The sequence below is a fragment of the Ambystoma mexicanum genome, chromosome 2q (genome assembly GCF_040938575.1).
Source record: "Ambystoma mexicanum isolate Mex_15411 chromosome 2q, UKY_AmexF1_1, whole genome shotgun sequence".
Taxonomy (NCBI): domain Eukaryota; kingdom Metazoa; phylum Chordata; class Amphibia; order Caudata; family Ambystomatidae; genus Ambystoma; species Ambystoma mexicanum.
Window position 1 is genome coordinate 34,359,422 of NC_090924.1, and position 72,089 is coordinate 34,431,510.

Genomic DNA, 72,089 nt, shown 5'->3' on the forward strand with positions numbered 1-72,089 from the left:
GAAAACGTACTATGGCATGTCTATATAAGACAGAAGGGGATTTCAAAAGATATTTTTCCATAATACTCATTGATTTAGGACAGAATATCTAGGAGACACCAGTATATATTGTAAACATGACTAGAGATTGTCAATCCAGTCCATGTTGTATATCTTACTTTTAGCCTTATCCGGATTGCAAATTAACATGACAATTGTGACGTCAGCATGAGCAAGTACTCGATACGGGCATAACAACCATTGCTGAACAAACACATATTTACTTGTGAACAGATATTGATATAGAGTCTTTAGCATCACAGGCATTACGGTGGATATTAAACATTTGCGAAGTAACATGCACAGTTTCCAATGGTAAATTGCATGGAGCGATACTATGCCCAACTCATATAGAATCCATGATATAGGGATGCATTGGAGAAGTTGTAATATTTGTTGCCAGTATTTTTTCCCATCTATCAAATGTGTGAGAGGCAATCAGCGTGTCTGTTTCTAAGCCATATTAAATGGTAGGAATTACTTTGGCTTTCCAGTACATCAAACTCGGGATAAGAGTAAATTTGTCATATCCATGTAGTATGATTTTAGTTTGGGATATGGCTGCAGACAGTTTTCGTCCAAATGCATGTCGCCTGTTCCATGTCTTTAGTCAAACCTTCAAAGGACATGACCAAATAGGTGTAGTTTGGAACAATCTCTAGTCTAGTTTTATAGATGATCCAAGGTCTCAACTTATGTCCAGATTTTGATGGACTGTATACGACTATCTGCATTTTGGATGTGTTCATTTTCAATTAATTAAGATTGATATACTGTTCAAATGCAGTTAGGAGGTTTTGAAGACCAATTGGGGTTTTGCTATTAGTACCAAATCATCGGCGTACATTAGGGCCTTGATAGCTATACCCTGGATTTTTGGTGAGTCTGAGCATACTGTGTCCAATGTGTATTTCACATCATTAATTAATTAATTGAACACAGCTAGCTAACAGACATCATTGCTTTAGACCATGCAATATAGGTATGGAAGTAGAGAGTAATCTATCCAGGTTAAGACGAATACGAATAGACGTATTAGAATGGAAGCTGTATATGATGTTGCACAGAGTTGTCGGGCATTGATCTTGCATAAGTTTAGATATCAATAAGGCTCTAGACACAGAGTCAAACGCAGTGTGTACATCAACAAACACAAAGAATAGCTGTTGTTTGACCTGGTGACATTGAGCCTTTATTGCGTTTAGGCACAATAGGTTTATACTGGTGCCCATCCCAGCAACAAAACCCGACAGTTGTGTGTCACAAAGATTATGCGAGAGTGTCCATGCATTGAAATCTCTTAACACACATTTTGCAAAGATCTTCCCAGGGATATCAAGAAGGGCTATGTGTCTATAATTCATTGGTAAGGAATAATCACCCTTCATGAATATCGGTATTATTAGGGCGGTTTACCACGACCCAGGTAGGGATTTATTTTTTAGAATTTGCTGCCCAAGGCTTTGGATTGGCCTTTAGCATGATGTTATGTAGACCATCCGGACCAGCTGCCCTAGAGTTGCTTGTCTTTTTGATGAAGTCCATGATGGTGTAAATTGAGCACTCCAATAGCCAATCAGATTTAGTCAGAATAGAATATTTGAAGTTCTCAAAAGCAGTGCATATATAGAGGTCTTTAAAATGTTGGTTCCACTGATGTTCTTGTACATCATTAGCTTGAGCGTCAATTTGACAGTATTGGCTACGATTATTAAGTAGCCAGGTCGTTGCCGAATTGTTAGAGGCTATGGACTTAAGAAATATTTCACTGTCATGTTAAAATAGCCAACAGGCCTTTTTATGTTGCCAAGGTGATGGTGATTAGCCCACTTGTAAGCATGACTAAAACATCCAACTGCAGGCATTCAGATTTTTTCACGATGCTGATGATAATGTTGTATGACCAAATATTATTGCATAAATTACTTAAGGTATTGGGATTGCTTGTTGTCAGACTGATAGTAATTTGAATATCTCGGAAGGGCTTACTAGGTTTACCTCAGTCAACTCCTTTATAGGGCATATTTGCTGAATTAGGTATTACATCTTTATACTGTTGGGTATTTTGTGGATATTTGGGGCTTTGCGGTATTTTCTTACCGCCAAAATACCTTTAGCAATAATCACTCTCTATATTCATATTGGGTCACACAAGACAATAATACATTGCATTATTTCAGAATTCAGACCTATTTAGATGGTATGCGCGGTAGTTTGCGTGGTTGGTTGGTATAGTGGTTGGTTTATTTGTGGCCCCACTATCCAACATCCCTTGTTTTTTGTCTAGATTGTTCTTGATCACTAGAGAGACCTCAGGCCTACATTTTAGGGATACCACATTTTCAGTGTTGGTGTTGTGTGCCACCATGGGCTATTGTGGTATTTTTGTGGTAATTTCCACTACCTTATATATGGTAGGGAACTATGTCCAGAGAGTCTCTCTTCCCGTTGACTCATGTACCTCCAACAGGCTATGCTACAAACAGTCACTCACAACTGTCCATAATGAATAGAATCGTGCACACATCTGCTTTAAACTGACAATTGCACTGTTTAAAAATCTACCCACGTTTAAACCTTTCCCCATGCAAAATGAAAGAGAGAAATAATACACACTAGCTATCTGTTTTCAAATATTTTTGTATTATAGAAATTTCTTTTAAACACAGTTTAACTTTTTTACAGAAATAAATGAAATGGTACACCATTATTTGTGATAAAATGAACAGAGAGCTGCGAGAATATATTCAATTGGTAACATTAAATATGCTGATAAGAGACTGAGACTCCCTCGAATACACTGACTGAACAGTTTCACACACTTTCGCACAGCTCCCACTCACTTCTATAATTACCTTATCTGTTCAGCATGAGTTTTTTCCGGCTATTCTCTTTCTGAATTTAGCTCCCTTGAAAATCAACCCCAGTGAGGACAAGCGTCTGCCGTTCTCAAACCAGGGTTATTGCCTGGAACTCTCAGCTTTTGCAGCAGGAATCCCCAGCCAGGAAACAGATCCTTCTCCCAGCTCTGCAAGATCTCGATTGTTCTCTCCCTCCCCTCAAGCTTCTCCAGCAAAGTTCTAATCACAGCCTCTAGCATGATACTTGCTATGACGCTGCTCCAATCAGAATCAATCATGTCATCTCCTCCCTCACTACACAATGGCTCACTTCTACAGTGGCAATTGTAACAAACTGATAACTTGTTCCGTCAAGCTCTTTGCTTCCTGTAGTTATGTGGACAGAGCAGCAGAGAAAAAAAAATGAATGTGCGTTTAAAAGTTCACTTTCAGAGTAGGCCTAATTCTGCAGTGGAGACACATTTTTATTAGTGGGTTATGTAAAATGAAGTTTTATTAGTCAGGTTAGCTATTAATAAGGTTAGTTATTAATTTTCAAATGTGTCTCTTGCAACATAGGCATTTCAGGTGAAAAATGATGTGCATTTTGAATGTGCACATGTGTGTTTTTAACTGTAAAAATAGATTTGCACCTTATATGTAAACATCGTTTTTGACTGAATAGCCTGTCTTTACTTATATGTCCATGTTACTCTGGCAACACATATAGCAATGCACCACACCCATGTGGTGGTGCTGCATCAAAAAAAAAAAATGCTACCTGTGCAGTAGTGCTGTACTCTGTGCTGTAACATGCCAAATATCCTTACAATACACGAGAGCTAAGCGGAGAAGCTTGAATCTATATATAAGGATTCAGACAGCTATGCATAGAAAAGCATTCCACCAGGTAAAAAATGTTTGTAGACAGGACAAAGTATTTTTTAGTAGAATATGTAAAAGTATTTCATTACTTCCTAACACAAATTGGGATCTCTTCAATAGGTTCTACTGATTGAAATCATAAAGTGCTTATTTATGGGACTGGTACAGGTATTAAAATCTTCTAGCGTGCCTAGAAACACTTGTGTACAGGCGCGTTATAAATGCCACATCATATCACATCATATCATATCTGTGTGAGAATCATCTTTCAACTTCCTATCTTGATTTCTACCCTAGTCCATTTTATGAGCAACCTTATGTTAAGAAATGTCCAGCTTTCTATTAGATAGAACTTTTTATGTACTTTAGATTCACTCCTTTGCCTACTACTGCAATTGTGGGGGCTCAAAGCTGTGGCAGGACAATGTATGTTATTTTTATAATGGGAAATCAGTTATAAAAACCACATAACATCTTGTCATCAAGTACCCGCAGATAAGAAATCTCAGGTAATGGCATTTTAAATAATTTATAGTTTATTTAGATCAGCTCGGGAACCAATCAATTATGAGTTTGCTTGATACTGTGAAATCAACTTTCATTACCTTAAACCACATTGCGTTTTTGCACAAGATTGTTTAAATATGAATGTTGGAAACTTGTATATTTAGTTTTATGTATGCTATAATAATGCGGTATAGTGTAACACACAAAATGAGTATTTGACATTTAAATGAAAAACGGGGGGGTCTGGGAAACTTTCTACAAGCACAAACACAGCCCAATGACTTGTTCTTGGGTGGATGGCCCCTGGGTGAGTCTCAACCAAGTCTTTATCTTACTGTTCTTTTCACAGAGAAGAAATTTCCCCACATATCAGTCTTTGACCTGCCCAGCGGCATTCCAGCACCGAAATGCTAGGCAATTCTCCTCTGAACAAGAGTACCACAGCAACCCCATACACGTGTTTCAACCTTGTTAGGGATCATCAGTGAGGTGAAGCAGTGTCTCTCTAAGAGCAGTGAGCAAGGGGTCCACGTCTGGAGTCTCCTGGTAACTTTGACATGTAAATGAGTTTATATGATTAAGAATTTAGATGTGTATTTTATCATTTCAAATTGAAACCTGTCCAGCAATGTTTGAAGCAAATCGTGTGCATTTGAGAAATAAAATTGAAATATGATTGGATGTCGAGACTAAGGCCCCAATTCAGAGAAAAGTCTGCATTGATCTCACAAAGTCCTCATGCTGAAAATGACTCATGGAATCCAAATCGCAAAGCAACCCGACCTGCAAAGAAAACCGAGCTGCGTGAGGAACGGCCACAACACGCCCCCATGCAAACCAAAATCATAGCCATAGACCAACCTTTCTGCAAACCTCTGCGTCCACCTCTGACCCATCATCCCGTACCCCGGTGACTTAGTGCGAGGTCCCGGTAAACTATCCCCTACTGCACAGCAGCCCCCTCATGCCCAGACCCCGCCAACCAGCCCACTTCACCTCCAACACCAACCACAAGCAGCCCCTCAGGACATGACACCACCCACCAGCACCCCTCACCTCCAACACTACCCCCAGACTGCCCCTCATGTCCTCACACCACCCACCTCACCTCCAGTGCTACCCCCAGGCAGCCCTGACACCACCCACCGGCCCACCAAAAACCTCTGACACAAGCCCCAGGCAGAACCTCAGGTCCTGACACCACCCACCATCCCCCCTCACCTCTGACACTCCCCCCAGGCAGCCCTGCCACCACCCACCAGCCCCCTGTATCTCTGACACAATCCTCAGGCAGACCCTCAGGTCCTGACACCACCCACCAGCCCCCCTGACCCCAACACTCCCCACAGGCAACCCCTCAGGTCCGGACACACCCACCAGCCCCCTCACCTCCGACACTACACCAGGCAGCCTTGACACCACTTTCCAGGCCCCATCACCTCCCACACTACCTACAGGCAATCCTTCAGGTCTTGATATCACCCACCAGCCCCCTCACATCCAACACTAGCCCCAGGATGCCCTCAGGTACTGATATCACCCACCAGCCCCACCTCTGAAACTACCCCCAGGCAGCCCTGGCACCCCCCACCATTCCCCTCACCTCTGACACTACCCAAAGGCAGCCCTCAGGTCCTGACACCAACTACCAACCCCCCTCACCTCTGACAGTACCCCCATACAGCCTTGACAGCAACCACCAGCCCCCTCACCTCGAACACAACCCCAGCCTGGCCCTGTCACATTACACCCCTACCAGTCCAATGTTGAACAACACCTTATTTCAACTCCACTGGCCTACCTCCAACATGAAGCACACGCGGCACATATCCTCCCCTAGCTTTAACAATTGGGGGGCACTGCTGCAGAATTCATGTCTGTAGCTCATCACATGAATCCCTGGTACATCTCAACCAGTTGCACAGCAAAAGGACAGTATAATGTAGCACAAACCGCACTGTGAACACACCATGTACATGTGACATAGTAAAGCAATGTAATGCAATGTGATGTACCGTCGTGCCCATATGCCAATGCAATGACCTAAAAGTTCTGTAGGCAAATTACCTAAAAGGACACACGTCCAAGACGGTGGTCGGTCATTTTTTTGAAAAAATAATGTCGAATGACAATTTTTTCGAAAAAATAATGTCGAAAAAAATGTTGAATTCCGTTTTTTTAATTATATGTTTATTTTGGGGTTCGGGATAAAAAAAATGGGTAAAACAAAAAAAATAATTTAAAAAGGGGGATTAAGGGGGAACCCCCCATTTCGAAAAAAAATGCATTAAAAAAAATAAGATTTTTTTTTTCGACATTTTATTTCTCGAAAAAATGACTTTCAACATTATTGGTTTCTACATTATGACTATATACCGTCCAATACATCACTGATAGGACAGAGTCACATGCAATGTGTGTGTGTGCATGGTAAAATGTAAAAATCAATTAATGAAGGCAGTCAGGTAGGACGGCATAGCAGTCAAAGCCCCTGCAACTAACAAAAGATGAACAGGCATGTGTTTGGGTGAAGTGAAAGATGTCAGAGAGTGTGTGAGCAAAGGAGATGGATGATGTGTATAGCCAGACTTAAAAAACTCTCATGTGAAAATGTTGCATCTGATTGTCAGATTTGCAGCATGACATGAGAGCTTCTACCAGGTAATAGCTGATGTGTGCAGGTGGGTGGCCATGCATTGGGGGGGCACCTACAGTCACAGAACAAATGCATTCCAAAACCATAGATAAACCAAATTCAGCGTATGATCAAAGAGACCGCAATAACTGTGTGATCAAGAAACTTAAATCTGCATTCAGAATATGTACACTACAAAGGAAAAATGTTCAAGTATCAAAAATGAGCAAAAGTCAAAAAAGAAAATCCACGCAAAGATCTAAATAGACAGGCAGCGGTCTCAATTGTCTCTCATCGCGTCCTCCAGGGCTTACAGGCCCACTAACATCCTCCTCTACTCCTCCTCCACATCCTTGCAAGCCTACTCCAGGATGGCAGCCCGCCTCAGAGTGCCTCTCCGACAACCTCTGCCATGAACCTAGCAATCCCCGCCTTCCTAGCTCGCTGCCTCTCTGCCATCACCTTTTCTGAACTCCATTTGGACGCACACCATAGTCTTCTCCGTTCCTCCTGCCAGGTGTCTGAACTGTCCCACCTGTATGGGGTTGCTGTTGGTACTCTTGCTAGAAGAGAATTGCCATAGCATTTTGGTGCTGGACTGCCCGTGTGGGCGGGATAAAGACTGATATGCAAATGGATATTTCCCATCTGGTACAGGTACAGTGAGCAAAAAGCAGATGGCTGCAAACTCTCAAAGTGGTTAAAAACCACTGAACAGGTTATCATGCCGTGTTCTTTCGAGAGAGGGGCACCTGCTACCTTTTTTGTATATTTGGCAAGAACTGTGGACATCTCAATTTTGAACTTGTGACACGGCCCTGCAGGGACATTGTGTTGTGTTATGGATAAGAAGCATTTTCAGAAGCCCTATCGTTATCTCTCATATATGGGGCTAATGCTATACTTGTATAGAATGCACAGAAGAGAAGGTCTTCCGTGTCATCTGCCAGAGGAGGGGTTTGGGGCATGTCTGGGAGCTGCATGCAGAGGAAGCAGTGGGAGGCAGAGGGAGGTGACATGGAGGGTCTGAGGCCTAACTGTATGGTAGAACCTAATGTAGCATACCATAGCATAACATAGCATAGCATAACATAGCACAACATAGCATAGGATTGCATAACATGGCATGGCGTACTATAGCATGGCATAGCATTGCATAACATAGCATAGCATTATAATCCTGCCACATCAACCCCCCCATTTGGTCATCCCTGAGACAGGGTGTGGATCATAGGGCGCAGGATTGGTGCATAATCTCATTCAAAGATACCCAGGTATATGGGTGACATAAGGAAAGGGTGGAGAGGCACAGGAATTGCTACTGAAACAGAGATTGTGAGCTTAAAAGGTCATGATTCAAAATGTCAGCCCATTCAGTGTTGGAGATTTGACCTAGCACATCTATCATTGCCTGTTCCTTGGAAGCATCTTTTGAGATGTCCTCCGTAATTTGATTATTCACTATTTCAGGTGGCAGCAGTCTGGCCTCAGTGAGCAAGTGAGAGAACCCTCTAGCACAGAATGACAAAAGGCAGTGAATAGAACAATTCTCATTGCAAAGGTGGCAATTGTAACAACAATGATTACAATGCCATGTAGAATGGAAGAGCACAGTGAACCAAAAATCTTTGAAAGCAGTCAAAGAGATCAGCGCGTGTGTAACAAATGCAGCCGGTATCTTAGGAGGTAACGTATTGGTGTAGCTGGGTTAGAAGAATCCCCGGGAAAGGGGTGGGTCATGTTGGGAAAAGCAGAGACATTCAACAGGAGGTCATAACACAATTTAGCAAGCTTGAGCGGGATGGAGATAAAGGGAAACCCCCCAGTGGCGTACATAGGAGTGTGGGAGCATATATAGCAATCAGAGGCATTCCCTAGGTCAGGGAAGGCCTAAGAAAAGTCGAGGAAGGTGTTGTTGGCTGGGTGTATGATGGTGCATGTAGGGTGAGGCAGAACAAATACAATGGGAATGAATAGCAACATGATGCAAAATACTTCACATTTACTAATGCAATAGCAGCACTATTCCTAGCTTTAGCAGTCCAACCCTACGGAGATTGGGGCCTTATGCCCAAATGTTCCAATGAGTGTTAGTCGTTACAGGACAAGGTAGACAGAAGAGACGACGATGCAAAAGTTCAGGAACCCTGCCAGTATGGCAATGACAGATGTGTAGAGCTGGAAGAAATCGGCTGCGGCGCTGGACACACTCAGCTGGCCACCAAAACCCCGTTTGGCTGGAAGACATATACACCTACACGCCAGGTGCACAGCGTTACTGTGGCTGCTTGATGACAAAAACATTTGAGAGCAACATGCCTGCCGCAGGAGACAAGGGTAGCAAAAACATTTGAGAGCTATGGGCGACCCATATGAGAAGGGAGCAAACTTTTGAGAGCAATGGTTCACCTGCTGATGTCAGGTGAGATGGTGGCTGCACTCCACAAATCGTTCCTTTGGACAGGTACCGGAACTTCGTTGTCGAGGAGTGTTGGATGCAGAGTCAGATGAAGAGGGGTCTCTTACTCCTGTACCCCTGCAGATTTCAGTTTTGCTGTGTCTTTGGTGATGGCGGATGACAAGTTGTCTTTGTCCTGGACTTTTTCCGTCGTCTAGTGGAGGTGCTGTTTTCACACACTGGCTGGCATGAACTGCGGTGTGGGTTTTCAGAAAGATCTGGAAAGGACCTTTCCAGCAAGGATGCAGGGGTGATTTTTGCTGATGCCTTTTCAGGTCCACCCAGTGCCACGGCAGAAGGCTGTTGCATGGCGTATCAGGCAGTCAATGCAGAGCCTCTTGGATTTGCTGGTAGTGAGAACTGACAATGAGCATTATTCTTTTACAATTTGATACAACCAGATCATCATTTCGTTGTAGGTCACAGAGTTCAGAGGAAGGTGGAGCTGTAATTAGCATTCTCATGGGTATCTTGTGGGGGCAAAGCCACTGTCATAGTTTATGGAAACTGGAAGGCCAGGACGAAAAGAGATGCTAGGGGTTCCTCAAATGCTAGGAGAAACAGCAGCACATAAACAGGAGCCTGAGGGCCATGGAGCTGTGCTGTGAGAGAGTCGAGTGTGGGACATGCACTTCACAATGGCCAAGTCAGTAGGTAGCAGAATTGCAATAAGCAGGGTGAAATGATGTGGCACCGTACACCAACACGCCTGAGCTAGCAGGTAAGTTATTGTGCGTTTGTTAGTAAGATAGTTAACAGGAAACACTGGCACATCTCTTTAGCCTAGAAAACACTTTCCAACTGTCCCACTTGGAATACACATTCAGATAACAAGACTACACTCCATGTATCATCACAGTATAGCGTGCACTCCCATACTCACAGAGAGAAAGGGAGACATACATTAAAACACAGGGCTTCAACATAGGGTGCATTAGGGATGGGAGTACCTTGTGCAGTTAGGTAACCTCTAGATTCTAGAGGGTCCAGTAGTCGTGTGAGATACCAAAAGTGTAACGTGAATCAGTGTAAATAGTGGCTGTGAATTGTGTGGTGATTGTGCATACCCGGGTTAGGGCAATGCGTTCAGCAACTTGTGCTGATTGTACTTATGGGAGCTAAAACACTTCTAATGCTTCAAAGGAGGTGTGAATAGGAAAGCCTACCTGTATACTACCTGTTTAATCTCAAAGACAAGACCCATCAATAAAGAGAATGAGATCTCCTTAAGGTCTGTTCTTGGTGCTGATACAACATCAACCGCTGCAAGGTAGTTGTGTGAGTTTAGGCAGGAGGGAGACAAGGTTGAGTGGGGCGCATCTGAGTAAAGTGATGTTGGTGGAAGAGAGGAGCAGTTTTTCATATTTGGTGAGAAATGCAGCAGATAGTTGTTGTGGTTTGCCCCTGAGGAGGAGTGCTAATACACAGTGTGGGACTGCTATGTTTATGTGTTGTGCTAGGGTGATGTTGTCAGCTTTTTTAAGGAGAAGGGTAATTCCAATTACCATTTTGAGGCATTTGGGAAAGGGAGAGGCTACAGGGCCTAACTGTGAGCTAAAATAGGCTACAGGGCATCGTATGTCCCTGTGCTTCTGTGTGAGTACGCCTAATGCATACCCCTCTTCCTCATCACAGAACAAGGTGAATCCTTGGCCCTTCTTAAACAGTCACATCTAAAGAAATCACTCTCCTCTAAATTGTTGTTCACCTCAGGGCAGAACAAAGGAGAGCTGACCACCAATGGCGTAAACATCCCTCTGATGTCTCCCTTAGCATATACAAGGCATCTGTAAAACTGTTCAAAACCTTTTGTTGAAAGCAAAAGAAGAAAAACTTAATGCCAGGATTGAGTCAGCCAAATCTAAGCCAAGGGAACTGTTCAAACTGTTATCTGAATGAAAGGATAGCCCTATGGATACCCTTCCAGAAGCAAATAAAGTATGGGGTCAACACATTTATGATTGCTTTGCCCGGAAAGTCACATTTCACCAACAAAATATCTAAAATCAATGTAACCAACTTCAGTCTCATGACCAAGACATATTTCTGGCTGCCCCCTCTATGACCCAGTCTTTCCCTGTTTCTCTTTTCACAAGGTGTCAAAAAGTGACATTCAGGAATTTATATCTAAGTAATTATATCTAAGTTAAAACCTACATCATGTAAAGGGGATAGCTTCCCTGCTTCACTTTTTCAAGAATTTCAAGACACTCAAATTCCCTGGGTCACTACTATTGTTAACCGATCATTAAGAAAAGCCATTGTTCCAGACAACATTCAGGAGGCGTGGATTACCCCTCTGTTAAAAAAGGAAAACTTGATGCTGGGGACCCTGGCCACTTCCGGCCAATCACCAATGTCCCTTTTTTGTTCAAGAACCTGGACAAACTTGCACTTGAGCAATACCAAAGCTTTATCCTACAGAATAATATCCTCGCCATTGGTCAGTCTGGTTTCCGTGTGAATCACGGAACCAAGACTGCCCTACTTGATCTTAAATCCAATATCAAAGAGATAATTGACAAAGGCGGCTAAGCATTGTTACTTCTCGAGGATCTTTCGGCCGCCTTTGATCTGGTCGAACATGCCATCTTCCGTTCATGTGGCTAATTGGCTCCAATCATTTCTTGGTCCATGAACTGCCGTCGTAACCATGGATAATGCCCAGTCTCTTAAGCCGATGCTGACTTGTGGGGTGTTGAAGGGTTCTTGCTTATAGCCACTTCTGTTTAATATCTACAAAAAACCACTGTGCGATCTTCTATACTCACTGGGTGTATGTTTTTGCAAATTATGCAGATGGCACTCAGATTTTGATAGAATTGTCAGGTCTCTGCAGTAAGGACCTAGAGAAGGTTGATAGCACCTGTTATGCTATACAATGTTGGATGCCCAAGAACTCTCTGGCCCTCAATAACAAAAAATCTGGGTTGCTCGTTCTGGGTACACCAGCCAAACTTAATAAGTTTGATTTTTCCTATGGTAGTTTTTGTATCACAGGTAACACCATCAAGGTTTCTGACCATGTAAAAACACCAGGGGTCTATTTTGACTCCCATCTCACATTTAAGAAACATGTTCTTCATCATAAATATTCCTCCTCTTTCTATAGCCATCTCTTGTGGCAAGTTCGCCCCTACCTTTCATAGACCAACTAGGCTTTGATTGCAGCAGCCATTATTAATACCAAACTAAATTACTGCAACAACCTGCTTATTGGCCCCCCTCAGACAAATGTAAAAAGCCTTCAAATGATCCAAAATGAAGCAGTGCGGGCCGTCTGTGTCCTTGGCCGACGTTCTAATGTCAGTAATGCTCGTGGAAGACTACATTGGCTGCCCGTTAATCAAATAATCAGATTTTAAGGTACTAGTCCATAATCATCTAACAGGCAAAGCCCTGAATTACCTGTCAGCCAGAATCTCTAGAGCTCCCTTTCGGCAAACTCTTTGCTCAAATAAAGATATTCTTCAGCAGCAACTACGAGTACTGCTGAAGAGGGTTGGTTGCTCAGGCTTTCATGCCTGGGCCCCAAATCTATGGAATCAACTCATATCTGCTCTTAAGGGCTGAAAATCAAACACCCAGTTCAAGAAACAACCAAAAACAAATCTTTTTGACCTGGCCTAGGCCTCTCCCCCACTCTACTGACATAGAATCTCCCTCCTGACTACTACATTTTCTGTTTTTTGTTGTACCCATCTTGTGAGCGCTTTAAGGCCCACTATTGTTTGGCGCAATATTAGAATATAATAGATAGATAGATGACAGATAGATAGCTCTGAGCTGGGGGAAATCTGCTGAAAATTCACACTCATACCGCCGGCGGGAAATCCGCTGGCGGTAATAGCGCAAATTTTCCCCATTGGGCCCAATGGGGAATGAGGAATTTCCGAATGGGCCCAAATGGGAATGGGCACTAACCGTTCCGCCAAACCCGTGATCCGGCGCTAATAGTGCCGTGCTGGTTTGGCGGTAGGGCTAATAGCTCCGGTGGTAATAGCGCTGGTGTTACCGCCCAACTTGTGATGAGGCTCTATGTATGCTAAACTCCTAACCACAGTCTCACATAATAGACAAGATTTATTTGAGCCACCACAGATCAGTGGTGTAAAGGACCTAATAACGGTAGCTGATAGTAGCCCTTAGGTTAACCATACACAAACCTAGGTGCATACAGAAGATTATGTTGTCCGTACCATCTGTACTGATTTAGGAATATAGACAGACCTTACCGACAAATTTCTTTGGACTTCCGGGCGGTCCTTGTGGCTGATATAGTAAATATTCAGGGCGGTGCAAAAAAACCTAAATTCACCAGGAGGATCTCCCCTTTGCAGGCTGCTACTCCGCCGCCGGACTAAAAGATCACTGATTTCTACCTTTATGTTAGATCCAGTTGTACAGATATCAGATGATCAGAACCACTTACAGCATGCTTAATGAATGATGTGATGAATTTGACGAACATTAGTATTCTGCAGGTTGCAGGCATTACAGGATGTTTAAATTTTGAGGGGGACTCAAATAATGCTAATGATTGGAATGGATCCCTGGGCAGAAATATGCCAAGCAATGCTCAGTTTATGGATGGAGGTATCTCCCTAATTAAGAGTGATATTACTCTGGGCTCTCCCTCTCAATTTTTTGAGCTCCTCTCTACAAGTAAACTAGGACAAGGTCCTGATATCAGCGGGTCCAAGAAGTTGCATCATACACTTAGGGAAGCAGATGATCTTATTAAATTGACGTCACCTTCAATCTCATCTTTAAACTCATTGTATCATTTTAACTTTACGATAACATCAGGGATGAGGTTAAGGCCCACAATCTAATATGTTAAAATTGATATATTGAGTAGTTGGACCTTTGCCTCTAAACCCATTGTTCCGGTAAAGTATGACAAACAAGTTGGGCCAGATGAAAAATATCCTATTCTGTGTAATGACATTATAGAGTAAAACTATGATAGAAACGAGCCACCACAAATGGAAAAGTGCTCAAAGTATGCACAGAAAAAAATCTAAAAATGGAAAAATAAATCAAGTTAAGAAATGTACAGAAGAACCTGGAGTGTTCCAAGTGCCAGATGGAATTACCAATAAATGATCTCAGAACCAAATAATCGGACAGACTCAAAGAATTTGGCAAAATACTACTTTATTATCAGCTCAAATAAAGTAGGGAAACTCTGTGAACAGTTTGCAGCGCACTCACTCTCATCTGCATTTTGATTACACAAAGGATTTATACCTCGATGTATGTCAGCAATGACATCATCCATAGTGGCAAACAGTAAAAACCTACAGAAAGGAGGGATTGGTTAACAGAAGATATATATCTATACTTTATTTTGGTGTTAATAACATAATTGGCTGCCCTTTATCAGGTAGGCACACCTTGAATTACCTCTTATTACATATAATACATATTAAATAGCAGAATAAAAGCAGCAAATCACTTTGGCAGCAATGTATGGTAGACTGCTACATAGACCCTCATGCTTGGTTAGCATTCTCTCCCAACCTTGGACAAATGGCTTGTTAGCAGCACATACACAAAATAAAACCAAGGTGTGGGGAACAACATCAGACCACTGCCCACTTGGTCAATGTAAACTTCATTTCTGATCTGTTGGGCCCTAAGCCAAGGCTTCTTCTCTGTAGTTCTCTGTAGTTGACCTTGCTGACTATTCTCTTCCCTGGGACGTTTAAGGGTGTGTAGGAACATCACTATCTTCAATTGGAGCTTAATGAATAGGCCTTGTTTTTGATTCTTGCACCACTGCGAGGAGACCACAATTTTGTCCATTTCAACCTTTTATTTAGTGCTATTGAATTCAATTAAGCTGTGTGCTATTACTCCTCTTGGGCTCTGGAGAGTTGGTTGCTCCATCTTGCATATGATATTTGCATCTTTCATTGTTCAATATTTGGCACTTGCAAATGTTTTCTCCTTCAATTAATCGAAGAGAAATATATCATGCATATGTAGCTTATCCTGTTTGACTCCCCTAGTGCCTTACAGTTGCATCTTGATGTGACATCCTTGATCCCAAGCCAACAGATATTCTTTGTTTTTCTCACAAAGCTGTTTTCCATACCTGTCAGCTCTGGAGTTTTGGTCTCTCTCTTCAGGGATTCTTGATTTACATGTATAGAGAGTCGACGTCCATCTTTTCATCATGGCTGCTTTACTCACGTTATAAGTTCTCCTGCATCAACATTCTATATATTTCATCTACCTTGCATTTCTGCAGAAATGCATTTGCTAATTCCCTTCTTACATATCTTCTTAGTGTATATGATTTCTTAGTATTTGCATACATGTTTCGCGTGTTACTTCATTTACATCTTCACTCTTTAAGTATTTGCATATAATTTCACTGCGTCCTAGGGTCTTCTCTTTATGATGTCACTTTACTCTGTTCGGACTTCACTTATAGCTCTTCTGTATCTAGTGCTGTATGCAGAAATCCTTCCACCACATCAGTCTGAGGGTACATTGTATGAGGTTGTCTGAGTGCATAACGTGTCTCATATCTTGGATGCAGTATTGGTGCGATACCTGGTGTCACACACAGTGTTCTCTTGCTCTTCTTCCAGTATGACAGAGGTGAGGGGAGGGCAATAGAGATGATGTGTACATCTGCCCCACTGATCGAGTCAACAACCACCTCATCAGTCTTCCTCATGTTTTCTCAACACTTTGGTTTCTTTGGAAACCATATCTTTATCACCCCCTTATTCTTACAAGACAGAATCCTAGCAATACTAACACTAGTATTGCCGCAAGCAGTTTGAAAGCATTGGCTAACTAGGATGGAACCCCCGATAACATGGACGAGAGCCAGTCATCCTCTTCAATCTCGTCTACTTCTTCCTCCATCTTCATATGCAGGGTCAACAGCATAATTTTTGCCTCTGTCCCGGTTCCATTTTCTCCATCATTGGCAGCTGTGTATGTTCAACAGGAAGTCCTGATTGAGGCATACACGCTACCTTCTAGTGATGTAATCAAGTCCAACACATACTTGTTCTGCCGGGTCACAAGTCTGATAGCCCTCAGTTCTTCACAAATCTTATTAAAGTCTTTTATTGTTGTGTTTATTGTTTGTAACAGCGCCAAAATGCTTATTTGTAACCACTTGACATTCACTGCAATCTGAATTCCTGGCATGGATATTTCTGTATATATTGTTGCTGTTTTATTGAATTGTTTATGCTCAGCTGGAATGTCAGCATAGGCTGCTATTGATTTTGCTGAGAAATCGTTCTCTCTCTTCAGCCGAAGGAGAATTAACAACCTCGTCTTTCTTTGGTGTGGAACCATCTTTGGAAAGTCTCCAATTTGGAGATCACTTTGGGAATCACCAATGTTGGAACATGTTTGTCCACTATCGAGCATATTCCTCCCCAATCTTTAGGCAACTGCATATAAGCTCTAGATCCACATGCCAATAATGGTTGATCCGCAGGGCACTTCCTCCATTGATTCCTGGTACATCAATTATCTGCTTGAATTCCTTGTTTTCTCCAACTTTAGTCAAACCCCTGTTTCTAAAGCACACTGTGGCATTTTTCATTGGCAGTATATGATATGATATGATAGGTTATTTATAACATGCTTAACACCCAGAGGTTTCTAAGTGTGAACCCGGGGATTGAATCGTGATATTCCGTGTTGTCTTGCTTCGAAGGCGAGCTTGTTGCCCCTGAGCTATCCTCCTCCTGTGTATAGATGCAAGTCCTGCTCATTTGTGAGACATGTTAATAACTTTGCATACTTGACCCATGATTTCAGAGATTCATCATTCTCTATTTACACTATCTGCACTGGGGCTGTCATCAATGATTGTGCTCTACAAGCTAGCATTCAGTCTTCCAATCCTGTGCTCGTTGCTATTCATCATTATGCTAATAGCTGAGGCATTTCCCAGGATCCTGGTAATCCTGGGGTTTCTCAAATGTCTGTACATGACAGTCTCTTTTGTTTTAAATCCTTATCTGATCTCCAGTCATACCACTGAGGGAACACATGGGCATTCTACTAATCTAGGCTGATTTCATTTGCTGTACTTTTATATATTCATCTTCATATGAGAAAGTCTTCCTCAACCTCATTTTAGGGTCACCCATTTTCCTTCAAATTATCCTCTTGTTGTGCACACTGCTAGATGGCTGAGGTGCTTTGCATCATGCTTCGGTATTTCTCTTGCAATAAATGTTCTGGCTGTGCTCATGGCATAAGTGATGAGAGAACACATGTAGCAGCTTTCATCTGACATTCCCTTCCCCACCTCCTTCACCTGCGAATATCACATGTTTTTTCTTTAAATTGGGTGAACTGTCAAGATATGCATTTATATCCTCATGATCTTCTCCAGCATTTCTTTTAAGTCAGGTAACTTGTTTAGAAATATCAGAGAAAATATTACTGTGCTTTTGTTAGGGATGAAAGGAGATGTTACTCAATACGTCATCTGCATTATTAATCATTATTTGACAAAATGCCATAATAATAAGGAAGAAAAGACAAATCATGGTACAAAATGAGGTTATAAGACATATTCCATAGAAACATATCAGACATCTTGCTGACAGTGATTCTCTTATATCTTGGAAAACCCCCATTCTTTAAATCAACGAGTAACTTTTGTCACTTTTAAAAACCATACTTTTTTATATCAGAAATGGTAACACGATCACAATGATGATCCAGAAAATAATAAGAGTGTTTTCAGGATTCAACATGTTGTCTTACTAAAGCTGGGTAAGACTGCAATGTGTAAGTAAAAACAGCATATAAGATTGTGTGCAACGATATTGTTAACATCAAGTGTTGCGTGCTCTTCTTCTTTGTATTTGATCACCAACACATTGGGCCTCATTACGACCCTGGCGGAAAGTGACTGACCGGACCGCAACAGCGTAAATAGCGTTTCCGCCATTGCACGAAGGAGCAAAGTGCGGCCAATCACGACCCATCGGGCACGAGCATTACGCCATGGCGGAATCCGAAAGGCTGCGATGGCGGAAATGACCCCAAAACGGCCCTTACCGCCGCCGTACGCTGCACCAGGTGCAATACCGCCACCCATCTTAGCGGTCACCGTAATGAGCGGTCACCGTAACGAGCGTGCACCGCAAATTACGGCCACCGTAAATATACGGAAACGGAAGTAAAAGCATGTGGCCGGAACGGGAAACAGCACGCCGCACAACTATAAAATCCGAATCCCAACACAACCATAAAAAATCCGACCCTGACACACATCCCAACCCGTTAGCAACCCCAGTTAAAAAAATAAATATGGGAAAGGTAGCCAAGAAAGCGTGTGACCGCAAGCGGCAGGTACACTTCTCCCGAGAGGAACTGACCGTGCTCACCGAGACCCTCCAGGAAAATTCCGCCGTCGTCTTCTCCAGTCAAATGACCAGGACGGCCCTTGCCAACAAGAAGGCCATATGGGCCCTGGTGGCACAGCGCGTAAGTGCGGTGGGGACAACACCCCGCACGCCACAGCAATGTCGCAAGCGGTGGGACGACCTGCGGATCCGCGTACGCAGCATACTTTCTGCGAACAGGAACATCGCCACAGCTACCGGGGGGGGTTCAGAGTCGCCCATCAAGTTGACCCCCTGGGAGGAAATCTGCGCCTCCACCATAGGAATGGAGAGCATAGAGGGAGTCGGAGGGATGGAGAAAGGAGTGCCGACATCCGGAGAATCAGGTAGGTTGGCCAAGAGAAACAATGCGAAATCCACAAACCACGAACATGTGCAGTACCATGTGACCCCATAGTGCAATACATACTTTGCCCTGACAGCGCCCTCTAAAAGTCAGAATGAACAAACAAATCAATCAAGAAGCCATAAACAACCCCTACATGTGCAGCATGCACCCCCTAACTGCAGGCAGCCAAATGAATGCATCCTCAATCCACACGAAAATGAGACCACCTCCAAGGCCCAGTCCCAAATCAGCCTCATGTACCACCCCAATGCATTTGATACGTTGCCATTCCAAATCCGACAGACCCATAACTAACGCTCGCCCCTCTTTACTCCACCACAGGGTCCGATACCAACGACGAGCTGCAGGACACCCCTACCAGCACGCCTGCAAAGAGGGCCAGGACCAACGTCCCAAGAGCCTCCACCTCAGGTGCAAGGATCAAGACACGGCAGCAGCAGGAATCAAGTGGCAGCACACTGGAGGGGACTGCAACAGGCACCCCAGCAGCCAGCAAGTCCACAACCCCAGCACCACAGGTCCCCCCAAAGAACGTATCTGATGGCACTGCCTCTGGTGGTAGCAGCACCATAGGTGACACAGCTGTCATGCCAGCATGCTCCGACACGGAAAACAGTGCTAGCGACGTAGGTACCATCCATGACCTTTCCCAATCCCCCTGCATGTTCCATCCCCTACACCATGACGAAACCACGCAGGGGCACCCTGAAGACGACGACTGGCCAACCCCCACAAGTCCTGTGCCAAGGCAACATGTGTTGAGCAGCCCCCCTGTCACACCACCGCAAATGTCCATGGCCCAGCAGAGGCAACAGTCCCTCGACCTGCTGATCGAGCAACAGCAGGAAGCGTCCACGCTACTCAAGGACCATGCAAATGAATGCGGGGGTTCCAGGGCAGCCATGGAAACATCCACCGAGACACTCAGGGCACAAATAGAGAAAAGTAGTGAGAGCCTCAGGGGAGAAATGGAGAGAAGCACCGAGAGCCTGAGAGCACAAATGGAGAAAAGCACCGAGAGCCTGAGAGCACAAATGGAGAAAAGCACCGAGAGCCTGAGGGGGGAACTGCATGCGACGTCCAAAGACGTTTGTGCTGAACTTGCTGCTGTGCGCCGTGTGCTCTCGGAGCTCTCACAAACCCTCAGAGACATGCATGGACGCGAGCAGGCAGAGACATCATCCGTGGCAAGTTCCGTCCAGGGCAGCCCCCAACGCAGATCTGGCAGGAACCTGCGCTCCACGGGCAGGGGTGCCCCTGATACCCGTAGAGGGGGCTTGCAATAGCGTCTACCCACGGACAGCATGCATATTTGGACACTGGTGTTGGGGGGGGAGGTAGTAGGGTGGAGGGGGTGTGTTGGGCTTCACTGGGTGGCGGGTCCATAGGGTGTATAAATCAAATCACATTAACAATACAGCACCTCATTATCATCCAATGACATGTGTGGACATTGATATTTGCGTACGAGGCCTTCATAGGCGTACAGTCCACAATGTGCCTGTACTACACACACACAGTGCCACAGGTCCCCTTTCCGTGTAATAGGCACCATGCGTGGTTGCTAGAAGCATGCATCTATGATGCTCTGTCGGATTGCACGTGCATCCTGTGCCTCATGGACTCCTTGAGGTGCCTCCACATCCCCACCCTCATCATCATCATCATCTTCAGGTGCATGCAGTACAGCGTCAGGGGGCATGGGCACATTCCTACGTATGCACATGTTGTGCAGCATGACACATGCCATGACCATCTTAGAAACCTTCTCATGGCTGTACATGAGTGCCCCGCCAGACCTGCTGAGGCTGCGGAAACGAGCCTTCAGTAGGCCGAATGCCTGTTCAATGACCACACGGGTACGTGAGTGGGCATGGTTGTAGTCCTCCTCATGCTCGTTCTGTGGGTTCCGGATTGGTGTAAGGAGCCATCTCTTCAGTGGATACCCGGCATCACCTGTATGAGACGAATAAAGGGTGTCAGTGGAATGATAGTGCTAAGTAGCCCCCCCCCCCCCCTGCAAGGTCATTGACGCATCAAATGGGCCACGATGTCATGCATGGAATGAGACTCACCGAGTAGCCAGGATCTGTGCCCTGCGTGTCGCTCCATGTAGCGTGGTATTCTTGTGTTCCTCAGGACCATAGAATCATGGGTAGATCCTGGAAATCTGGCACAACAATGCGTAAATATCTTGTTGGAGTCACACACCATTTGCACATTGATTGAATGAAATTGTTTCCGGTTGCGGTACTGGACCTCCATGGCATGTGGGACAACCAATTCAACATGGGTGCAGTCGATGGCACCAATGCAACCCGGGATGCCGCCAAGTGCATGGAATCCCACTTTAGCGTTGGTAATCTCCTGGTACGTGCGTGGTAGTGTGATGTGGTCGTCGGCGTGCTTCAGGAGGGCATCGTGCACTTGGAAGAGTGTCCGTGAGAACAGTGGCTGTGAAATGCCATGCAACTGTCCCACTGTGTGCTGGTAGGTGCCTGTGGCCAGGAAGTGGAGTGCAGACACCACCTTCAGTAGGGGTGGGATGGCGGTTGGGCTATCTATCATGCTCACGAGGTCAGCATGTGTCATGTCCACAATGGCGATTATGGTGTCCCGGTCCAAACGGTAGAGGGTGTGGATCTGCTCAGCAGTGAGGTTGAACGGATCGGCTCGGAGGCGTGGGATTGCGGGCCGCCTGCGTGGTGGTAGTGGCAGTGCTTGTGGGCCTTGCTGACCCTGCCTTGCCCTCCTCCTCCTCCTTCTCCTCCGTCTCCCCTGTGCGCCCGGTTGTTGTACCTGTTGTTGTTCGTCGTCTTCTTGTAGTTGTAGCACTTGCAGTGCTATCTGGTCCCCCAGGCCCAACATCGCTAGTCCTGCCGGTAGCATTTTGGAGTGGGAGTGGTTGTGGGAGGGGTTTGGGTCTGCAATATATGTGCTGTCGGCCTGTATGGCCTCCACCTGTGCTGATTGAATGAATCTGTGGCAGATGCAATCCCTTCTGGCCGAGCACGTCCCGCACGTAAGGCTGCATTTGGCCGCATGGCATCTTGGGATTGGAATCATGTATCTAATCCCGATGGCAGTGTGATGTACTTTGACTGATCTTCATGGTATGCTCCCATTGTTACACATGCTATGATTGCAGCCGCTTACATACCTGTGAAGAGTCAGTGGTATGTAGGGCTCGATCGATGGCCGACCCTCATGCATCACAGTAACGTACTTCACCGACGGGCGTGGCGTCCCATTTGTGATTGCAGCCAGTTAGCATCATGACACACAGCCGCACTACATTGATGTAATTGTGAATGCAAGCGTTCACAGAAGCCTTTTCGACGTAATGTTGCAAGTGAGGAATTCGAAGGCCAGCATTTTGGGTTTTGAAGTAGCGGCGAGGATACGCCCACAGGTCTGGCTGGAAATGTAACGTTCTATTGTAGAATGTCCTTGGGACATGGCCCATAACGAGCAGGCAATGAATGATATGAATTGAATGGGATGCGCAATAGCGTAGTGGACGATAAGGCAGGACGTTCCCAAATCCATCTTGCTTCACAACACTACAGATCCGGCCAGGGGCACAGTGGTTTTTGCGGACTGCATTACGCACAGACGCGATGGAAGTTTCACATATTATGTGAGTGAATATTCATGCGTTTTCATTGCGGGATGAGGGAATGATGAATGGATGCATGGACTGATGATTCCGTTTAGGGTCTGCCATGTACATGGGTTTTTTGATTCACTCCCCTTCCCCTGCGTTATGTGATGCAAGGCTGCCATAGTGGGACATACGTCTATCTGCCCTTGTCGGATCCTCCCTGTCTCGACGCGCCTTCATTCACTTGTGTCTAGGCACGTTACTAATCCCATGTCATGGGTTCTATCTTGACGGACGCATGCACAGTAACCGACGTTGCCAATGGTGTATTTAGCTCGATTGGTTTCGTTATGATTCGATACTGATTTAGGGGTGTGTATATTCCTTTGGAGTGGGCTAGCATGCATATGGGTGTGGATTTGGTGTGTTGAATGAAGATTGTAATGCATCATGAGTCCCGTAATGCAATCGGTTAATTTGTGTTTCTTTTGGGTGACAGGTATCTCCTGCCCTATTGCAGATGCCATCTCTACGCCACTCCTCCAGATGGTTTTTACTCTCGACTCCTGCAGCTTCGGGTGAATCAGTGGAGCACCATTTCGATCTTATGGGACGATCGCCAATGGGCCACATGCCCTTACGCTGTACTGGTGGCTAGGTGCAACATTTCGGCCTTTCAGCTCGACTAGTGCCTGCCTCATGGGACGGACCTGCGGTTCTTGCCGCTTCCATGTTGCCTTTTGGAACGTTGATGTAGGCCCTGTGTGCCATGATGGTACAGGGCGTCACACAAGTGGAAGCCGGTCAATTATTGCAGATGCAGCCCTCGGTGATGATGGTTGTTTTGGTGGTATTTTGCAAATTGCTGTGGGGCCTTTGTCATTTGGATGTGCATTTAAATTGTATTCCGATATTTGTCGTGTTGCGTTGTTCTTTGCAGGTGATGTGGCGATTTTCGCTTTGTGGCGGTATGTATTGCGAGATGATCTGCATTGTGTTCCGCCTTCTGAGTTGAGTTGTGTGGTACAGTACTGGCCGCGTTTGCCTACGTAGCACAGTATGGTCACGGATAGGGGCTGCCATTGTGTCTGTTTACATGATGTGCTGTTCAGGGGCGGGCGATTGGCTTTTGGCCGACTGGTGCCTGTCAGCCAGGTCGATTGGTGGAATGATGGGTTGTTCAGAATGTGGCTGGTCACAGGTGACTGTGTTTGCGTGCGTTTGTTGGAGGGGGACTGGGGTCATGTCCATTGGAATAGCTTCTGTATTGATGCCATCTGTGCCCTGCAGCTCCCATCGGCCCCTCTTGGGATGAGCCTGGCTGCTCAGTCACTCTGCCGACTTGTGTGGTACATGCTTCTGCTGATGGTTGGTTTGTTTACTGGCATGAGTACAGGGCTGGTGCAATCCCCCTCAGGATGCTGTTTTGGATGTTGCCTTGCGCTGGTGGCAAGCGATGGGGGACTACTGTTGTTTTGTGTCATGTGTTCTTGATTTTCATTTTGATGTATTGTACCTTCACATGCCTGTGCTGCGTCAGTACGGCTATGGTGACATGCCGTACATGGATGCCCACTCACGGGGCGCTTTGAGCCCCTGCATGCTTTTCTACGTTGGCATGCATGGGTGAATTGTGGATTTCACTGGTTGCATGGTGTGAGTACATTGCGCCTGCCAGGAGTTGTGCAATGAGGCCAGGGAGTGGAGTACAGGCACTCAGTGGGACATTTACGGTTGGTTCACGTTGCCGTATTTCTCGCCATGGCGGAATGGTACTTTACGACGTGCTTGATGGCGTTCAGTACATGTCCGCTAGGGTCAGAATTCGCGTACCGTTGCGCCATGGCGGTGATTCCGGTTTTGCAAGGCGCGCGTGCGCGTACTTGGTGCAGTTAGCGTTGCCGTTCACTGCGGTGTCGCTAATGGCATCGTACTTTACGGTGACGGGTCATGATCGCAACGAGCGGTGTTCGATGGCGGTATTGCATTTCCGCCATCATTTTTCCATTTCCGCAAGGGTCGTAATGAGGCCCATTGTGTCTTTTGCCTATCTAGAATAGTTCTGGAACTGTGGCAAAATGTATTCATTATTTCACATTTTTAAAGCTTCAAAGTGTCTTTATTTCAATAAGTTTTTGTTTTGGCTCTTGGTAGCCGATCTGGTCATCATCCGTGGAGCTTCTTCTCATGCTTCACTGTCAATGGGTGCAGGAGACATCAGGGTTTCTCCTTTATACAGCTTTATGTCATTGAGATGCAGCCAGGCTCTTCTTTCTACACGTTAAACTGTAGTGGAAGTGACCCCCTCTACTAGGTACGACCGTTGAAAGTGGGGCTTGTTCCAGATGGATATGAAACATCTTACAAGCACTTGGTCCCCTGGGTACAAAGTTGGCTGTTTGAGCTAGTCACTATGATCAACTGTTTGGCTGCCTTCATCAATCTTCTTTGAACCTTCCCTCTGAGTTTTGATCTGTTGAGAAAGAAATAATAATAATAATAATAATAATAATAATAATAATAATAATAATAATAATAATAATAATAATAAATGTATTGTGAAATAGTTCAAATTTGAACTTTACACAAAAGAAACAAATACATAAAAACTTAATACAAAGATATCACAATCAATACATTAAATATTTGAATATAAAAGATTGAATAAAAGTATACATGTATGCACAGTCAGACACTTACAGTACAAAGATAATACAGTGCAATGCAGAGGTAGAATATAGGAGGTAAGTGCGGCACACTCCATACATACCATTTGTAACTCTACACACAGGATGACTGGCACGGAAGAACACATACAACTAAGTACCAGGAAACAATTGTGGTGAACTGTCCTCAAACTTCCGGCTTTGGACATAAGGACTAATTCCTAAGGTTCCTAAGGTTCCAGAGGAGCCCCACATAATTCCACTAATGCCGGATGGGTGGGTAATAAACTTTTAACTTTAACCCGTACCCTGTATAGTGCCAGTTGATTCCTAATTGAATCGGAATTTAAACAGTTATCCCAAAAGGACTCTCCCTTAATAGTCTCATAGTTGTTTACCAGCTTTCCCAGCATGCACATATACAGTGGGCCCAAACGGGGGCACATAGTCAGGACATGCCTAGTAGTTTCTAAATGTTCTCCCTTCTCACAGATACGACAGCGCCTGTCCTTCGGTAAAATACACAATCGTGGCCCAATAACTGCTAATACTGTAAGTGGTTCGTCCGCACTCTTAACATAAATTGGCGTACCTCTGGATCTGGGCATAGTAACAGGTATTGTTGGGGCTTTCTGTATCTGTGGATTACATGAGATACAGCTTCGTACCCCTTCAAAGATGACAGATGTATATAGTTTTGAGTCCAGTCCCATCTATTGATTTTTTGTATAAAAGATTTTTTTTGATAGATAAATGGCATTAGCCGCTTCTTATCATGGGACCAGTCTATGGGCCTCATTACACGGAAGGCGGTAAGGGTTAACGGTCACCGGTAATGGTCCCGGTGACCGTTAACCCTTACCGCCTTACTTTGAGGTCCCTTTGCGGGTAGGTACTTTAACGCCTGCTGTTTAGCAGGCATTAAAAACCAACCCGCAAAGGGACCAGGGTGCTAATTACAGTACCGCAATTTGCGGCACCGTAATTAGCGCCTTCCCCATTCCCATAGAGCCCTATAGGGCAAAAATGGGAATGGGGAAGGGCAATGGGGGAAGTGGGAATTACCGCCCTGCCAACCTTGGAATAGGGCAGTAATTCCCCTTTCCACCAAAGCGGTGCCGGCATTTTACCGGCCTCCGCCTACCATGTAATGAGGCCCTATGTCAGCAAAGAGAGATTCATTTAACTGTTTGTAGCTAATTCCTTTCGGTGAGCTTTCATTATCAAAGTTGGTACCAGCCAAACTAAGCAGTTTGCAAGATAAGGAGGAAATAGCTTTCAAATAAAACACACCTCTGGCTCTCAATGCCATACCTTTCAATGATGTCAAGCCCAGTTCCAACCTAAGGTACTGGACGGAATAAGCTGGACCCAGACCCAAGACTGAACGCCAATACTGGCCCTCGAGTATATTAAGCCAGTTCATATCTTGTATAGCTAAGGCCGCCAAGCCATACAAGATAGCTGGGACAAAACACTGTTGATAGAGTCTAATAATCCCCGCAATACTAATCCCAGCTGTTCCTTTGGCAAATTTACAAGCCTACAAAGTAAGAAGTTTTGCCTGCCTCTTTTTTTGCGAGATAATCAGGTTGTAATTGGGTTGAGTATCAAATTCAAGTCCCAAGTATGGATGTGATTGATCAATACTTATACTCCCTAGGCTCGTCACAACTTCTGAATGACGTGGGCCTCTTTTGGCAATTAACAGTATCTTAGTTTTCCTTAGATTAATGGTAAATCCCAAATCCGCTGAGTAAAGAGACAGCTCCTCTAGCATGCTCCTTACTCCAGTCAACGTTCGATCAAACAGCATAAAATCGTCCACATATAACATCCCTACAATAGGGGTGTCCCCCAATTTAGGGGGACAATTTGCTTTAGCGGCCATCCGGGGTAACAGATCGGCTATATACAAATTATAGCACATAGGCACACCGACACAACCCTGTTTTACTCCCATCTTCATACAGATCGAATCAGTGACCTCTGCCTCGTTGTTAAGCCTGACCCTGGCACTGTTGTTACTGTGCAAGCTCACCAAAGCTTGAAGTATCCAGCCAGGGCACTTCAAATTCCTTAACTTGTCCCACAGGATCTCCCTCTTGACTTGGTCAAATGCACTACAAAAATCGACAAAAAGCATATACAGGGTGGCGTTTTTATTGCTCAGGGTATTATTGATCAATAGGTCCAGAACCCTGCTATTATGGTCTAAACCCTGTCTGTGCATAATTCAAGATGTTATTACTAGTGACCCAAGATTCAAGTTCCTTAAGGACAAGTGTCATAAAGATTTTACTAGTTACGTCCAACATGGAGAGAAGTCGGTAATTACCAGTATTGCCTCGATCTCCCTTTTTAGGCACTGGTATAAACACCAACCTTCTCCACGAAGACGGTATTGAAGCCAATCTACAAATACGTGCGAAGAGTGTTAAGGGTACATGTGCCCAATTGTCTGGATCGTTTTTTAGTACGACATTTGCCAACCAATTCAGGCCAGGGGCTTTAGAGGATTTGAGGGCACCTGCTTTATTACAATGTGGCTTAAAGGCAGGGGCCAAGGGGATGTATTTAATACCAGGGTAGAGGCAGGTATGTTTGCATTAAAAAAACTTATGCTTAAAATGTGCCACCCACTGTTCCTCACCAATAGGATTAACTATTCTTAATCCCTGGTCCCCTCCTGCCTCACCTAATAATTGCCAAATACGACGAGTGTTTCTGCTCATTAAGGTCTGAATAAAGCCCTCCCATTTTTCACGTAGTTGGAACTTACGATAATGGTAAAGCCATGTGTGGTACTGCCGCTTTATAACCTTAATCACAGTCAACCTCTCCTGCAGGTTCCTGATGTTATTAGAGGTGAGCCTACAAGTACGAATTTCTCACCTCATTAACCTTTTACGATTTCGTATCCCCTTTCAACGGCTTTCCATTTCATTTTAAGCACCTGGATATGCTTAAACAGGGACTGGGTGAGAGATTGTATCCATACCTCTATCTCCTCAGGAGATTTCCCCTTAATTCACTCTTCACACAACAGCCCTCAGGGAAAGTCAAGGACCGTATTCTTTCAATATTAATCTGGGACCAGCAGATTCAGTTCCCTTGGTTTGTTGTAATCACATCACTACAAACATTCCTAGAGCCCTTTCCCCCACAACCCACTCAAGGTCAGGACAACTGCGGCGTGATCACTATAAGTGTTAGGGGCAATATAAATACCCATGACATTACCCAAGGCACCTTCGGAAACCACCATATAATCCAAGACGGCCCTCTTTGTGCCCATATGCCAGGTGGTTTGACCGGGATTATCGCCGGCTGTGCGACCATTCAGGATTATACATCTCCATTCATTAAAGTAATCAACCCATACCTTGCCTTAGGGATTGGAGGTTGCGTGTGGCATTTGGCTAAAATCAGATACATTGTCATATTTACCACATCCTTCTAAATCTACACATCTTGTATTCAGGTCCCCACATAAAATGATCGGGTTACTTTCATAGTCAGCATCCCAATTCAATAATATGGTGTCCAATTGCTCAAGGATAGACTCAGTCTTCGATGTACCCGGTGGATCGTAAATATCAATAATTAACAGATCTTGAATATTTCCTTCTTCCTCCCTTATAGTCACTGCCACAGCTGAAACATTGCTACCGGGTATAGGGTCATCTATCAATCTTGGGCTATATGATGATTTATACATATTAACAGGCCGCCCTTGGGGCGACCGCTCTCCCGCTTAGTAGCCTTCGCTTGGAAAGTCACATAGCCATCAAATTCTACCTCAAATGTGATCCAGGTCTCTTGCAGTACAATAAATTCACGGGAAAGCAGTACTTCCTGTGCACTGCCCCCACCAAGCCAGTGACTAAACCCCCTAGTATTCTAGCTCACTACTGACCAATTTCATTCTGAACAACTTTTGGTAGCAATCATGTTCTTTTACCATTCCAGCCTTGCTTGTCGTTACATTTAGCTATTGACTTAGATTCAGCTATAGGGACTATTGTTTGTGTTTTTTGACAATTACATTTAATACATCCTTCCTCAGGCACATCCAACTTTGGCAATATATCTAAAACATATCCCAAATATCCCAAGGATGCTGAGTGTAATCGAATTAGGGCAGTAGTTTCCGGCAGGCTACAGTGAACTTTGGTAATCATAGCATTCAAAGGTCTTAGTGGCTCCATAAAATCAAAGTCTCCACTATTAAGTATCCTTAAAGAGGGGACCTTGTTAATCAATGACAAAAGTGAAGCACGGTTCAGCGTCCGCCCCTTTACGACTGTCTTGGGTGCGATAGTTAAAGTTCTCTGAGCTAACATCACAGGTATAGTAGAAGATGAAGACACAATAGGGGGATCGAGGGAAGGAGCAGCAATGTTACTAGGGGCCGTGTTGGTGATGGTCAGTGGAATCTGGGTCTCATGCAAGGGTACATTAGTTCTGACTACTGAATTAAAGTCTACATGGACCTGTTTTGAGGCTGTATCCTCCTCTTGAAAAGGGGTGGCACCAGCCGGACCTTCCTCTATCAGCCAGCTAGTAAGAGTACCCACGGTTTGCACCAAACGTCTTTTACGTCTTGCGGCTCTTTTCCGTTGCTTTTTTGACATATTGGCTCTACAGGGCTTTATTGTGGAATTTAATAAGTATGATTCACATCCTGAGTATCCTGAGTTGAGAAATAAATGAAACACTAGCAGTCATATTTGTTAAATAACCATACATCTCGTCACCTAATGTTTTTGCTACACTGTGGGCATCAGTTACTATTCGAATAGGAGGAGCAAGATATACTCTCATACAGCATACAGTCACCAACTCATAAGGAGTCAGATGGTGATCTGAGCTAGGCTGATAATGAAAGCGGTAGACAATGAAGCCATCCCTTATTCAAAGTTATTTTGATCTTAGCTACGCTTTATTTAAGGAGGCCATTTAAACTCTCACAGATACCATTCACCTGTGGATGATAGGCAGATGAAAACGCGTGCTTTATGCCTAATAAAAGAGTGACCTGTTCAAATAGCTCATTTACAAAATACAGGCCATTATAAGACTGAATGACTTCGCACACACCCCATTTAGGAAAAACCTAATTTACAAGAAACTTGACAGCGCATGTGGCTTCGGGGTGCATTCATGGACCTGACTCAATCCATCTGGAATACTGACATACTACCAAGAACGTATACCAATAACCATTACATGTTTGCAACATATCCACATAATCTATATGTAGATGCTGAAAAGGACCATTAGGTCTGGGGATTGCTCCTCTCAATGTTCTCAAAGTGTGCCATGCTGTGAACTTCTGGCATACAATGCAGTTCACAATAAACTGTGCCAAGTTATGTTATGTTATGTTACTTGGCATCTATATAGCGCCTTATGTATCATTGGTATGACCTCAAAGTGCTTGTACGTTGAACACCCTTGGGAACCGCAATTGAAGTCGGTAGAGAGAGAGAGATAGAGAGAGAGAGAGTCATATGCTGCATGGGCGTACCGGATATGTGTGCAGCTGGTGTGGTTATTGCATGATAGCTGCTTCTTAGTGATAGGTGTGGTGCTGAAGAAATCAATTGAATGTGTTCAGTCTGGAGGGTGGACATCCAGACTGAGTTATGGCTGTGTTAGGCCTGAGGAGATGCCTAAGTTAGCCGAAATGTGTTCAGCTAGCTGTGTTTTGATGATGAGGTGTTTGTGGGGTTATGTGAGTATGAGAACAGCTAGGCCAAATGTGTCATAGCATAGCTGTGTTCTAGTTGAATGATGGTGTGTAGGAGAGAGTAAGCATAGTAGTGTGATATGGAGGTTATGGGTAAAGTGCCTGCGACCAAGCACGAGAGCAGGACAGGGGTCCTACATAGCGCCACATGTATGTAAAATGACAGGATGGATAGGGTAGACATGTGATACAGGTAACATGGGGATACAGGTACAAAGCATATATATATATATCATAAATAGGAGATACAGAGATATATCCACTCCGTTCAATTCATCAACTGTTCTTTCCATCCATTCCATTCACTCTATCCTTTCCATCTGCACCATCCACCTTTTCCATCTGTGCCATCCGTTCAATCCATACCATCCTTTTCATCTACTACACCCGTATCCATTCAATATTCTTGAACCGCTCCCCCCACTCCATCCTTTCCATTCACTCCATATGTTCCCTCCACTCCATCCAATCCGTCCGGTCCATCCGTTCCATCCGCTCTAACTGCTCAATCCGCTCTAACCGCTCCATCCTTTCCAACCACTCCATCCTTTCCATCCACCCCATCCTTTCTATCCACTCTATCTTTTCCATACACTCATCCATTCTGTATTAATTCTATCTGTTCAATCTGTTCCATGGACTTCATCCATTCCATCCGTTCCATCTGTTTCACCCTTTCCATCCTTTCTCTTCTTTTTCCATTTTTTCATCTACTCCATCCACTCCATCCATTCCATCCACTCTATCCTTCATCGACTCCATCATTTTCATCCACTCCATCCACTCAATATGTTCCGTCCATCCACTTCATCCGTTCCTTCCACTTCATCCACTCGGTCCACTCCAATCCACTTCCTCTACTCCATCTACCCTGTTCATTCTAACCACTCCATCCATTCTATCCACTCCATCCGTTCTAGCCACTCCATTCATCCACTCTATCCACTCATTCATTTCCATCTGTTCTAGCCCCTCATTTGTTCCATCCACTTCATCCCTTCCACCCACTTCATCCATTCCACCCACTTCATCCATTCCATCCACTCCATCCATTCTGTCCACTCTATCTGCTCTGTCCGTTCTATCCACTCTGTCCATTCTATACACTCCGTTTGTTCCATCCATTTCATTGGTTCCAAGCACTTTGTCCGTTTGTCTGCTTCGTTCGTTCTATCCACTCCATCCATTCCATCCATCCACTCCATCCTTTCCATCCGTTCTATCTTCTCATACATTCGCTCCACTTAATCTGTTCTATCCACTTCAACCGTTCCATCCACTTCATCCGTTCTATACTCTTCATCCATTTCATTCTCTTCATCCGTTTCATTCTCTTCATCCATTCCATTCTCTTCATCTGTTCGAATCTCTTCATCTGTTCTATCCACTCTGTCTGTTTCATTCACTCGAATGGTTCCATCGAGTTTATGGTGAAAGGGTCAAATCAAAAGATTTGAAATGAAAAGTTTCGACAGACTATTTTTAAAAATGCAAAAGTGCATTTCTTTCGAAACCAATCCGTCGACAATAGTCATGGATTGGTTTCAATTGAAATGCACTTTTACATGGTAATAGTAGCATTTCAATGCTGTTTTGGTTGTAGCGTTGTAATGTTACATGGAGCTGTACAGTGCTGAAATTACAGGACTGGACAGCTCCATGTAACGTTTCAAAGTTTAAAAAAAACAGCATTAAAATGCCAACATACACAAATAATGTATGTTGGCATTTTAATGCTGTTTTTTTAAACTTTGAAACGTTACATGGAGCTGTCCAGGCCTGTAATTTCAGCACCAGACAGCTCCATGTAATGCTCCAAGGTTTTAGTGTATATTAGGGGGGGTTCCCCCCCAGCCTCCACAACACTCATGCCATCCTCCCACCCCCCAACCCTAACCAAAGCCCCAACCCTGACCCTAACCCAAGTTTCGAAAGGCAAACTTTCAAATTTGTTTTCAAACAAATTGTCATTCGAAACTTTTATATTTCTAAAAAAAGATTTTAAAGTTTGCCTTTCGAAACTTTTGCATTTGAAAAAATGACTGGACACCGTTCCATCCACTCTATCTGTTCCAACCACTCTATCCGTTCAGATCCACGCTACCTGTTCCATCCACTCTATCCACACTTGCACAGTACCTTGAAAGTGAAGAAAAGCTGAGGCAGTTGTTCCTGGAAGTTCCTGCAGATCTCGCTGTTCCTGAGATTCAGTCGTGGGGACAAGAAGGAGGACATCGGGAGGTTCCTGCACTGCCCAGGGAAGAGACCACAAGCTTGGCAAAACGTTGGTTTAAGGTGTGAATGCCTTAAAGTCCACAAGCTGTTTTCCTTCCCCCTGGCTATCCAGTTTTCAACAGCACTCTGAAGAGGATTCGACCAGGTTGGGGACGGTGTCCAGGTGGCTTGCAAGTTGGTTGTTCCCACCAAACTCAAGGGAAGAAGTTAACCTTGAAGGGCTTCTCTGTCGATGGATTTTTAGGCAATTCGGACCTGCAGCAGGTCTTCACCGGTTATCCAGGCGTTGCAGCAGTCGTCTTCCTTCAGCTCCTCTTCAGTTCTTTCATTGAAGTGGTCGACTCTGATTTCCATGTCCCAGAGACCTGCTTTTAAACAGTTTCCCCCAATCATTCAAGCCTGGCTGGCATGCCAGAGTGCATTCAGGTCTCCTAGGAGACTAAGCACAGGGAGTTTCGCGCACCTCCCTCACATCCTGTCAACTCCTGTAGGGTATTTTGTGGAGATTTGGGGCCTGACGGTATTTTATTACCGCCGAAAAATAACTTTGCAATAATCACTCCTTGTATTCAGATTTGGCCATGTGCAACAATAATACAGTGGACATGCATTATTTCAGCACCTAGACATGCATATTTGGTATGCGTGGTTGGTATGCGTGGTTGGTGGTATTTTGGTGAGCATAATTCCCTTGTTTTATTTGTGGCCCCAATGTCCAGAATCCCTTATCTTTGCTTAGATTTTTCATGTAATCACTAGAGAGAACTCAGACCTACATTTTAGGAATACCACATTTTCAGTGTTAGTGTTAGTGTGCCACCATGGGCGATCTCACTGACTTATTTACGACAGAGAGCTATATGTGGTAATTTTGTGGTAATTTCCACTACCTTATAAACGGCATGGAACTATGTTCAGAGAGTCCCTCTTCCCGTTGGCTCATGTACCTCCAACGAGCTATGCTACAAACAATCACTCTCAACTGTCCATACTGAATATGATCATGCACACATCTGTCTTAAAATGACAATTGCATTGTTTAAAAATCTCCCCTCATCCTCAGCACTGTATTGGTAAATATAAAATACACCACCCGTCTGCTTTCAAATATTTTTCTGTATTATTAAAGTTGCATTTAAACACGATCTCACTCTTTACAGAAATAAATAAAACAGCACATTAACAGCATTGTCTGTAATACACTGAAAAAAAATGGCGGAGAACAGAACACAATTTGCAACGTTAACGTGTGGTTAAGGCACCGGAATCTCCTTTCCTACTCTGACTGAACATTCTCGTACACACTCAGCTCCCACACTTATGTAATTACCTTATCTGTTCAGAGTTTTCTTCAGCTGTTCTCTTTCTGAATGTGGCTCCCTTGAAGATTAACCCCAGTGAAAACGAACGCCTGCCGTTCTCAAACCGGGGTTGTTATCTGGAATTCTCAGCTTTTGCAGATAGGAATGTCTCAGCCAGGAAAAAGGTCCTTCTCCCAGCTCTGCCAAATCTTGACTGCCCTTCTCTCTCCTCAAACTCCCCCCAGCAAAACTCTGATCACTCCCTCTAGCATGATACTTGCTATGACGCTGCTCCAATCAGAATCAATCATGCCATCTCCTCCTTCTCTACACAATGGCTCATTTTTATAGTAATACTTTGTAACCAACTGATTTCCTGTTCTTTCGAGCTCTTTTGCTTCCTGTAATTATGTGGACAGGGCAGCAGAGGAAAGAAAAAAAAATGGATGTGCGTTTAAAAGTTCACTTTCAGAATAGGCCTAATTCTGCAGTGGAGACACATTTTTATTAGTGGATTATGTTTCATTAGTCAGGTTAGTTATAAGTAATGTTAGTTATTATTTTCAAATGTGTCTCTTGCACCATAGGCATTTCAGGTGAAAAATAGTGCGCATTTTTGAATGTGCACGTGTGCTTTTAACTGTAAAAATAGATTTGCATCTTATATGTTAAAATCGTTTTTGACTGAATAGCCTGTCTTTTCTTGTTAATCTGGTAACACATATAGCAATGCACCGCACCCTTGTGGTGGTGCTGCAAAAAAAATTGCTACCTGTGCAGTAGTGCTGTACTCTGTGCTGTTTGCTACCTGTGTAGTAGTGCTGTACTCTGTGCTGTAACACGCCAAATATCCTTACATACCCTCCTTTTGTTTTTAGAATCTGGCTACGATCCAAGCCAATTCCTAAAAACAATTTGTTCTTTTTCTTCTTTTCACAATATAGCAATCCAATAAAATAAATATTCATGTGCATCAATGAAAAAGTTGCAATCAATACAGTATTCATCTGAGTTCATTAGTTTACAAAATGTTCTACATTTGCCTTCTCAGTGGAAGTGGCATTACTCTAAGTTTAGATTTTTCAAGTCAATTAAAAACAATGAAATAAAACAACTAACCAAAACAAATAATGAATATAACAAATTAAAATAAATAATTAAAATAATAAATACGTGGAACTCAATATGTCAGCACTCTTGTCTGTCTCTGATATGTCCCGACCAGCGATGTTATTTGGTTCATTCGAGTACACTTTCATCTTGGCAATCTTAGATCCATAGGAGTAATCTTTTTAGCATTCTGGTTATCTTGTCTTCACCTCCACCTGGAGGCAGGCATCTTTTGGTCTTCATCCAGGGGACTCCAGGACTCCATCGTCTCCCATGGCCTCTGATCCCGGAACCTCCGACCAAATAATGTTAATTTCCTAAATCAAATAGAAAATAAACAAATTAAGTACATAGCACAATACTAACTTCACCCTTTTGCCAAAAATAAAACATGCTTGGTAAAAATATTTCATTTTTTTTTCTGAAATTAAACACAAGTTAAAAGAAAACAAGCACACATAAACAGCATTCAATATTTAATACATTTTCTCTCTGCACACCAACCATGAGCTTCCGTTATATGTGCATTTATTTATTTATTTATTTTGTTATATATTTTTACATATACTACAGTGTTTATGTGTTATCATAACAATCAACTTTTTAATTCCTTTGTCACTGCCTCCTGCTTGTACCCATTTATTTTCTCTTTTTGTGTTCAAGGGACTTTATCTGTTTCTACATGCTCAAGCTGCCTGATCTCATGTCTGGGATGGCATGGTTTGATTTGATTTACATGGACAAACTGCTCTATTGCTGTTTCACCTTCATTTTTCAAAATTTTATACACTACAGGAGAGACCTTATCTATAATTCGAAATGGCCCCTGCCAGGCTGCTAGAAATTTAGAATTTTTCTGTTTACTTTTTCCAAAATGAAACTTGTATACCTGATCCCCTACACTGTATTCCTTTACTGATGTCTTTTTATCATAATACGATTTTGCACTGTCAGCAGCTCTTTCCAGATTTCTCTGCACAAAAGCAAATGCATGTTGCAAATGCCTCCTCAGTTCATCAATATATTCATGAACTGTGGATGCACTCACAAGGGTTTGCTCATGTGTTCTGTATAGTAGGTGTTGTGGTAACACCATTTTACTACCTGTTAAGACCTCATGGGGGCTAACACCTGTTGCTTTGGCAGGAGTCGACCTGATTGCCATCAAAACCAATGGTAAACGCAAATCCCAGCTGGAACCTGCTTCTGCCACAAATTTCTTTAAAATATCCACAACAGACCTATTGCTTCTTTCAACTGTACCTGAAGACGCTGCCCGATATGCGATATGTAGTTTCCTTTTCACACCTAGTATTTGCCATACCTTACTCATTAGAGTACTTGTGAAATGACTTCCTCTGTCTGACTCAATTCTTTGTGGCAACCCAAACCTTGAGAACACATGGTTCACCAGCAATGTGGCTGCTGTTTGCGCACTACAATCTGGTGCAGGAATGCATTCAATCCACTTTGACATCAAACATACCACACTCAAAATATAACGGTGTCCCCTGCTCGACCTTTTTAAAGGACCTACATAGTCTATTTGCAAATCTGACCATGGGAGAGTTAGGCCTCTTTTCATCAATGGTGCTCTATGCATTGGTGAAGCAGGTTTAAATTGGGCGCATACTAGACATCCTCTAGTATATAATTCCACATCTTGGGACATATGTGGCCAGTAAGCATAATCTTTTAGTATTTCTAATGTTTTTTGTGAACCTCTATGGCCTGCGGTTATGGCATCATGTGCATGGTTTAACATTAGTCCTCTGAATGAAAGGGGTACTACCCACTGTATTTGTCCTGTTATGGACTCTCTAATCATGAGTCCATCCTGTAATCTAATTCTTGTTTTGTTCTTTAATAACACCCTCAACTCTTCTTTTCCCATACAATCATTTTCTGTTAGAGGATTTTGTTCGGGGTCTATCAAATGATTATAATAGATTCCAAAAATTTGATCATTCTTTTGTGCCTCAATCAAATCTTGGTCTGGCGTGTCATGACTCCACTGCACCACCGGTTGATCTACCTCCTTTGGTGCTTTAGAACGTGTGACTGCATCAATTTGTATTTCACCCATTAAATAATCAATAGGTAGCAATTCTCCCACCACAGCCCCAATCTTAGCCAGGTGGTCTGCCTTATCATTTCCCTCCTTATCCTCTCCTGGTGTTTTTAAATGCCCACGAATTTTTCTACAGTATATTGTTAACTCATTCTCTGACACTAATTTGTCTATGGCTTGTATCATTTTTCCATGCTTAAGTGGCTTTTTGTTATATGTAACCATGCCTCTTGCTTTCCAACCAGGCAAATACTCCACAAAGCTATTCCGTGCATAGTCAGAATCAGTCACCAGGACAATTTCACTGAACTTTTTATCAACTGCAGTAGCAATTGCTTTATAAATGGCTGCCAATTCCGCCACCTGACTGCTCCTATCTCCAATCCTCATCCCTATACTGGGGACACCTTCACATTTCAACCAGACATTTCCTATTCCTGCCACTAACTGTTTATTACTGTCATTTTCAATGTGAAAAGCACAACCATCCACATATACAGTTGGCAAATCCTTGCATGTTTTTTCATCAAAAGCTTTGTGTGGTGATTGTTCAAATTCCTGTAAACTAGTTTCTACTTCCATTTCATTTGGTATTTGTTCAGCTGCATAGTCATGTAAGTCAGCTAACCCTTGAGCAATTGGGTTCTTTTTATTTTGTCCATATCTCACTTCTACGGGAAAACCTTGTAATGCCAGCGTCCATGAAGTGATTCTGGATTGCGCTAGATTACCTGATCTAATTCTTTTACTCTCTAAAAATTGCAAAGGTTGATGATTTGTTTCAATAATTACCTTTTCTCCCTGAACAATGGGGCGGAAATGTTGTAGCGCCCACACAGTGGTTAATAGGGCCTTTTCACATTCATTAAATTTCATTTCAACTTGGGAAAATGCCTTACTTGTATATGCAATGGTTTTGTGATTCAAATCGTGTTTTTGTGATAACACTGCTGACATAAAATGTTCAGAAAAACCTATTTCTATAAAGAAATCCCTGTCCTTTATGGGGTATGCTAAACATGGTGCCTTTACAAGACATTCCTTTAATTTAGCCACTGCATCTGACTGCCCTTTTTCCCATTTCCAGGGAGTATTCAGTTTAAGCAGTTTAGTCAATGGTTGAGTGATTTCTGCATAATTTTCAATGAACTTTCTGTTATAGCCTGTCATCCCTAATAAACTTTTTACTCCTTTCACATTTTTAGGATCTTTTAATCTTTGTATGGCCTCTATTTTCTTCTTTTGTGGATTTAGCCCATGTTCAGTCACTTCATGCCCTAGAAAGTTCACTTTTTTCTTGCACCATTGTGCTTTCTGCAAAGATACTTTGGCGCCTGCTTTCTGCAATTGGCCAAGTACATGTCTTATTTCATCAAAATGGCTTTTCAGGCTTTCATTTTTTATCAGGACATCGTCCACATAAACTATTGTTCCTCTTCCCGCTGCATCCGGCATGGCCTTTCTCAGAAATATGCCAAATTCACTCCCAATATTGATGTACCCGAACGGAGCTCTAAGCCAGGCATATTGAGTCCTGTCAAATGTAAAGGAAAATAAATGTTGTATCTCCTCTGCCAATGGCACGCACCAATATCCAGAGGTGAGATCTAATGTGGTAAATACATTTGAACCATGTACCTGAGCTAGACCCTGATCAATGAATGTCAGTGGCCATCTAGATATTGGTACTCTTTTATTTAACTCTCTCAAGTCTGCACACAGCCGCCATTGACCATTTGGCTTCAATACACCTAAAATAGGTGTATTGGATGTGCTATGAATGGGCCTGATGATTCCCCGTGATTCCAAATTTTTAATAATCTCTGCCAATGATTCTAAACATGCCAGCGGTAGTCTATACTGGCGCACAAACACTGGATTTCTGCTACACCCTTCTGGTAGTGTAGCCACATGTAAATCAGTTAAACCACAATCATAAGCATCTTTTGCAAATACATCCTTAAACTCCATAAATATCTCCCTCAGATTGTCCCTCTCTTCATTGCTTTCACATGCATCCGCTAAGGAGATCTGCTCTTCTACCATTTTGGAAAATTCTGGAAAATCTTCTGGTAAGGGAATCTCGGCGCTTTCCTCTAACTGTGTGGCTGTGTCTTTTTGTAAAGCTGCCACTTTTAAATATTTTGGCATATCAGCTTCCACTTCAATGGGCTGATTTTCTGTTTCATTTTCATTTAAATTAAATATTATGCAATCCTCTTGATGGCAGCACACTGTCTCATTTGAATCATAAGGATACGCAGAATGAATTTTAAATATTCCTTTGGGCTGAGAGTCCAGGTGTTCTGGCAACTCGCCCTTGGCATCTATATATTTTCCAGGAATATTCCCAATCACCATGTTATTTAAATCTGCCGTATAATGTGATTTTTGTATGGCCATTCCTAATGGGGAGTTTTCCTCTAAATGAATATCCTGACAACCTTTATTATTTACCATGGTTTTTACAGATCCCTCACCAATGTCTACCAATGGAATGTATTCATAATCCAGGCCTTGCTGTTTTATGGATTCATTCAGGCATACAAATGCATCAGAGCCATTCATCTGCTGTCCATTTTTGCATTTCAGTGTTATTGCAAACTGTTTTGTAAATGCAGGAATAATAGTATTTTTCCTCATTTGTAATTCGATTGCATAAGGAACCAGTTGTGCACAATGATAAGCCCTTCTTTTGTCTTCAAATTCAGGTGCCGGACCACCTAGGCGTGACCATATTTTTTGATTAAGGAAATCTAACACCATACACATTCTGTGCATGATGTCATTTCCCATGTAAAATTCATTTTGTGCTCCACTCACTATCCATACATTATGGTAAATTGTTTTCTGCCCAATGCTAATTTTAAGCATGCATCTGCCTGCAATTCGGTTTTCAAAGTCTGGACTGTCCAAGCCAGAAACATATTGGTTTTTAATCCTAAATCTCGGGATTTCTTCCCTTTCCATTATATTTTGCAACAATTTCTCATTAATGAAACTCCTTTCATGTTCAAGCGCTAAAGTGGCTTTTATTGTTTTAAAATAATCATTTATACCAACATGAACCCATGGTTGCTCATCTTCCATGTGTATTTCTGCCAGAGTGGTAATGTGTTTTTCTGAATCTGTTTTAGGAGCAATATTCTGTTTGCACGTTTTCTCTTTTAGATAAAAACATAATGTGTGCTCATCTATGGCAGTCTGCCAATCTTTCCTTGGGTCCAAGTATATTTGTACAGGTAGTTTTTCATTGTCGCTCTGCATTTCATCTTGACACATTAATATGACAGTGACACTAGGTATGCAGCTATTCTGGAGATATACCTCCACAGCATCATTTGTTTTGGCAATGGTGTGACATTCATTTATATTGCTGTTTTGTGATTTTAGTTTCTTAGACCTCAATGGTTTTTTGGTTAAGGACCACAGCACTCCATTCACCCCATCTATGAGAGGAGACAATATTTTCAGGCAATCTGTCCCCATCAGAAATGGAATTTCACAAATAGATGTGATCAATACCTCTTGTTTCATTCTGTGCTTTCCTATTTTTATGTCAACCTCAGTTACACCTATGATGGGCACCTCCTCCCCATTAAGGTTATGCACTGGGCCTTGATTTTCCTTCACTGTGATCTTACTCTGTGGAGGCCTCCCTTCATTGATACTCTTTACCAGCTCCTTGGACATAATTGTGGCCTGTGCGCCAGTGTCAATCATAGCAAAGGTGTGGCATTTTTCTTCTACAGTGATGGGTGCATAATATCTGTCCTCAACTTCCTCTAATACACATACGAAATGTGAATTCTTACTGATTTCAGGGCTCACCTTTCTCAGGTCTTTTTCACTTTTGGCTAAGCACATTGGTAAATGGAAAGACATTTTTCCCTCCTTTTTACCCATTTCTGCGCAAGATTTTTTATTCATTTCTCCATGATCAGAGGTTTTTTGGAGTGTGGCCACTGTTCGCCCATCCATCTGGGTAACATCAGAGACCACATTACAATCCTCCAACTGAACATGTGTAACAACATCATTCAGCAATTTGTCATTTTTTAATTCTGTGCATTTGTGATCATTTGGGGGCCGATTCATAGAATTCAGCGCACAAGTGGCGCACGCGGCTGGCGCACAGTGTGCGCGTGCGAATCCCTGCGCCAGCCGCGTGCGCTAAAATCCATTTCCGCGCGCAGCGTATTCATGGATTCCAGCCACCAAAACCAGCCGTGGCGCACAGTTGCGCAGCGACCCTGCAGCAGCGCCAGTTACGCCTCCAAGAACGCCTCTCGCGCAGGGAAAAGCCATCAAAATCCCCAACCCAGCGCAAAGGGCAGCAGCAAACGCAGAGCTGGGAGCGTGTATTCCAGGGGTGTGCGGGTGTTTCCATACGCGGCTGGGCTGGGTACGTGTATTTCAGGGGTGCGCGAGAAAGTCTACACGCGATTGGCCTGGGTACGTGGATTTCAGGGGTGCGCGAGAAAGACTACACGCGATTGGCCTGGGTACGTGGATTTCAGGGGTGCGCGAGAAAGTCTACACACGATTGGCCTGGGTACGTGGATTTCAGGGGTGCGCGAGAAAGACTACACGCGATTGGCCTGGGTACGTGGATTTCAGGGGTGCGCGAGAAAGTCTACACGCGATTGGCCTGGGTACGTGGATTTCAGGGGTGCGCGAGAAAGTCTACACGCGATTGACCTGGGTACGTGGATTTCAGGGGTGCGCGAGAAAAACTACACGCGATTGGCCTGGGTACGTGGATTTCAGGGGTGCGCGAGAAAGTCTACACGCGATTGGCCTGGGTACGTGGATTTCAGGGGTGCGCGAGAAAGACTACACGCGATTGGCCTGGGTACGTGGATTTCAGGGGTGCGCGAGAAAGTCTACACGCGATTGGCCTGGGTACGTGGATTTCAGGGGTGCGCGAGAAAGTCTACACGCGATTGGCCTGGGTACGTGGATTTCAGGGGTGCGCGAGAAAGTCTACACGCGATTGGCCTGGGTACGTGGATTTCAGGGGTGCGCGAGAAAGTCTACAGGCGATTGGCCTGGGTACGTGGATTTCAGGGGTGCGCGGGTGGTGGGTGTGCGGGAAGTTCAATACGTGAATTGGCAGTGTGGGTCCTCCCAGGTCTCCCCTCTACCCCCTCCACGACCTCTGCAGGCATCCCACACCACAGGGGACTACCCTGCACCCCATGTCATGTCCCACAGGCAGCCCATCCACCATGGCCATGCCCCCCAGCCAAGCCACATGTCCCCTTGCACCCCCACCCCCCAGCACTGTGGGGCACCTGCCAGCAGGCCCCCACCCATGTCTCCCAGCACCCCCACCCCCCAGCCACCAGGGGCACCCTCCACCGGGCCCCCACCCATGTCTCCCAGCACCCCCACCCACCAGCCACCAGGGGCAGCCTCCACCAGGCCCCCACCCATGTCTCCCAGCACCCCCACCCCCCAGCCACCAGGGGCAGCCTCCACCAGGCCCCCACCCATGTCCGACTCATGTCTCCCAGCACCCCCACCCCCCAGCCACCAGGGGCAGCCTCCACCAGGCCCCCACCCATGTCTCCCAGCACCCCCACCCCCCAGCCACCAGGGGCAGCCTCCACCAGGCCCCCACCCATGTCCGACTCATGTCTCCCAGCACCCCCACCCCCCCAGCCACCAGGGGCAGCCTCCACCAGGCCCCCACCCATGTCTCCCAGCACCCCCACCCCCCAGCCACCAGGGGCACCCTCCACCAGGCCCCCACCCATGTCTCCCAGCACCCCCACCCCCCAGCCACCAGGGGCACCCTCCACCAGGCCCCCACCCATGTCTCCCACCACCCCCACCCACCAGCCACCAGGGGCAGCCTCCACCAGGCCCCCACCCATGTCTCCCAGCACCCCCACCCCCCCAGCCACCAGGGGCAGCCTCCACCAGGCCCCCACCCATGTCTCCCAGCACCCCCACCCCCCCAGCCACCAGGGGCAGCCTCCACCAGGCCCCCACCCATGTCTCCCAGCACCCCCACCCCCCAGCCACCAGGGGCACCCTCCACCAGGCCCCCACCCATGTCTCCCACCACCCCCACCCCCCAGCCACCAGGGGCACCCTCCACCAGGCCCCCACCCATGTCTCCCACCACCCCCACCCCCCAGCCACCAGGGGCAGCCTCCACCAGGCCCCCACCCATGTCTCCCAGCACCCCCACCCCCCAGCCACCAGGGGCAGCCTCCACCAGGCCCCCACCCATGTCCGACTCATGTCTCGCAGCACCCCCACCCCCCAGCCACCAGGGGCAGCCTCCACCAGGCCCCCACCCATGTCTCCCAGCACCCCCACCCCCCAGCCACCAGGGGCAGCCTCCACCAGGCCCCCACCCATGTCCGACTCATGTCTCCCAGCACCCCCACCCCCCCAGCCACCAGGGGCAGCCTCCACCAGGCCCCCACCCATGTCTCCCAGCACCCCCACCCCCCAGCCACCAGGGGCACCCTCCACCAGGCCCCCACCCATGTCTCCCAGCACCCCCACCCCCCAGCCACCAGGGGCACCCTCCACCAGGCCCCACCCATGTCTCCCAGCACCCCCACCCACCAGCCACCAGGGGCAGCCTCCACCAGGCCCCCACCCATGTCTCCCAGCACCCCCACCCCCCCAGCCACCAGGGGCAGCCTCCACCAGGCCCCCACCCATGTCTCCCAGCACCCCCACCCCCCCAGCCACCAGGGGCAGCCTCCACCAGGCCCCCACCCATGTCTCCCAGCACCCCCACCCCCCAGCCACCAGGGGCACCCTCCACCAGGCCCCCACCCATGTCTCCCAGCACCCCCACCCCCCAGCCACCAGGGGCACCCTCCACCAGGCCCCCACCCATGTCTCCCACCACCCCCACCCCCCAGCCACCAGGGGCACCCTCCACCAGGCCCCCACCCATGTCCGACTCATGTCTCCCAGCACCCCCACCCCCCCAGCCACCAGGGGCAGCCTCCACCAGGCCCCCACCCATGTCTTCCAGCACCCCCACCCCCCCAGCCACCAGGGGCACCCTCCACCAGGCCCCCACCCATGTCCGACTCATGTCTCCCAGCACCCCCACCCCCCCAGCCACCAGGGGCAGCCTCCACCAGGCCCCCACCCATGTCTCCCACCACCCCCACCCCCCAGCCACCAGGGGCAGCCTCCACCAGGCCCCCACCCATGTCTCCCAGCACCGCCACCCCCCAGCCACCAGGGGCAGCCTCCACCAGGCCCCCACCCATGTCCGACTCATGTCTCCCAGCACCCCCACCCCCCAGCCACCAGGGGCAGCCTCCACCAGGCCCCCACCCATGTCTCCCAGCACCCCCACCCCCCAGCCACCAGGGGCAGCCTCCACCAGGCCCCCACCCATGTCCGACTCATGTCTCCCAGCACCCCCACCCCCCCAGCCACCAGGGGCAGCCTCCACCAGGCCCCCACCCATGTCTCCCAGCACCCCCACCCCCCAGCCACCAGGGGCACCCTCCACCAGGCCCCCACCCATGTCCAGGAACAGAGACTTCCATGCTGTCATGTGTGCAATCTGCACAGGGCTCCCCATGTCACATTCAAACACATGCAACAACCATGCGGTTCACACATTACAGGTCGCACATGCATTACCATGATGTCCCTGCACACATACATGCGTACATGGCCTATGTCACACATGCAGGCAAGTATCAGACAACCAGCACACTGCAACATGCCCTGTCTCACACAGCAATGCTTGGCCACTTACCGCTCAACTCCAGACGGGTCTCCCTCTCAAGGACCTGGCTGTGGAGCGCTGGGTGTGCGCGTTCCAGGACCCTCAACTGGATGGAACTCATGCGGCCCCGGCCCCCCTCCACAAGGCGCCGGGCCTTCATGAGGGTCCTGGACCTCAAGTCCTCCCAGCGCTTCTTGACCTTCTGGATGGTGCGGGTTGCCACCCCCTCCGCGTCCTCTCCCGTCCTTCCCTGTTGGCGCGGGACGATCCGAAGAGGGCATCATACTGCCCCAGGACATGCTCCACCAGGACACCAACTTCGGTGGCAGTGAAGCTGGTGCCCCTCTGCCCCTCTGGCCGGGGGTTGCCACTGGTGTCAGATGTGGATGTGCTCGACATGGCAACCCCAGGGGCAGGAGTGGGAGACCAACTGGGTCCTGGGGCTGGGCTGTGGAGCGATGTCATTTGAGTCGGGACTCTTCTGTACCAGCAGGGGTGGACACAGCAACTGGACCCCTGCAGATGGCTGATGTGCAGGCACCAAATGGCAAGGCACGGTGGCAGCAGGCAGGCAGGCAGGCAGGCAGGCAGCAGCAGATGGCATGTGGGAGGCTGCTTGGGGCACTGGGGGCCAGTGAATTGGCCTTCTGGGCAGGAGCGTGGTCTTCCGTGTGTTTTCGCGTGGCCAGCTTCATACGGAGTGATTAGGCACGAGAAAAATCTGCACGCTGCGTGTAATGCGCGTAAGCGCGCGTGAAAAACTGCACGTCCGCGTGTAATAGGAGGAAAGGGCCCATGCATAAGCGTGCACGCGTGAAAAACTGCACGTCCGCGTGTAATGCGCGTAATCAAACGTGAAAAAGTGCACGTCCGCATGTGACGTGACGCGCGCGTGCGTTTCCCTCAGCATGGGTTAAAGGTGAGCGGGCCCAGCAGTTCGCTGTACGTGCCTTTCGTGGAGACCGACGTGTGTTGCTGCTTCCAGTTGTTTCGCGCGCCATCTACTTCACAGCTCTCAAGGACGTATCTCTTCTTTTGGCGGGGGTATTGGCTTTTTCTGCATCGCGCTAGTCAGACGGTGAGTCGCAAACGCTCCTTTTCCCACTGCGGGTGCCCCTGTGTATCGCACCCATTTTCGATGTCATCGTAGCCTGCGTGTCCCACGCGTACGCGTTATACGTGTTACTGGGTGCCACCGCGTACTGCGGGAGGTTTAATCCACGCACGTAGGCTGCAGGGTTGCGTGCACGGTTTTACTGCAGTTTTGGGGTGCCTGAGCGTTGCGTGACCCGTCAACACATCACCGGGGTCACATACAGCCTTGCAGGTGCAGGGGGGCTGTTAACATCTTGCTTCCCACCCCCTTCACCCCAATTGCCCAGGTCAATTGTGCTGTACACCTCCCATTGGCACCACTCCATCTGTGCCAGCACTATTACATCTGTGCCATGGTAGGGAGGCTACCAAAGGTGAGGGGCGCCTCAGCTGGGCGTCCTCCTCGTGGCGGGCGTGGTCGGGGACGTTGCTGTGGTGACCAGGGAGTAGGGGGACTCCAGGGTGTCCAGGGCAGCCACAGAGGGGGAAGAGGCAGGGGTGCGCCACTTGAGCACAATGTTGTGCCATGTGTTGGTGCAGCCATGCCACCACCCCCTGTGGTTCAGGGGGATGCAGCTCCTGCATCTGGCACTGGCACCCGTATGACCCGGCAGTCCGTTTCATCGACTGCCACGGGCCCAAAGGTAGCGGTAGCTGAAGGTGCAGCTGTGGACACCGCCACCCAGGCTCAGGGTCTGCCAGCGCAGGCTGCGTTGGCACTTGAAGAGCCCTTGGTAGATCTCCAACAGGCCAGGGGGGAAACCATTGGGGCAGGCCGGGCTGCTCAGACCAAGACACGTGTCCCTGGGGCAGTCATGTCATCTGCTGCCCCGAACAGCCGGGTGTTGGCAAGTGCAGGGGCAGATGCACCCAACAGCACCCCGGTTGTGAGTCTGCCAACCAGGACCGTTGCGGTCAATGACCCTGCCACAGCTGATGTTGCTGCGCAGGGTCCATTAGTGGGCACCCAGCTGCCACTGACACAAGTCAGGCCTTTGGTCATCCCTCCACCTGCCACTCCCTCGGCTCAATCCACCCAACCCACTGGCCATACTGGTCAGGGCGGCATTAGCCAGCCAGGGTCTGCGCCACAGTCCAAGAGGAGGAAGGTTGCATCTGCAGCACAGGCTGGGACCCCACACACAGCCACGACCTCCTGCACGTCGAGGAAGAAGCCTTTCTGTAAGCAGGAACTGGACTTCCTCGTGGACTACGTGCGGGGACACAGCCGTGACATGCTAGTGGGTGCCAATAGTCAGACTACGGCTGCCCAACGTGACACCCACTGGAAGCATGTGGCGGAACATGTCAGTTCATTCGGCCATGAGGTGCGCACGGCGCAGGAGTGCAAAAAGCGCTGGAATGACATCAAGCGCAGCACTAAGGCCAAGCGTGCCTCAAATTACAACTTGACTCTGGTGACTGGCGGTGGGCCTGCACCAGAGGAGGAAGAACTCACTCCGCATGAGGCTCTCGTTGCGGAGTTCATACCACCAGAATTGGTCGAAGGTGTGGGAGAGATGCTGGACTTTGATGCCCAGTCCAGTGAGTGTTGATGCGTAGTTGTTGAGGACGTGTGTGTTTCACTTGTGGGATGTGTTGTGCATGATTGCTGCTACATGTGACGTGTACATGGTTCTGATGTGTAAGTAATGCAATCCCACCGTCATGCATGTCTCCTCTGCCTGCATGCGGGACTCCATGTGGCCATGCTCCCTTGCCCCTCCTCCGCCACTCTGCACCCCAGTTCCACCTTTGCACTGGTCTGCTACATTCTTGCCAATGTGTAGTTTCATGTTCATGTGTCCTGTGTAGATGCTAACTTCCAGCTTAGAAAGTGCCAGACATATGCCGTGTGGTACAGCCTTAGTACTCGATGCAGGGCATCCCACTTGTACTGTGCATGGGTCAGATGTCCCGCAGGGACATGAGTGCCCATTCATGCTCCATGTGCATTGCACGCATGCCCCTATGTGTCCTTGACTGGATGATCACTGTAATATGAGTCCTTGGTTACATACATTGCCTGCCATATTATCGGCCTCCCCATGTCAACTGTGGCTCAGTCCTGCGTTGCACACATGTTTAGGCTCTGACAATCTGTGTGGCTCACAGGCCTCAGCCTGTTCAATGGCCAATGACTCTGTCCAACTCTTGTTGTGTCTTCTTCACACGTGGCCGGCCTCCGGATCTTCCATCATGTGTCCTGCCCACTGTCCCAGCATCATTTGCAGTGTTGTAATTTCAATCACATTAAGCTGTTGATGCCAGTCAACACTGCTTGTCAATACACAGGTGTATGGTCAGCCTTTTGATACCATGCTAGGCATCCCTGCTTTGGTACTGGGGTGGAGGGGTGCTTGCCTTCTAGACATGGTACACATTGAATACACAATGCACGTGATGTCTGATTTTGACATTGCACTGCCTTCACATTTCCTGGCACACACCATGGAGTGCTTGTACATGTAGGTAGTGAGTGGCGTACACATTTTCTGCACTGCATAGACCCACTTCCATGCAAACTGCCACCTTTCGACAGGTCTGATCACAGAAGCTATTCTAAGTAGACCCAGCATGCATGCAAGGTCATATGTTGTGTGTCACATGTCTGCCGGATGCCTTTGCTGTCGGTGTGTGTGTGTGTTGTGTGCTTCTGACATGTGTACTGACCTTTTCCTCTCTATTTTTCAGGTGATGACGCAATGGATGCAGAGGATGGTGTTGTCATGCCAGACACAGGGTTGGTAAGACCACATCAACCCGGCACTAGTGGGGGTCGTGGGGTGGTAGGCCACGAAAACCCCCAAGTGCTGCAGTCCATCCTGTCTCTGGCTGCCTATGAGTCCAGCCTTGATGACGACTCTGACGTCCATGTTGAGTTGGATGAGCATCAAGTCCATGTGTCAGGGGTGAGTGATTCTGATGTGGACACTCCTCTGTCTGCGACCCCTGCACTGAGGGATCAGACAGTCTTGGTTCCTCCGCCCGTGGTGGATCGGGACGCAGGGTCACCCTCCACACCAGTCACTGATGTGCCTGGGACATCACGTCGACGGGGGCATGTAGTCGTGCAGCCGCAGGCAGTGCCAACACAGCGAGGACCCCCGGTCCTTGGGTCCCGCAGGGGTCAAGCCCGGCAACGCGGTCGCCGCGCGCAACCGCTGTATACTGAGTGGGAGCAAGACATGACTGCCAATTCAGAACGGCAGGGGGCAGCAATGGAGAACATCGCTGACAGCATGGAGCGTGTGGCCCGATCTGTGCTCCCCCCTGCTAGGCAGGTGCTTCTCCAGCAGCAGGCGGCACGGTCCACGGCCCGCTCACTCAGGCTGGGCATGGCGGCCTCAGACAGGGCACGCCAGGCTGAAATGTCGTCTCTGCGTCAAGCAATTGCTGCTCACGCAGAGGCGCACATGGATGCCCTGAGGGAGGAGTATGCCTCCCTCAGATCCACTCTGGGTGTCCTTATGATGTCCCAGAGGCAGCGGGCAGAGGAGAGGTTTGCACAGCTTGAGCGCACCATCTCGGCTGAGCTACAGGCTTGCCGGGAGGTGCAGCGGTTGTCCAGCCAGGCCTTGCAGGAGGAACTCCGTGTTACACGTGCTACCTTGCAAGAGGAAGCACGTGTATCACGTGAGGTCCTGCATGCAGACCTATGTAACATCGCCACACAGAACCAGGCTCACCTGTCCGGCAGACTTGCTGCCGACGAGGGGCAAGCTGCGGCTAGGCGTGGCCAGGCTACTGTGCCACGTCCTCCTTACCAGGATGAGCCAGACTCGGACGACCATCTATCTCCCACATAGGTCGTGCTGTGAAGGCGTTGAGCCCATGGAGGTATTTTTTTTTGGCTCAGCATCATCGCATGTGGATGTTGAGCAGCACCCTGTACCTCCCCCCTCCTGGGTGCCTCCCCTCCCCCCCGGGTCGTATGTGGCCATTTTTGATTTTTCTTTTAGTTTAGTTAGTTAAGTTTCTGTTTGATAGTTAGTTTAAATAGGTAATGTAGGTTTTCCATAGTTAGTGTAATTAGTTAATAGTTGAGTTAGTTTAAAATTTGTAGTCTATTGTGCTTACATGTGACAGTGCGGTGCCTTGTGGTTTTTGAAGGCATCCACTGTCTGTTCCAGCTGGGCCCTTCATGGTTGTCTTGTGTATGTGTTTGCTGCTTGGGTTCCTTGACTCACATATGCCACTCCTGCCTCCCTTATCCATGGGCTCGCAAGGATGGTTCGGTGTAACAGAATTTTACACAAGGGCTTTGGACTGTCATATCTGTGGCATGTCTGGTGCTTTTTGACTTGTGTTGACACCCCTAGTGGGGATGATTTAGGTGTAATTGTCCACTGTTCAGCTTTTGCTAGATGGGGCGTGTCATGATTAATGTGGACATTGATTGCTATGCATTGTGTATTATGTTTCATATCTTTCCTGTACACGTGCTTGTTGCAAATCATGCTGTAGATAGTGTTCCACACTTTGGAGGTGAAAGACGGACTGATGGTGTGATTTGTGATGTGACTCTCTGACATGGTCAAGTAATGAGATGCCTGATGAGACACACACAGATCACTTTGATGCATTAATCATGTGTTTCATGCACTTTCTGCAGGGGGATGAGGCACCAGAGCACCTTTGCCAGCAGACATGGCCCATTGGACGACGTAATTCCTGACCCGTTTGTTGGTGCCCACATGCACATGTGTGCACAAGCAGAGCCACAGTGATTGCAGACCCACATCCTAGAACTGCTGACATGTTCCAAGGAACTCCAGGCAAGGTGAGCATCACAGGGGGGCCACGAGACAGCAAAGCTTGCACCAGGCGAGTTGCACGTGCAGGCTTAGTCACAGCACTGAGGGTGAGCTTAGACAAATATTGGTGTTGAAGCACACAATGCAGCTCAGATGTGTTTGTGGACTGATGGCTGTTGATAGTAGGGTTGTCTGGGACACATGCGGGGGCAGTGGCACATACCCTGCAGTACACCAAGGTTCATTGAGGCACTTGTATCAACCATGTAGCCTTCCAAGACATGGAAAGGGGCAGCTCACAGGGACATACAGCAAGGGACATACTCGGGTGCAGTGCATGTCTATTCCACGTACTTCATGATAAATGCACTGGCAACTTTGTTTTGGTCATGGTGGTACGCAACTTGCTCTGTAGTCATGGCTTGCCATATGGGTCTGTCTGCTTACCCAGGGAACATTGCATGTTGTGTGAATTGTGACACATTGGTGTTCCATTTGCCACGCACCCACCAGCGGCTGACTTACTGCATTGACTGTGAATGACCCGTCACAGGGGTGATGTTATATATGGGTACGAAGCATGGAGCACAGATTGTCTGTTTGTAGAGTTGTATGTTGTTATGGGGCATGTTTTGTGTTGTGTTTTTGTGTAATTGGCACGTACAGGTTGCTGACTGTGTCTCTCTTTGCAGCATTGCAGTGCTCCTGTAACCGGACCTGAGAGTGCGCAGGCAGGAGGCCAGCACTCAAAACCAAAGCTAAGTGTCTTGTTGTATTTTCTTACAAACTGCCCTGCATAGGCTTGCTGGGGAGTGTACTGATGCATGGATGTATGTGTGGTCCTATTTGGTATGTTTTTTACCCTAATCACCCGTGATCCTATGCAATTTTGAAACCTGTACCCTCTACCCGGTGTTCCTGCTTCCCATGCCTATCCAAGCAATGTTCCCTGACCCTCTTTCCCCACTGGGGTTGCGGATGCCTGTGTAAGCCCCGAACTTGCAGGCGCCAAAACCCTAGAGGGGGTGGTTGGTTCGTACCACTCCTGAGCCTGGACTTCAGAAGGCCATGACAATGATGTCCAAGTTTGTTTGGATTGTGCATGTGTTCATGCAGGTTGTACATTTTCGTGCATTCCCTGGTTTCATGTTTCATTCCTACTCCCCTCACCTGCCACGCATTCCAGTCATCCAGTGTGTCTACACCTGTCCCGACTGCATATCCCTGAACCTCATTCCCCACCAGGATCTCAGGGGCCTGTGTGAGTTTGACCTTGCAGGCCCCCGGGACATGGTGTGGGTGGTTGTTTCATGAGACTCCGGTGCCTGTACAGGGGACCCGTGACAGTACACATCCATTCATGGTGCATCATCCTATGTCATGTACCACACATGTCTCACATCCTGTCGTGACATTGTTTTGCTGTGCTACCTTGGTTGTTGCATCATTGTGGTAGTACTTGGCCTTTGAGACATACTGCTACGTCAAGTCATCTACTGGAGGGTGTTTGGGTTCCTTTTCATGCCTTGGATTATGTGATTTAGGAAATGAGTGTGGATTCTGAGGGTTCAGGCATCTCTTTACACACATGGTGGGAGATGGACACGAAGGGTAAAGGTGATCCTGTGTCCAGGTGGGAATGAGGGTTGGAGGCTCCATGACCCAGGTGCAGTTGTTCAGTGGGCATGGTCATTTGCGAGGGGGGGGGGTTGTTGTTGATAGTTGCGTTGCCCTGCAGTGTGATGGGAACTCTGACATTGTAATGTTGTTGTCCTATGTACATGTTGTGTTCTGCTGATCAATGCCTGTTCATGTGTTGTGTTTTCCTTTCAGGTGCGAGGGGATAGTAGTGGTTTGACATGCTGGGGTGTGCACATGGTGGATGTTCACATGTGATGTGTAGGGAACACTGATGGTTACTTGAGTGCACATGCATATGTGGAGTGCATGTCCTTGCAGAACCACACACTTGCACTCGGATGCACTCCATGTACTCCCCCCCCTTGCATATCCATGTGTACACTGTTTGCCTTCTGGTGCCCACTGTGTCCCGGCAGCACATGTTCTGTGACCGGTTATGGTTCCAGTACATGCCTAATTTGATGTTTGATGTAGTCTGTCACTTAGATGTGATGCTCAGGGTGTGCATCACACGCAATGGCTGTTCACTGTGCTGTGCGCTGAGCAGTGTGATGCAGGAGTAGGACACTGCACACATGAGCTGCAGTGTTGATTTTGCAATGCATAATGTGCATATTGACAGGCATTCATTGTGATGTTACGTCTACGACTGTTGTAATGCATTTGGAATCGACGTATTTTGGGTGGGACTTTTTGTTGGTCTGTCATTTCATCGGATTCCGGGTCAGGCATCATTGTCCGATGCCACTGTACATTTAGGACATGGCAATGTGTACCTTATCGTTACTGGGTCGGTGTATGGGTATTGCTTGCCATGTCATGTTGATGTTTGGGAGGGTTTGACTGACATGACAGTGATGGCCATGGCCTGTTTTGCAGGTGTGTGTGATGCACACCATGCATGTCCAGGTCATCCGCTTCTCAGAGCAACTAGCTGGGGGTAGGTTTCTCTCCGCAGCAGGGCCCTCCCCCTCGAACAGACTTCCTGCCTGACTTGAACTTGAGGGGAACCATCTCCATTTCTGGAAGCACCTCAAGACCTTCCTCTTTGCTTCTGCTTACTCTCTGCCTCTCCCTTGCAGAATTCTTCACTGGAACTGCACAGGAGCTGCAACTGGGACACTCTCACCAACCTCGGTCCCTGGGCCAGCCACTGTCCACTTGCACTACCACCCTGGCAACCCCTGCACTGCGGGACTGTCTCTCTATCCCTACAGCCCTCCCTTCACAGCACTTGTCTGCACTTACCTTTGCAGTTGCCACCAGGCGACCTATGTATTATTTGTTTGGCCTACTTCCCCTGTACTGGACTCCCCACCACCCTTCCCCTTGCACTTTTCCCTTCCCCCTACCCCTGCACTTGCACAATCTCAATGACACCTGGCCTAGTAGTACCGTTCTCTGTGTTCCCTTGTTCCCCCCCCACTGCCTCATTGTGCCTTTGAATACTTGTGTATGGCTCATGTCATGTCACATGTCATATGTGTGCATTTTGGTTGCACAGGATAGCTTGTGTTTAAGTAGCTAGGGATGCAGACGATGTGGCACTTCCATGGCAACTATCTCAGGGTGGTAGGGTTGTGACAGTTGACTGTCACTTTGTCATCATCGATTGTCACCTGGTATGTGCCAGGCCTGTGTGCACTCCGCAGGGGTGGGAGTTTAGGTGAAAAATGTGGCCACAAGCTGGGTCCGGGCTACCTCGCCACGTGCCCTGTCCCCTCCCATGGGCAGCGCCTGTGCCTGTGGTTGGGGATGTGGGGGCACCACCATGTCCACCGGGACACCCTGCCGTGTTGCAACATTGTGCAGGACACATGCTGCCACAATAATCCTGCACACAACTGGTGGTGCATAGAGTAGTTGCCCACCAGAGCGGTCAAGGGAGCGGAAACGTGACTTGAGCACTCCGAATGTGCGCTCCACTATGGCCCTGGTTGCAATATGGGCAGCGTTGTATCTTACCTGGGGTGGTGTGGTGGGGTTCCGGATTGGCGTCATCATGTGGTTGCTCAGAGGGTAGGCACTGTCCCCTGGGGAGGTGATAATTGTTGAGATTATTAGGGTTGGTATATTTGTCTGTGTGTGACTTGCACGCATGTGCAAGGGCATTTGTACTCACCTAGGAGCCATGTGTCGCCATGCTGCCCAGCTTCCAGGGCCCGGCTCAGGGCGGACATTCTGTATATGAAACTGTCATGGGTGGAGCCAGGGTAGTTTGCATAGACAGAGGTGATGATTCCCTTTGCATCGCATACCACCTGTACATTGATGGAATGCCAGTGCTTGCGGTTTCGGTAGATGTGCTCAGTGGCCCTAGGTGGACGTAGGGCCACATGGGTGCAATCTATGGCACCGAGCACTTTGGGGAAGTGTGCCACCCTGAAAAAATCCAGGACAACGGCCTGCCTTTCTGCGGGTGTTCTGGGCATGTATATGTGCCTGCGGACTGAGGGGCGCGCTGTCATGATTGCCAGTACCTGGTGTAGGCAGCGTGACTGCGTGGCCTGTGAGACCCCCCCCACTATGGCAGTGGTCCGCTGAAACGACCCAGTGGCCAAAAAATGCAAGACATTGAGCAGCTTCTCCAAGGGGCTCAATGCTTGGGAGCAAAGGGTGGGGGATGTGAGGTCATCTTCCCACTCCCTGACCAGGTCTAGGATGATATGGGGTGGAAACCTATACCTGCCGTAGACCTGGTCGTCAGGCATCCCAAAAAGGCTTGTCCGTGGTGCAAAAATGCGTGCCCTGGCTATTCTCCTCCTCCTGCGGTGTCCCACAATCAGTGCAGCAACAAATGGGGCATTCATCGTCGCTGTATATACGCGTTTGTTGTTTGCGCGCACTTTTATGCTGTGCGCGGGCGCGGGACGCCTCCGTGTGGGCGGACTCGTTGGTTTCCCGTATTCGGGTGTCATTGCGTGTGATCGGAGGGGCCTGGCCTGGGTACGTGTGTTTCGGTGTGCGCGGGTAGTTCCACACGCCATTGGCCTGGGTACGTGTGTTTCGGGGTGCGCGGGTAGTTCCACACGCGATTGGCCTGGGTACGTGTGTTTCGGGGTGCGCGGGTAGTTCCACACGCCATTGGCCTGGTTACGTGTGTTTCGGGGTGCGCGGGTACTTCCACACGCCATTGGCCTGGGTACGTGTGTTCCGGGGTCCCGTGAACTTTCACACGCGATTGGTTGGAATCCACGTGTGTACTGTCATCACGTGCAATGAGGGATACTCCCTCGCACGTCACGTCACAGACGCGCTCACGCGCTGAGGGCCTTTGGTCCAATGAAAATGCGTATGCGTGCAGACGCGCTTACGCGCTAAGGGCCTTTCCTCGAATTACACGCTGACGTGCAGAATTTTCACGTGCCAAATCACTCCGTATCAAGCTGGCCACGCGTAAGCACACGGAAGACCACGCTCCTGCCCAGAAGGCCGAACTACTGCCCCCCAGAGCCCCGAGCACGCTCCCACCTGCCATCTGCTGCTGCCTGACTGCCTGCTGCCCACGTGCCCTGCCATTTGCTGCCTGCACATCAGCCAGGGGTGCTGTTGGTGTGACCACCCCTGCTGGAACCAAAGACTCCCGACTGGGATTCCATCGCTCCACAGCCCAGCCCCAGGACCCAGTTGCCCACCCACTCCTGCCTCTGGGGTTGTCATGTCGGGGCAAACTCCATCTGTGACCACTGACAACCCCCGGCCAGAGAGGCAGAGGGGCACCAGCTTCAGTGCCACCGAAGTTGGTGTCCTGGTGGAGCAAGTCCTGGGGCAGTATGATGCCCTCTTCGGAAGTTCCCGCGCCGACAAGGAAGGACGGACTCGGATCTGGACTGACATCGTGACTGCCATCAACGCGGAGGGGGTGGCAGTCCGCGACTTCCAACATGTCAAGAAGCGCTGGGAGGACTTCAGGTCCAGGACCCTGAACAAGGCCCTGCGCCTCTTGAAGGCAGCGGATGCCAAGGGGCGCCGGGGCCACTTGTCGGAAGAACAGATGAGGGTCCTGGAACGCATATCCCCAGCGCTCCACGTCCAGGTCCTTGAGAGGCAGACCCGTCTGGAGTCGAGCGGTGAGTGTACATGCATCCTGATTGTGAGCAGTGCGTGTGGTGATTGTTCAGTAGTGTGCAGGTTGCACATCTGTTTGTATGGGGTCGAGTATGGTTGCAGGTGTACAGGGCCGTGGGGCTGACACATGCGAGGGCTGTAATGTGTGAGACATGGATGGTGCCTGTGTGTGTGGGCTTGCATGCCATATGCAGTTGTGTGGGCACACAAGTTTGTATGAATGTGTATGTGAGTAGACATGTCCGTGATGTCACGCATGTATGTTGTTTTCAGCTGCATGTATCAGCGCTGTGTACATGTGCATGTGTGCGTATTTGACAAGGGTGCAACAGTGATGCAACATGGATGCATGTGACAGCTTTAAGTGGAAGCCTGATGGGCAGATGTGACATGGATGCCCGTCTGAACACTGCGACACTTGGCAGATGTGTACACATGCATGCAAGTGTGGTGGTGTGTGTACATGTGTGGTGCACTTCATGTGTTGCATGTGATGTCTGGCTCACCTTTGTCTGCTCATGCTGTTGTATGTGTATGGATGGTGTTGGCAGTTGCGAAATGGCTGTGGTATGGCTCGTGTGTGCGAGTTGTAATGACATGTGTGTTGGTGATCGTGATGACATGTCTGAGGTTTGCCAATGCCACTCATGTGCAACTGTCATGTGTGTATGTGTCCATTGTACAGTGCCCTGATGCGTGTGTTTTGTTTCTCCCTGTCTGCAGCGTCAACTGATGAAGAGGGCGGAGAAGGTGCTGTGGAGCACAGCGGCGGGGATCCCACCGCCAGCCGGAGACGCAAGGCCCGGCTCCCCTCCCATGTTGTCATCTCGTCGGGGAGTGAGGAGTCCGGTGCCGCGTCCCAGGCCGCAGCTGCCGGGGGGAGGTCCAAGAGGCGGAGGTTGCAGTTGGACTCCTCGGCAGCAGAAGGGGCAGCTGGGACCCCACAGGGCCCAACGGGGGAAGATGGCACAGAGTCATCCAGGTTGGTGGGGGGTTTGGTGGAGGAGGAGGCCGTGCAAGCACCGGAGACGGGGTCTGGGGGTGGGGATCCCACTGGTGCTAGTGGTGCAGTGCAGGACCAGGGACAGGAGGCAGCACAGGCCGCCGCGGAGGTGCCTGTGTGCAATCCTGTCCCTGATCCTGTCCCTGCATCATCTTGCACCAGCAGGGATGCCTATGTCCAGACCAGTTTTCAGGCAGGGGATGAGCTGACGTCAACTGGCCTTCCTCTGCCTGCGGACGTGGCTATCCAGGCCCGGGTTGAGCCTGTCCTGGCTGGTGTGGCGTTGCGTCAACGGGCCATGCGAGGTGACCTGCAGTCTTTTCATGAAGAGACTGCACGTCATCTCGAATGGCTCGTTGACCACGTCAGCCTGCTGGGACAGGTCACCCAGGCCGGATTCCTCCGTCTGATGGGGCTTGCCACGACCCCCTCCTCAGCTGGACCCCCTACGCGCCAGTCGTACTCTGTGCCATCTTCCCACCCATCAGTCACCTGGGTGCCCTGTGGAGCTGCCTCTGACGGTGCGGCCAGGCTGGTGGAGGAGGCATCCCTGCCACAGTCGGGAGTCGGACGTCCAGCAGGGGTGGCCACGTCAACGACTGCACCCCAGCCGGCGGAGGATGTGCAGGCAGCAGGAGGCAGTGCAGGGGCAGAGGCACAGCAGCAGCAGCACCATGGTGGGAGCCATGAAGGCTCGGGGCCTTCGACATTGGAGGGGCAGGCATCGGCCGGAGGGCAGGAGGACCCAGGACTAAAAGTGTCTTCCGTGTGGCAGCGGTTGGGCCACGCCATAGATGCGGAGCGGCAGCGGGCGGAAGAGGCACGGCTCTCTATGGTCAGGGCGGAGAACTCCATGCAGAGGGCCCTGAGGCGGGTCGAATGCCTCGAGGCAATCCGCAGGGCTTTGGAGGTGGACACGTCGACGGCCCTGCGGACCCTCGGGGCCATGGAGGAGGACCGCCTCCGGGACATTGAGGAGGAGTTCGATGATGCCCTGGCCCGGCACATCCAGAAGTGAGCCGTGGAACTAGCCCGCTGCCATTGTACATAGTTATGTAGATAGTGTTAAGTTTCATTTTTGTTTTTATTTCATTTGGACCTTTTGGACATTGGCCACATTTTTGTATATAGTTTTTTTTATTAGTTAGTGTAGTTAGTTAGGTTTCCTTTATTTTGTTGGGATAATGGACCCTGGCTTCTTGCATTGTACATAGTTGTGGACTTGTACATACTTTCTTTTTTAACATTCTCCATGGATCAATGGCTTATTATTTTTCTTTCACATTGGATTTTGTTTGGTGGACATTGACTTTATACTACATTACTTTGGATTTCTATATTCTTTATTTTTTTAAGTTTTGAACGGACATGCTTCTTTTCATTTTTTTCCATTCACATTTCTGTTTCTTCATTTTTGTTTCTATTCATCTTTCCTTTAATACATTATTTTTTTGTTGAACTTCAATGTGTGGTATCTCATTGTTTTCATGCATTTCATGTTATGTGTTTTGAGAATCACTGACACCCATTGGTTGTATGTGAGGGACATGTGTTTGTTTTGGAACTTGCAATTGGTGTTCTGTGATGTAATTGCAAAATATGAGTGGGTGGATGCAAAACTCGGGTGGGTGTTTTGCATTTGGGGGCTGACCATAGAGACCAGGGATCTGGACTGTGATGACATGTTGGGTGGGGAAAATGAGTTGGACATGGGTGGGGGCCTGCTGGCAGGTGCCCCACAGTGCTGGGGGGTGGGAGACATGAGTTGGACATGGGTGGGGGCCTGCTGGCAGGTGCCCCACAGTGCTGGGGGGTGGGAGACATGAGTTGGACATGGGTGGGGGCCTGCTGGCAGGTGCCCCACAGTGCTAGGGGGTGGGGGTGGTGGGAGACATGAGTTGGACATGGGTGGGGGCCTGCTGGCAGGTGCCCCACAGTGCTGGGGGGTGGGAGACATGAGTTGGACATGGGTGGGGGCCTGCTGGCAGGTGCCCCACAGTGCTGGGGGGTGGGGGTGGTGGGGAACATGAGTTGGACATGGGTGGGGGCCTGGTGGAGGGTGCCCCTGGTGGCTGGTGGGTGGGGGTGGTGGGAGACATGAGTCGGACATGGGTGGGGGCCTGGTGGAGGCTGCCCCTGGTGGCTGGTGGGTGGGGGTGGTGGGAGACATGGGTGGGGGCCTGCTGGAGGCTGCCCCTGCACTGCTGGGGGGTGGGGGTGCTGGGAGACATGGGTGGGGGCCTGCTGGAGGCTGCCCCTGCACTGCTGGCGTGTGGGGGTGGTGGGAGACATGAGTCGGACATGGGTGGGGGCCTGGTGGAGGCTGCCCCTGGTGGCTGGTGGGTGGGGGTGGTGGGAGACATGGGTGGGGGCCTGGTGGAGGCTGCCCCTGGTGGCTGGGGGGTGGGGGTGCTGGGAGACATGGGTGGGGGCCTGGTGGAGGGTGCCCCTGGTGGCTGGTGGGTGGGGGTGGTGGGAGACATGGGTGGGGGCCTGGTGGAGGCTGCCCCTGGTGGCTGGTGGGTGGGGGTGGTGGGAGACATGGGTGGGGGCCTGGTGGAGGCTGCCCCTGGTGGCTGGGGGGTGGGGGTGGTGGGAGACGTGGGTGGGGGCCTGGTGGAGGCTGCCCCTGCACTGCTGGGGGGTGGGGGTGCTCGGAGACATGGGTGGGGGCCTGGTGGAGGGTGCCCCTGGTGGCTGGGGGGTGGGGGTGCTGGGAGACATGGGTGGGGGCCTGCTGGAGGCTGCCCCTGGTGGCTGGGGGGTGGGGGTGGTGGGAGACATGGGTGGGGGCCTGGTGGAGGCTGCCCCTGGTGGATGGGGGGTGTGGGTGGTGGGAGACATGAGTCGGACATGGGTGGGGGCCTGCTGGAGGCTGCCCCTGGTGGCTGGGGGGTGGGGGTGCTGGGAGACATGGGTGGGGGCCTGCTGGAGGCTGCCCCTGGTGGCTGGGGGTGGGGGTGCTGGGAGACATGGGTGGGGGCCTGGTGGAGGCTGCCCCTGGTAGCTGGGGGGTGGGGGTGGTGGGAGACATGGGTGGGGGCCTGGTGGAGGCTGCCCCTGGTGGCTGGGGGGTGGGGGTGGTGGGAGACATGAGTCGGACATGGGTGGGGGCCTGCTGGAGGCTGGCCCTGGTGGCTGGTGGGTGGGGGTGGTGGGAGACATGGGTGGGGGCCTGGTGGAGGCTGCCCCTGGTGGCTGGGGGGTGGGGGTGCTGGGAGACATGGGTGGGGGCCTGCTGGAGGCTGCCCCTGGTGGCTGGGGGGTGGGGGTGGTGGGAGACATGGGTGGGGGCCTGGTGGAGGCTGCCCCTGGTGGCTGGGGGGTGGGGGTGGTGGGAGACATGAGTCGGACATGGGTGGGGGCCTGCTGGAGGCTGCCCCTGGTGGCTGGGGGGTGGGGGTGCTGGGAGACATGGGTGGGGGCCTGGTGGAGGCTGCCCCTGGTGGCTGGGGGGTGGGGGTGCTGGGAGACATGGGTGGGGGCCTGGTGGAGGCTGCCCCTGGTGGCTGGGGGGTGGGGGTGGTGGGAGACATGGGTGGGGGCCTGGTGGAGGCTGCCCCTGGTGGCTGGGGGGTGGGGGTGGTGGGAGACATGAGTCGGACATGGGTGGGGGCCTGCTGGAGGCTGGCCCTGGTGGCTGGTGGGTGGGGGTGGTGGGAGACATGGGTGGGGGCCTGGTGGAGGCTGCCCCTGGTGGCTGGTGGGTGGGGGTGGTGGGAGACATGGGTGGGGGCCTGGTGGAGGGTGCCCCTGGTGGCTGGGGGTGCAGGGGGACATGCGTTGGTGGGCAGTAGTGCTAGTTGATATGTGGGTTGGCTGGTGGGCATGGGCATGGTGGATGGGGTGCCTGCAGGACATGTGCTGGGTAGGCCCCTGTGGTGTGAGCCACCTGCAGGGGCCGTGGAGGGTGTAGAGGGTACACCTGGGAGGACCCACATGTGCAATTCACGTGTGCTGCTCCCCGCGCACCCCTGTAATACACATACCCCGCTCAATCGCGTGTGGAACTTCCCGCGCACCCCCGGAATACACGTACCCCACTCAATCGCGTGTGGAACTTCCCGCGCACCCCTGAAATCCACGTACCCGGCCATATCGCGTGTGGAACTTCCCGCGCAACCCTGAAATCCACGTACCGGCCAAATCGCGTGTGGAACTTCCCGCGCACCCCTGAAATCCACGTACCCGTGTGGAACTTCCTGCGCACCCCCGAAATACACGTACCCCGCTCATTCGCGTGTGTAACTTCCCGCGCACCCCCGGAATACACGTACCTCGCTCAATCGCATATTTGACTTCCCGCGCACCCCCGAAATACACGTACCCCGCTCAATCCCGTGTGTAACTTCCCGCGCACCCCCGGAATACACGTACCTCGCTCAATCGCGTGTGGAACGTCCCGCGCACCCCTGAAATCCACGTACCCGGCCAAATCGCGTGTGGAACTTCCCGCGCACCCCTGAAATCCACGTACCCGGCCGAATCGCGTGTGGAACTTCCCGCGCACCCCCGGAATACACGTACCTCGCTCAATCGCGTGTGGAACTTCCCGCGCACCCCTGAAATCCACGTACCTGGCCAAATCGCGTGTGGAACTTCCCGCGCACCCCTGAAATCCACGTACCCGGCCGAATCGCGTGTGGAACTTCCCGCGCACCCCCGTAATACACGTACCCGCTCATTCGCGTGTGTAACTTCCCGCGCACCCCCGGAATACACGTACCTCGCTCAATCGCATATTTGACTTCCCGCGCACCCCCAAAATACACGTACCCCGCTCAATCCCGTGTGTAACTTCCCGCGCACCCCCGGAATACACGTACCTCGCTCAATCGCGTGTGGAACTTCCCGCGCACCCCTGAAATCCACGTACCCGGCCAAATCGCGTGTGGAACTTCCCGCGCACCCCTGAAATCCACGTACCCGGCCGAATCGCGTGTGTAACTTCCCGCGCACCCCCGGAATACACGTACCTCGCTCAATCGCATATTTGACTTCCCGCGCACCCCCGAAATACACGTACCCCGCTCAATCCCGTGTGTAACTTCCCGCGCACCCCCGGAATACACGTACCTCGCTCAATCGCGTGTGGAACTTCCCGCGCACCCCTGAAATCCACGTACCCGGCCAAATCGCGTGTGGATCTTCCCGCGCACCCCTGAAATCCACGTACCCGGCCGAATCGCGTGTGTAACTTCCCGCGCACCCCCGGAATACACGTACCTCGCTCAATCGCATATTTGACTTCCCGCGCACCCCCGAAATACACGTACCCCGCTCAATCCCGTGTGTAACTTCCCGCGCACCCCCGGAATACACGTACCTCGCTCAATCGCGTGTGGAACTTCCCGCGCACCCCTGAAATCCACGTACCCGGCCAAATCGCGTGTGGAACTTCCCGCGCACCCCTGAAATCCACATACCCGGCCGAATCGCGTGTGTAACTTCCCGCGCACCCCCGGAATACACGTACCTCGCTCAATCGCATATTTGACTTCCCGCGCACCCCCGAAATACACGTACCCCGCTCAATCCCGTGTGTAACTTCCAGCGCACCCCCGGAATACACGTACCTCGCTCAATCGCGTGTGGAACTTCCCGCGCACCCCTGAAATCCACGTACCCGGCCAAATCGCGTGTGGAACTTCCCGCGCACCCCTGAAATCCACGTACCCGGCTGAATCGCGTGTGGAACTTCCCGCGCACCCCCGGAATACACGTACCCCGCTCAATCGCGTATTTTACTTCCCGCGGCGCAACTTTTTTGATGCGCTGGGACTCTACCGCCTGCTTTCTTGTGGCGGCCGTGTTTCAGCTTGTGCGTGGCTTTGGCTGTGCGTGGATTTGCCCTATTCCATTCCATGAATACGTGTGGTTCGAGTGCGTGTGGGCGTTCCCTCTGCTTCCGTGCAGTACATCCCCAGTTACGCCCTTATTTTCACGTGTTGTTCCCCATTCCGCGCGTTACGCCCCATGTCCCGCCCACTTTCTGGTGTGTGCGCTGAGGTTGTGCGCTTTCACTGTGCGCGTCGCGCACCGTCGCGCACGCCTTTCGCGATGTTGCAGTGACTTGTGCGCCATGCACGGGTTTGGCGCACATCCCGCGGTGAACACGCGCAGGGACTTCCATGAATCGCACGCGTGCGTGTGCGCCTGTTTTTTTCCGCTTGCGCATGCTTGTGCATGCTTGCGCCTAGATTTTCGGCGCACGTTTGTTCCATGAATCGGCCCCTTAGTGTGATACCAGCCCTTGTGGCTCAAATAATTCTTCAGGTGATTGACTTGTACCCTCCTTCTGAGTATTTCATTTTTCTGTCTGTGTTTGGTCATTGTTTTGCTTGCCCAGGGAAGGAGCTATAGCATCCCCACTTACTCCCTGTTCACTGGTATTCCCCATGCATGAGTCATTTTTCTTAAATCTGTTCCTTTGTTATTTTGGAATTCCTAATGTTTCTTTTTCATTTGTGCAAATCTTTACTGTTTTATTTAGCTCTAAGTTAAACCGTACCTCTTTTTTAGAAGTATTTGCACTTTCTGTCACAATTTCATTTACTGGTACTTTCATTTTTAATCCATTAGGCATCTCAGAGTCGTTATGCAAAATTATATCAGAGCAATCTGTCATTTTGGCACTGCAGTTATCATGAGTACTTAGTCACTTTTCGGAAGCCCCCCGGTCATTGCTATGGCCATCAGCCCCCTCTTCCTGACGTAGCTAGTAAAATCAGTAACATTTTCATTTTTACTGATAGCACAATCAACCATCCACCCATGATTAGCACCAGGATAGCCAAACCCACTATTGAGCGTTCCCCCCAGGTTCCCCAATTAAATCTTTCCTCTTCTATTATGCCCAGATTACTAATTGTAATATTGTTTTTTCTCAAATTCATTTTTATAACATGTCTTTCTTTGTGATTCAATAAATATTCCACATCCGGATCTATTGGAAAAGTATCCCTTTGAAAAAAATCGATATTTTCCACTTGGCTTTCCCAAACATCATTTGTTACATGAAACAATGTTAATCCCCCAATTGACACAATTGCATCCTTTGGAACCTGTAAATAAAAAACATTATATTTCACCTGTTTAACCACGTATGTTCCATGGTTTAAATGTACTACCGTCATGTTCTTTAAGCAGGTGCTGACCAACCATTTACCTCTGACCATCTTAGCCTGTGCCATTTCTTCACTCCCCATATTACTAATAATCACTTCACATCCCTCTGATATACTTGGGTCAGATTTCAAACCACAAATAGCATCTGTGGCATCAGGAACAAACGGTTTACCTGGACACATATAATTTTGTTCTTTAAATGTTACACATGTTTCCAAAGGAGGGTATGTAAGGATATTTGGCGTGTTACAGCACAGAGTACAGCACTACTACACAGGTAGCAAACAGCACAGAGTACAGCACTACCGCACAGGTAGCAATTTTTTTTTTTTTTGCTTAATCAATTTTTATTAAAGCAAGAACTTTATAATCCAAATTATGTTTCTTTGCTCAGCTAACACACACTGAAGACAGTGACGATATTCTGAGCTTTTCCACAGTAAAGAATTAAAAAATTAAAGAAAGGAATGCTTCATCTTCTCGTACTGTGCTGAAAATGCCTTTCCCCCGGGTCTAAAAAACATTAATTTTGTTTTTATATTTTGCTATTTTTTTTTTTTTATCAATGCGATCTAGGACTAGCAGGAAGTTTTGCTAGACCTGGCATTTGGCTCTGTACGTAAGCTTCAAAGTTTCCTTTCCATTTTTTATTGTATTTTGTGTTTTGCAATGTTTTTGCAATATTTAAGAATTTTTCCATGTTTAGATTTTTTTTCTTCCGGTGAAGCGTAATTCGATAGACGTCTGCTTTTTTTATGCTAAACACTTGGAACACCAGTGGCATTGTTAACTTTTTGTGCTGCTTCCTTAGCCTGGTGTGCTTGCAATACTGCTACGGCTTCATCAACCTTGGAACGAAGAGATTCTGGAGATTCAAGCATGTGAAGAAGCTCAGAGTTGTCGATCTCCAACAACATTCCAGTAATTTTCCCGGCCAACGCACCATAAATATGTAGGGTATTTTGTGGAGATTTGGGGCCTGACAGTATTTTATTACCGCCGAAAAATAACTTAGCAATAATCACTCCTTGTATTCAGATTTGGCCATGTGCAACAATAATAAAGTGGACATGCATTATTTCAGCACCTAGACATGCATATTTGGTATGCGTGGTTGGTATGCGTGGTTGGTGGTATTTTGGTGAGCATAATTCCCTTGTTTTATTTGTGGCCCCAATGTCCAGAATCCCTTATCTTTGCTTAGATTTTTCGTGTAATCACTAGAGAGACCTCAGACCTACATTTTAGGAATACCACATTTTCAGTGTTAGTGTTAGTGTGCCACCATGGGCGATCTCACTGACTTATTTACGACAGAGAGCTATATGTGGTCATTTTGTGGTAATTTCCACTACCTTATATACGGTAGGGAACTATGTTCAGAGAGTCCCTCTTCCCGTTGGCTCATGTACCTCCAACGAGCTATGCTACAAACAATCACTCTCAACTGTCCATACTGAATATGATCATGCACACATCTGTCTTAAAATGACAATTGCATTGTTTAAAAATCTCCCCTCATCCTCAGCACTGTATTGGTAAATATAAAATACACCACCCGTCTGCTTTCAAATATTTTTCTGTATTATAAAAGTTGCATTTAAACACGATCTCACTCTTTACAGAAATAAATAAAACAGCACATTAACAGCATTGTCTGTAATACACTGAAAAAAAAATGGCGGAGAACAGAACACAATTTGCAACATTAACGTGTGATTAAGGCACCGGAATCTCCTTTCCTACTCTGACTGAACATTCTCGTACACACTCAGCTCCCACACTTATGTAATTACCTTATCTGTTCAGAGTTTTCTTCAGCTGTTCTCTTTCTGAATGTGGCTCCCTTGAAGATTAACCCCAGTGAAAACGAACGCCTGCCGTTCTCAAACCGGGGTTATTATCTGGAATTCTCAGCTTTTGCAGATAGGAATGTCTCAGCCAGGAAAAAGGTTCTTCTCCCAGCTCTGCCAAATCTTGACTGCCCTTCTCTCTCCTCAAACTCCCCCCAGCAAAACTCTGATCACTCCCTCTAGCATGATACTTGCTATGACGCTGCTCCAATCAGAATCAATCATGCCATCTCCTCCTTCTCTACACAATGGCTCATTTTTATAGTAATACTTTGTAACCAACTGATTTCCTGTTCTTTCGAGCTCTTTTGCTTCCTGTAATTATGTGGACAGGGCAGCAGAGAAAAGAAAAAAAAAATGGATGTGCGTTTAAAAGTTCCCTTTCAGAGTAGGCCTAATTCTGCAGTGGAGACACATTTTTATTAGTGGATTATGTTTCATTAGTCAGGTTAGTTATAAGTAATGTTAGTTATTATTTTCAAATGTGTCTCTCGCACCATAGGCATTTCAGGTGAAAAATAGTGTGCATTTTTGAATGTGCACGTGTGCTTTTAACTGTAAAAATAGATTTGCATCTTATATGTTAAAATCGTTTTTGACTGAATAGCCTGTCTTTTCTTGTTAATCTGGTAACACATATAGCAATGCACCGCACCCTTGTGGTGGTGCTGCAAAAAAAATTGCTACCTGTGCAGTAGTGCTGTACTCTGTGCTGTTTGCTACCTGTGTAGTAGTGCTGTACTCTGTGCTGTAACACGCCAAATATCCTTACACTCCAGACACTCCGGCGCCAGAGGAGAGGGCTTCAGCACTGAAGCCCGCCAAAGGCCAATGAACAAAGGGACCACAAGGTTAGGTGCGCAGAGACAAACACAAGAAGGACCTTTCCAAAAAGAAATCGGCAAAAAAGTTGACTGGAGTCTGTTTTTACAGATAGGTCTTGGGCACCATATTGGAAAACATGGCTAACCCGATTTTTAGCTACCGGTGTTCACGGTCGTGAAAAATCATGTTAGTTTGTTTAACACCACTGCCACCAGCCATTTCAAGTGGGAAAGGGTAACATGTGGCTGTTACTGTTAGGGAGAATTCTCTTATAAGGCTAATTTCCCAAACCTAGTAAGTCCCCCAGCAGCTTTGCTGGATTTTTGGGTTTGTTTTTTTCTCCTGCTAAGAGTGAGACTCTTTTCCTCCCACTCTTAGGCATGATTTGAGGTATGTCTTTGACTCTTTGTGTGCTTATGGGCTAAGGGTTTTTTTCTCCATAAGATGTCATCTATTTTTTGTATGTGTTACACAGCACCCTCAGTGCAGTAACACAGGGGTGTCATAGTGACCCCCAAACATAGACTCCATAACCTGGGACTGACTACTGTCTCCCAGGGCATGTAAAGTCACCATTGACTTTACTAGTCCTAAATTGTGAACAGAACCAGTACAAACCATCATATTGTGGAAGTACTGGAAGGGGTTAATTATATTTCCCCTGGGTCTGTTTTCAAGGGGGCACTGTCCAGTCCCCACTTGTCGAGTTTCTGGCTGGTGGCAGTGGTTACCACGCAAAATATTCCACCAGAATATTTCCTATGGGATTTTCCCATTGATTTTAAACACACCACCTTTTGGTGCAATGTTAAAGATACCGCCGGTTTATTTATTTAATATTAAATCAACTGTTGGGTCTTTTTGCCAGAACTCTTTTCTAAAATGGTGTTCGTGTCCATCTCTGTAACTCTAACCAAGGTCGAGTCCTTTCTTCCACTTTTTGGTGGGCTTCTCCATAGAAGCCCTCCAAATGGTGCCACTCTGTCTGGGTTCCACAGGATGTGTGGGGAGGGGAATTGGCACCCTGGACTGCGTTGCCTTAGCAACTCAAGTCGCACTCTATTCTGATTGGCCCAGTGGTGAGCCGCCCGGCTCACCACTTAGCATGTTTGAGTGACAGCTAGGCTGTTGAATGGGGGTTTTTCTGCATAAAAGCAGGGCCTTTGGGACTGGAACTTCAGAAGTCGCCACTGGACCTAGGAATCCGAAGAGGGAAGAAGCTGAGCCATCTTCAACGACGAAACCACCAGTGAAGCCCTGCTGCAACAAACTCACCACTTTCCCAATGACAAGAGAAGATCTTCTGCTGGACGAGTCTTCTTCCTCTGAGCTGGTGGGACCAACCAGTTTGCCCCTTTTGCCTTCCAAAGACGTCTCTTGGTCGAATCGCCCCTGCCAAGCACCTCGGCGGCCGGATAGCTAAGCTTCACCATTTTGACCGCGAATAAAAGGAACGCACCTTTTATCGACGAACTCCATGGCTGGTTTCATCCCTGTACAGTGCATCAACTCACGTTTCCTCCTCGATGAAATCCTCCCTTCCCCTGGTTGAAACAATGAACTGCAACCACAGCCAGGAACAACTGCCACTGCTGGAGCTTCCTCTCTCTTTAAGGTACTGTGTCCTGCCTGGCCTCCCTTTCTTCGGTTTGCCCAAGGTGACCCTTAAATCCTTGGATTTCCAACTGGGTTGGCCCCAGACCTTCTAACTTTACCTTCTTGAATCGCCCCAACCTCTTTTGAACATTCTGCAAAGACTTTTAGTGCATTTTAACCCGTGTGATCCTGTACACATTTCGCTTTGCTCCATTTAAAGAGGGCCTGGCCTATGAACTTTGGCTCTACAGTGTATACTGCCTTTATTGCCTTGCTGAGAACTCTTAAAAGTGTTGGGACCTGTTTTATTTCTATGGTCTGCCTTTTTCTCTACCTTTAACTTAACTATTGTAGTGCATTCTAGGTTACGCGCTCACATCTGTTTTAACAAATCGTGGTGTTTTAACCCTGACTTGTCTAATAGTTATCAAGGAAGGTGTGTATACTTTACCTGACTGTGTTTTAACTTGCTTTTTATTTAGAGTGCTAGTATATTGCCTAAAGTGTGTTTTAAATAAATAATGATATACTTTTGATACAAAGCTCTGGTCAGTGTTTGTTTGCTCTACTGTGTTTTAGCCCTATTGTGTATACTCTATATACTGCCCTACTCTTCTTGAGAGAGGTCTGACTGCTCAGCCACAGCTACCAGGTAATTCTGGGTGGTACAGATGCTACCAATTGGGTTTACTGCTTACTCCTGTAGTCTTAATCTTTTTGCAGTGTTCCCCAAAAGAACTGCACAGGATTCTGCCTAACAGTTACATGAGTGTTTAGACTCAGGGGAAGCTTGGCAACCCCTCCAGCACTTTATGTGAAGATAGGGTGTGCTGGGACTGTACATTTAAAAAGATTAGTAAAGTCAATTTAACTTTACATGCTATGGGAGACAGTAGTCTGTCCCAAAGAAGGTATTGAAACCTTGGGGATTTTTAAAGACACCCCTGTGTCACTGCCCTGAGGGTGCTGTATGAGACAGAGAAAAAGATGATGCCTATGGAGTTGTTTTAAAACTCCATATTCAAAGAACACAAAAGTAAAACACACATCAAAATACTTGGAAGAGTGGGAAAAAAGGCTCACACTCTTCCCAGGTAAAAAATCAAATCCTAGAAATCTAGCAACATTGCTGGCAGTCTCAAAAGGTATGGGAAATTAGCACATTCTTTAGAAATCTCCCTAACACACGTAAGCTTGTACCCAGGTGCCAGGAGGTGGACTGGACTTTACCTCCCACCCAATTAGCCCAACGTCTCTCATCGCCCATGCCTTCTGCCATGAAGATTGTCTTTGAAGTTGGCCTTGCAGTGTATTATTGCCTCTGGGATTATAAGGGAGTGCAGGCACACACTATCCCCTGTTCTAGAACTCCAAGCCAAACTCTATTTCCATCCTTGGCTTACGTGACAGGAGACCACGATTTGGACCATTTTGTTGCATTCAATTGTCTTAAATGAATAAAACTTGGCACACATGGTGTTCTTTCTTTGCACCTTAACAAGGAATGATTCAGCTTCACACATTTGCCGCCTTCACAAGTAGATGACCAGTCTTGGCTGCCTTCAGCCTTGACACCAGGCCAGACAGCTTTGCCATTCATTTTCATCATCTCAGCTAATTCGTACTGCGACACAGCCCTCAACCTTCTTTCTCCATGGCTCTGAACTTTCTAAAATGTTGACACCGATGTCTAGCTTCTATACAATGGTGGCTCTGCCTACAGTATATTTATTACGTATAACCTGCTTCTATGATAACTTAGTCTATTTGCTTTGCTGCATCTGTACAATTATGAAACGTCTTGTATTTTCTTCAAGTGCACTCTTTTCTTTGCATATGAATGTTTACTCTATTCTTTATCTCGTCATCACTTTCTATATGGGTCATGCATCTTCTTCAGCCAGCCTTCTCTGTGCATCAGGCTCATTTCTTGTGACATCACCAGCTCTTTTCTTACTCTTTTTTATATTCCTTCTGGGATTTCTTCCATAAGATTGTCATCTCTTCGGGAGTACATGTGATAGGGCTTTCTCAGAGAGTGTCCAACAGCTGGTGTTAAGCATGGCACAATTGCAGGCCTCCAACATACAAGTGGTAGGGGGACAAGACTTCCTGTAGAGGCATTAAGCTGCTACTCTACACCTCCATTTCCTTTGTGATAATCCGGCGCGCATGGGTAGAGTCAGAGTACACTGTCACTTCCTCATCCTCATATGTCTGAAGCACAGAGATAAGCGCCACCAATTCTGCAGCCTGTTCTGAACAATGTGAAGGCAGTCTTGCATTTGTCACTACTTCAAATTCACCACTTCTGTTTAGCTTCACTACTACCATTTCCAAAATTACCTTTGCCTGTCATTTGGTTAATTTTCAAGGAATAGGATTTCCACCGTCCGAGAGCATTTTCTCTAAAATGGGGACTATCATCATAAAATTCAGTATACATTGTGTAGTCATGTACATAGTCCTCCTTCCCCACTGGTTCTGCTATAAATGGTGCTGGATTCACTACTCTTCATCTACCAATCTTGATAGCTG